The sequence below is a fragment of the Pristiophorus japonicus genome, unplaced genomic scaffold (genome assembly GCF_044704955.1).
Source record: "Pristiophorus japonicus isolate sPriJap1 unplaced genomic scaffold, sPriJap1.hap1 HAP1_SCAFFOLD_334, whole genome shotgun sequence".
NCBI lineage: Eukaryota > Metazoa > Chordata > Chondrichthyes > Pristiophoridae > Pristiophorus > Pristiophorus japonicus.
The window spans coordinates 211050-283138 of NW_027253150.1; the positions used below are offsets into that span (position 1 = coordinate 211050).

The 72089-nt window shown below is 44.0% G+C and overlaps 1 gene segment (V, D, J or C); it reads right to left on the reverse strand.

The window, feature by feature from the left end:
- Positions 1–29840: 29840 nt before the first annotated feature.
- LOC139249802 (Ig heavy chain C region-like) lies at positions 29841–41835 on the reverse strand. The segment is given in 7 exon segments: positions 29841–30232; positions 31152–31460; positions 33420–33737; positions 34687–34986; positions 40915–40955; positions 41347–41662; positions 41790–41835. Coding segments are annotated over 7 exon segments (1722 nt in total).
- Between the last annotated feature and the right edge of the window lie 30254 nt (positions 41836–72089).

Consider the following 72089-nt stretch of genomic DNA (forward strand, 5'->3'; position numbering starts at 1 on the left):
TATGCTCCTTTGAGTCACTACTTCTTCACCCTCAATCTGTATTATAAATTGAACCATACTGTGAACACTCATTCCAAGAGGATCATTTACTGGGAGATAATTTATTATTCCTGTCTTATTACACAGGACCAGATGTAAGATAGCTTGCTCCCTTGTTGCTTCTCTAACATACTGTTCGAAGAAACAATCCCATATGCATTCTATGAATTCCTCCTCAAGGCTACCCCATGCGAATTGATTTGACCAATGGATATGTGGGTTAATATCCCCCATGATTACTGCCGTTCCTTTTTCACATGCCTCCATTATTCCCTTGCTTGTTGTCCGCCCCACCGTGAAGTTATTATTTGGGGACCTATAAATACGCCCACCAGTGACTTTTTTCCCTTACTATCTCTAATCTCCACCCACAATGATTCAACATTTTGTTCATTAGAGCCAATATTGTCCACACAACTGCCCTGATATCATCCTTTATTAACAGAGCTATCCCACCTCCTTTCTCTTCTTGTCTATCTTTCCGAATTGTCAGATACCCCTGTATGTTTAATTCCCAGTCTTGGCCACCCTGCAACCACGTTTCTGTGATGGCCACCAAATCATACCCATTTGTAATGATTTGTGCCATCAACTCATTTACTTTGTTTCGAATGCTGCGTGCGTTTAGGTAAAGCGTTTTAATACTCGTTTTTAAACCATTATTTTAAGTTTTGACCCCTCCTGCAACCCCTTTATATTCATACATATTCTCCCTTCCTATCACCTTGTGGTTTACACTTACTCCAGTGCTGCTCTGCTCTGTTGCCGCCTGCCTTTTGCATCCTTTCTTGGGGTTCTGTTCATCTGAGCTCTCAACCACTCTAACTAGCTCAGAGCCCTCTCCTGGGTTCCCATCCCCCTGCCAAGCTAGTTTAAAGCCCTTCCAACCGCACTATCAAAACCACCCGCGAGAACATTGGTCCCGTCTCTCTTGAGGTGTAACCTGTCCGAATTGTACAGATCACACCTACTCCAGAAGTGGTCCCAATTGTTCAGGAAACTAAAGCCCTCCCTCCTACACCAATGCCCCAGCCACGTATTTATCTGACTAGCCTTACTTTTTCTACCCTCACTAGTACGTGGCACTGATGGTAATCCCGAGATTACCACCTTTGAGGTCCTTGCTTTCAATCTTACCCCTAGCTCCCTAAACTCAGCTTTCAGGACCTCATCCCTCTTTCTACCTATGTCGTTGGTACCAATGTGGACCACAACCACTGGCTATTCCCCTTCCCTCCCCAGAATGCCCTGCAGTCGCTCAGTTACATCATTGACCCTTGCACCAGGGAGGCAACACACCATCCTGATGTCACTTTTGCTGCCGCAGAAGCGCCGATCTGCTCTCCTAACTATTGAATCTCCTATCACTATAGCCTTTCCTGTTTTCTTCCTACCCCCTGTGCAGCTGAGCCACCCACGGTGCTGTGGACTTGGCCCTGGCTGCTCTCCCCAGAGTCATCACCGCCATCGCCAGTAGTCAGAATAGAGTACCAGTTTGAGAGCAGGATAGTCTCAGGGGACTCCTGCACAACCTGCCTGGCCATACTCTTGTGCGCGACGGTCACCAATTCCCTATCCTCCTGTACCCTTTTAATCTGTGGGGTTTCCCTTTATTATTCATTATCTCCACCCAAACTGTTTCAGCACAGAGCCGATTTAATTAACTGGTTCTCAGATAAAAAAGATCACAAATCTTTAATTGCAGTTCCTAACCAAAGATTTCTTAAAGAAAAAAAATACTCATCAATCCACCAGCCAATCACTTACCTGCTTGGCTGTGACGTCACACTTCGATTTCGATTTTTTTTTACTTTATGTTTTTGGTGAAGCTGGCCTCCTGACTGCAGCCCTTTGTACTCCCGCGTCCACTCAGGTCTTGTGATGTTGGCCTCCTCCAGACTGTGGCCCTTTGTACTCCCGCGTCCGCTCAGGTCTCGCGATGCTGGCCTCCTCCAGACTGTGGCCCTTTGTACTCCCGCGTCCGCTCAGGTCTCGCGATGCTGGCCTCCTCCAGACTGTGGCCCTTTGTACTCCCGCGTCCGCTCAGGTCTCATGATGCTGGCCTCCTCCTGACTGCTGCCCTTTGTACTCCCGCTCTCGCTCAGGTCTTACGATGCTGGCCTCCTCCTGACTGCTGCCCTTTGTACTCCCGCGCTCGCTCAGGTCTCATGATGCTGGCCTCCTCCTGACTGTGGCCCTTTGTACTCCCGCGTCCGCTCAGGTCTTGTGATGCTGGCCTCCTCCTGACTGCTGCCCTTTGTACTCCCGCGCTCGCTCAGGTCTCACGATGCTGGCCTCCTCCAGACTGTTCCGCAGAAGCAGGGGGTTTGTCTGCTTTTATCCATGAATTTAACAAGTCTATATTAAAATGCTAAATTTAAAAAATCTTCATTAAAATGTGAGCCAGTGGGTTGTGAGCCCCAGAGCCTTGTGTCCATGGTAAACGAGCCAAAGGTGGGCAGCAGAAATGTTACAAGGACACCCTCAAAGCTTCTCTAATAAAGTGCGACATCACCACTGACACCAGGGAGTCCCTGGCCAAAGACTATCCTGGATGGAGAAAGGGCATCCAGGAGGGCACTGAGCGCCTCGAGTTTCAATGCCGAGTGCATGAAGAGGTTAAGCGCAGGCAGTGGAAGGAGTGTGCGACAAACCTGTCCTACCCACCAGTGACACAGTCTGTGGTTCTCGTATTGGACTGTTTAGCCACCAAAGAACTCACTTCAGGAGTGGAAGCAAGTCTTCCTCGATTCCGAAGGACTGCCTATGATGATGATGATGATGATGATGTGTCCAAAAGGACCCACAATGAACGCCCATCGCCTCCCCTGGCCCCAGGCCCTGAACAAGGGACTGCACAAGGTCGTGCCCTGCGGCTCAGACAATCAGCGGCACAAATCCCGCCCCTCGGGCTCCCCGATTGGTTGGAGGACCCTCCGCCAGCTTGCTTCTCCAGCCCCGCCCCACTCGCTCCGCATTGGTCGGAAGCTCCTGTCAATCAGGCCCGGGTCACGTGTCCCTCAAGCGCGCTCCGCCAAACTGGTGGAAACTGTTCTCGGGGACCCGGATGGGCGGACTCTCGGGTTTGGATCTCCCTCTATTCTCTCCCTATCCCCCCCGTGCAATTCTCTACCCAATCGGAGCGGAGAAAACTTACTTTGCATCACCGCTCATGGCTCTTAACGGACACAAACGCCTTTCCCCGGAAGGTGCTGTGCTGACTCCACACCACAGGATCCGAGTGAGCAGGCGCAGCTCTGAGTGTGGGGGGGAGGCGGCGGTTGGTGTCCCCTGGGCATGCGCGGTTATTACCGATATCGACCGAGATGGGGTGCTGTGCCGGACATGGTTATCGGTGCACATGCGCAGACTGTCGGCTGTCAATCACCCATCAGGCAGCGCAGCTGCTGGTGAGACCTGTGACATCATCGAATCCCAGACATTGACAGCACAGAAGGAGGCCATTCGGCCCATCGTGTCCATGCCGGCCGGCACAGAGCTCTGCAGCCTAATCCCACTGTACAGCTCTTGGTCTGTAGCTCTGTAGGTTACGGCACAAAAAAGAAAGCCTTACATTTATATAGCGCCTTTCACGAACACCGGACGTCTCAAAGCTCTTCACAGAGAATGAAGTACTTTTGGAGTGTAGTCACTGTTGTAATGTGGGAAACACGGCAGCTAATTTGCACCCAGCAAGCTCCCACAGAGAGCAATGTGATAATGACCAGATAAATTGTTGTTGTTATTTTGGTTAAAGGATAAATATTGGCCACGACGTCGTGGATAGCTTCCCTGTTCTTCTTCGAAATAGTGCCATGAGATCTTTTACGTCCACCAGAGAGAGAGTTGACCAGGCTTCGGTTTAAAGCCTCATCCGAAAGATGGCTCCTCCGACAGTGCAGTGGCACTGGCGTGTCAGCCTAGATTTTTTGTGCTCAAGTCTCTGGAGTGGGACTTGAACCCACAACCTTCTGACACACTGAGCCACAGCTAACACCTCTGCTAAGGCAAATAGGTCCTTCCTATCCACTCTATCTAGTCCCCTCAAGTGCATATCAGAATACTTTTAAATGTTATGAGGGTTTCTGCCTCTACCACTCTTTCAGGCAGCGAGTTCCAGATTCCCACCATCCTCTCGGTGAAAAAACTTCTCAAATCCCATCTAAACCTTTCACCAATTACTTTAAATCTATGCACCCCCAGGTATTGACCCTCTGCTAAGGGAAATAGGTCCTTCCTATCCCCTCTATCTAGGCCCCTCATAATTTTATACACCTCAATGAGGTCTCTCCACACGTCCTCTTTTCCTAAAAAAACAACCCCAGCCTATCCAATCTGTCCTCATAGCTAAAATTCTCAAGTCCAGGCAACATCCTGGTAAATCTTTGTACCCTGAGTGGTGCAATCACATCTTTCTTGTAATGTGGTGACCAGAACTGCACACAGTACTCTAGCTGTGGCCTAATTAGAACCAAGCCAGAGCCAGCACCTTCAGGGGAAGAGAGGGAGGGGAACCAGTGAGTGTAGAACTGACCAAGCCAGTGTCAGCACCTTCAGGGGAGGAGAGGGAGGGGAACCAGTGAGTGTAGAACTGAACCCAACCAGAGTCAGCACCTTCAGGGGAGGAGAGGGAGGGGATCCAGTGAGTGTAGAACTGAACCCAGCCAGAGTCAGCACCTTCAGGGGAGGAGAGGGAGGGGATCCAGTGAGTGTAGAACTGAACCCAGCCAGAGTCAGAACCTTCAGGGGAGGAGAGGGAGGGGATCCAGTGAGTGTAGAACTGAACCCAGCCAGAGTCAGCACCTTCAGGGGAGGAGAGGGAGGGGAACCAGTCAGTGTAGAACTGAACCCAGCCAGTGTCAGCACCTTCAGCGGAGAAGAGGGAGGGGAACCAGTGAGTGTAGAACTGAATCCAGCCAGAGTCAGCACCTTCAGCAAGAAGGAAAAAATGTTGGTGATGATGTAATGGGTTTGGATTTCAGCATGGGGAGTAGGGATAGTGTGTGGGTTAGGGATTTACATTTGTGGGGAAACTAGAGAGGAATATGTGTACCACAGAAACCAAAATTGACTGTTCTGAATTTATATCCTGTCCTTACAGAGATGACTTTTGTAAACTCCTTTTTCAGGGTATTAGAAGGGAAGGATTTGCAGATGAGAAACTGGAACCAAACATCACCAAGATCTCACAGAGTCACTTGATCCAACGCAACATGAATATCATCGGCCTTTGAATGTGGAAGGAGAAATGTTTGTCTGTTCTGCCTGTGGGCAAATATTTCAAACATCAGTGTGACTTCAAAAGCACCGAGACACACACAGACGAGTGAAAGTGTTCCCGTGCACTGCCTTTGGAAAGAGCTTTAACCAGTTACATAGCCTGAAAAAACAGCGCACCATTCACAGCGCAGAGAATCTGTAAACGTGTTGTGTGTTGGCGAGGCATCAACTGATCAACCAATCTGGAGAGACACAAGGATACCAGCACCATGGAGTAACCGTGGGAATGTGGAGACTGTGGGAAGGGATTCAGTTACCCGTCTGAGCTGGAAATTCACAAGCGCAATCACACTGGGGAGAGGCCGTTCACCTGGTCAGAGTATGGGAAAGGATTCAATTGGCCATCCCACCTGCTGAGACACCAGCGAGTACATACCGGGGAGAGGCCGTTCACCTGCTCCATGTGTGGGAAGGGATTCAGTGATTCATCCAGCGAACTGACACACCAGCCACCTCACACTGGGGAGTGGCCATTCACGTGCTCCGTGTGTGGGAATGGATTCACTTGTTCATCCAACCTGCTGGCACACCAACTTGTTCACACCAATAAGAAACCGTTTAAATGTTCTGACTGTGAGAAGAGTTTTAAAAGCAGAAATGATTTGAGGAAACACCAACGCGCTCACACTGGGGAGAGGCCGTTCACCTGCTCCATCTGTGGGAAGCAATTCACTGCCCCATACAACCTGCTGACACACCAGCGAGTTCACACTGGGGAGAGGCCGTTCACCTGCTCCGTCTGTGGGAAGGGATTCACTGCCCCATACAACCTGCTCAGACACCTGCGAGTTCTCAAGTGACTGCAGGGTTGGATTCTGCTGTGAATCACATCAGGCCTGAATCGTGTTAATTCTGACAGTCGGGCTGTGTTTCCCCTGTAACTGGGCTGGATTTAATGTTCTGGATATCTGACAAATAAATCAGCTTTGGTTCCAACACACACTGCGTAGATTGCGTGACTTCTCCAATATAAGAGGAGTCTAATTGTTGTCCTGTTACTAATTGTTCCTTTTTTGGAACTTTTCTCCTTCATTTAACAAAGACCTGTCCTTATGCAGCGCCTCACATGACCTCAAAATGTTTACAGCCAATGAAGTGCAACAACACCAAAGTACATTTGAAGTGCATTCACTATTGTAGTATAGGAAATGCAGCAGATGCTTTGCACACAGCAAGCTGCCATGAACAGCAATGGCCAGATAATCTGTTTGAGTGATATTTGTTGAGAGCTGATGGGGCCTCAGTTGAACGACTCACCTGAAAGATGGCAACACTGACAGTGCAGCAATCCTGTGCGGTACCTGCCCTGGGCGTGTTTGATGGGACAGTGTAGAGGGAGCTTTACTCTGCATCTAACCCGTGCTGTACCTGCCCTGTGAGTGTTTGATGGGACAGTGTAGAGGGAGCTTTGCACTGTATCTAACCAGTACTGTACCTGCCCTGGGAGTTTTGATGGGACCGTGTAGAGGAAGCTTTACTCTGTATCTAACCCAAGCTGTACCTGCCCTGGGAGTGTTTGTTGGGACAGTGTAGAGGGAGCTTTACTCTGTATCTAACCCCGTGCTGTACCTGCCCTGGAAGTGCATTAGGCTGACACAAGGTGCTCCGAATGACCCATTCCCAAACACTGACATCCATCACCTCGATGAGAACATCATTTAACCCAAAGATAAGGAAAACCTATCAGTTCCTCCCCTGGACACAGGTCCGGAGGGACAGTGAGTGTCCCGGACATTGTTGTACAGTGTGTTCGATAGCTCACCCTGGGTCTGAGCCTTTTGTTGATGGTTTGAATTTGACGCCCTCGAATTACTGACTCACCGACTGGTGGAAATAGTTTTTCCTCATTTACCGATCAAATTTTGAATACCTCCCTCAGATCTCCAATGACCCTTTGTTCTAATGAAAAGAGTCCCAGTTTCTCCAATCTCCCCTGATAACTAAAGCCTCTCTTCCCTCGTATCATCTCAGTGAATCTCTCTGCACCCTCTCCATGGCCTCCACATCCTTCCTGGTGTAAGTTCCCCAAAACCTGACACAATATTCGAACTGTAGCCTAACCAATGATTTATGCAAGTTTACATGACCTCTGCCCTTTTGTACTCCACACCCCTATTTATAAACCGTAGGAACCCATGTGCTTCTTTAACGACTTTATCAACATAAAATGGCTAAAATACATTGACTTCGACTTAAATATGCATCATGGGAAAGATAAGTTTAGGCTGAGTTAGAAACGCAAACAATCGATTCGCTGCAGACAGGTCACCATGGCAACACTGATCAGACATTCCATTCGCTGAACCCACTGTTGCAATCTATAATCAGATCAGGGGAAAGAACAGGGTTTGTCTGTTAGTAACCACAATGTAAGCTTAAACCAGAGTGAGTAACACAATAGATTAGATTATAATGCGTGATGCTGATACCTATAATTGTGAAACTATAAAACATAACAACTAATAGCAGGCAGGGGAGTTTAGGGACAATGAGAATATTACTGAAGAAAAGTAACTGCTGGGAACCAGGAAAAGTGTCCTTGTAAATCACGGATTAAAGAAGTTCCAGCTGTCTTTTCCTCGCTTCATGCCCAAACCCAGCAGAGAAGACAAAGAAGACTCCGGTGTCAGAGGTGAATCAGTGCAGGGTATAAAAGTGAGGGGAGACTGATGTAAGGGGGCAGTGGGGACTGGAGACACCGGAGATCAAGCTCAGGGCACCCGAGGTTCCATCCAGTGGGCTGACCTGGTGTCAGGTACTGTGGACACGCGGGACTTGCATCTTTACTCTGATGTGGTAGAGCACAGAGAATCTGCTCAAATTATATTTCTTAAAATATTAATGTTTCTAATAATAATGATTGAATATATTTAAGGTGGAGATATACAGAGTTTTGAGCGATAAGGGAGTGAAGGGTTATGGGGAGCGGGCAGGGAAGTGGAGTTGAGGCCCGGATCAGATTAGCCATGATCTTATTGAATGGCGGAGCAGGCTCGAGGAACCAGATGACGTACTTCTGCTCCTATTTCTTATGTTCTCGTGTTATAACACTCGTCTCTCGATCCTCAATAAAATAAGGAATTAGCTAGAATCTTACAACCCTAAATCTCTCTGCTCCTCTACTCCATTGAAAGTTTTACCATTTAATATATATTGCCTCCCTTTTTCTTCCTCCCGAAATCTATCGCAGCACATTTCTCTGCATTAAATTTCATTTCACATCTACCTGCCCAATTACTAACCTGTGTATTGACAATGAAGGCACTTAAAGTCCTCTTCACAGTTGGCCATGGGCCCTTTTTGGCGTTCCCTGGAGATTTTGATCATGTGCCGCATATACCCAAGCCCAGATCATTTCTCTATATTAAGCAGAGCAATGGTCTCAACACTGACCCTGGGGACACCATTGTTTACATCCCCCCAGTCTGAAAAACCTCCATTAACCGCCACTCTCTGTTTTCTGCCCTTGACCCAAATTCCTCTCTACGCTGCCCCACTCCCTTTAATACTATAAGCCTTAATTTGATCAACAAGCCTCCTGTCCGGCATCTTATCAAACACCTTTTGACAATCCATCTGCACAACATTTATTTCCTTTCTCACTGCACTGTGTGATTTCCTGAAACCCTGCTGCCTGTCCTGAATGAATCCATTTCACTACCAAATGCTGCAATGTTTGCTCCACTCCACAGGGTTCCATCTGTTTCAAGCCATAACACAAAATCCCGTTTCCTCCTGGAGTTTGAGAGACAACACTCTGCATTATCCGCCGTTCCACAACGACCTGCCAGTTTCAGATACAGACTCCAGGACCACCAGGAAGTGCTGGGAAATCTCCAGCGAGTCAGGAAATGTCTGTCAATGTAGGAGAAATGGGGAGTGGTCAGGGAGTGTCTGTAAATGGAGAAATGGGGACTGGTCAGGGAGCGTCTGTAAATGGAGGAGAAATGGGGATTGGTCATGGAGCGTCTGTAAATGGAGGAGAAATGGGGATTGGTCAGGGAACGTCTGTAAATGGAGGAGAAATGGGGACTGGTCTGGGACTTTCTGTAATTTAAGTAGAAATTACTATTTTTAGTGAACAAATGTATCAGTGAATTAATGGAACACTTCGCGTGTCCCAGCTCCTGTAAGTACTGGCTGTAAAGGAATGGTATTCTGAGGAGGCTCCACGCTGCTGACTGCTCATTAGTCAGTTATCTCCCATCATATTAATGTGCTTCTGCTGTGTGTGTTTAATAAAGTGCCATGAGCACTTCACAAACAGTGGGGAGCCAGGAAGTGTAGAACTGAACCCAGCCAGAATCAGTATCTTCAGGGGAGGGGAACCAGTGAGTGTAGAACTGAACCCAGCTAGAGACAGCACTTCAGGGGAGCGGAACCAGTGAGTGTAGAACTGAACCCAGCCAGAGTCAGTACCTTCAGGGGAGGGGAACCAGTGAGTGTAGAACTGAACCCAGCTAGAGACAGCACTTCAGGGGAGGGGAACCAGTGAGTGTAGAACTGAACCCAACCAGTGTCAGCACTTCAGGGGAGGGGAAACAGTGAGTGTAGAACTGAACCCAGCCAGAGTCAGTACCTTCAGGGGAAGGGAACCAGTGAGTGTAGAACTGAACCCAACCAGTGTCAGCACTTCAGGGGAGGGGAACCAGTGAGTGTAAAACTAAATACAGCCAGAGTCAGTACCTTCAGGGGAAGGGAACTAGTGAGTGTAGAACTGAACCCAGCCAGAGTCAGCACCTTCAGGGGGGAGGGGGAGAGCCCGAGTTGGGGGAGGGGGAGAGCCCATGTTGGGAGAGAGGGGGAGGGGGAGCGTCCGCGGTTGGGGGAGGGGGGGAGACGGGGTTGGGAGAGAGGGGGGGAAGTGGAGAGCCGGGATTGGGGAAGGGGGAGAGATGTCGTTGGGAGAGAGGGGGAGGGGGAGAGCCCGGGTTGTGGGAGAGGAAGAGCCCGAGTTGGGGGAGCCCGAGTTGGGGGAGCCCGAGTTGGGGGAGAGAGGGAAGGAGAAAGACCGAGCTGGGGGAGGGGAGAGGGGTGGAGAGGGAGAGCCCGGAGAGGGGGAGAGCCCGAGTTGGGGGCGGGGGGATGGGCAGAGCCCGAGTTGGGGAGAGGGGAAGGAGGAGACCCCGAATTGAGGGGGAGGGGGAGTGCCCGAATTGAGGGGGAGGGGGAGAGACGTGGTCGGGGGAGAGAGGGAGGGGAGAGCCTGAGTTGGGGGAGAGAGGGAGGGGGAGAGCCCGAGTTGGGGGAGAGAGGGAGGGGGAGAGGCCGAGTTGAGGCAGAGGGGGAGTGTGAGATTCTGAGTTGGGGGAGAGGGGGAGGGGGGCCCGAGTTGGGGGAGAGGGAGTGGGAGGGGGAGAGCCCGAGTTGGGGGAGAGAGGGAGGGGACGAGCCAGAGTTGAGGGAGAGGGGGAGGCTGAGATTTTGAGTTGAGGAGAGGGAAACGGGGCGAGACCGAGTTGGGGGAGAGGGAGAGGGAGGGGGAGTGCCCGAGTTTGAGGGGAGGGGGAGAGCCCGAGTTATTTCGGGAGGAGGGGAGAGCCCGAGTTTTTTGGGGGGAGGGGAAGGGGAGGAGCCTGAGTTGTGGGGAGGAGAGGAGTCCGAGTTGGGGCGGAGGGGAGGAGCCAGAGTCGGGGGGGAGGGGAGGGTGGAGTAACCCGAATCGGGGGAAGGGGAGGGTGGAGGAGTCCGAATCGGGATTGGAGGGAGCCCGAATCCGGGGGTGGTGTGTGGGAGGGGAGGGAACCCGAGTTGGGTGGGAGGTGTGGAAGACCGAATTGGGGGAGGGGGATTGTTGTGTATCTGTAAAGCATGAACTCCCATGCTTCGCCACCAGGGAGCACATCCCCTGAAATCCCAATGGATCCCAACATGCCTTGGAAGCACTGTATATAAGCCGGCCCCTACGGTCTGTTCCTCACTCTGGAGTGTCTTAATAAAGACTGAGGTCACTATTACTTTCACCTCCCTGTGTGCAGTCCCATCTGTGTTTGGAACACAATAACTGGCGACGAGAATACGAATCCAACACAAAGATGCAGCAAACTGTGGGCATCCTGGAGCAGAGCTCGGAGAGTGAGGACTGGGAAGCCTATGGCGAACGGCTAGACCAGTACTTTGTAGCCAACGAGCTGGACGGAGAAGGAAGCACTGCAAAAAGGAGAAACGTCCTCCTCACGGTCTGCGGGGCACCGACCTACAGCCTCATGAAGGATCTTCTGGCTCCAGTGAAACCACAGACAAGTCATATGAGGAGCTGTGTACACTGGTTCTGGAGCATCTTAACCCGAGGTAGATTGTGCTGATGACAAGGTATCGGTTCTACACGTGCCAGCGATCTGAAGGTCAGAAAGTGGCGAGCTACATCGCCGAGCTAAGGCGACTTGCAGGACAATGTGAGTTTGATGGCTACCTGGAGCAGATGCTCAGAGAATTTTTTTTACGGGCCATTGGCCACGAGACCATCCTATGAAAACTTTTTACTGTAGAGACACCGACCCTTAGTAATGCCATTGAAATAGCACAGGCGTTTATGTCCACCAATGATAACAACAAACAAATCTCTCAGCACACAAGTGCTAGCAATGTTCAGACATAACTGGAATTGGGTTTGCGAGCAGAAATGTACAGGGCAGAAACCATGAGTCTGCAACTGCCAGCAGGCCTCAGGTGACCAAGATGACTCAGAGTCCGCAAGGCAATTAACACCTTGTTGGCATTGTGGAGGCTTCCATTCTGCCTATTCATTCCGGTTCAAAGGGTATGTTTGCAACAGCTGTGGAACAATGGGGCACCTCCAACGAGCTTGCAGACGAGCTGCAAGTTCAGCTAAACCTGCTGACCACCACGTGGCAGAGGAATATCGGTCCATGGTGGAACAAAGCAATTTCAAGCCTCAGAGAGAGGAGGCAGATGCTGAAGTACACGGGCTGCACACATTTTCGACAAAATGTCCACCTATATTGTTAAATGTAAAATTCAATGGCTTACCCATAGCCATGGAACTGGACACTGGTGCTAGCCAATCCATCATGAGTAAAAAGATGTTTGAGAGACTGTGGTGCAATATGGCACTCATACCAACCCTGAGCCCCATGCACACGAAACTGAGAACGTACACCAGAGAGCTCATCACTGTCCTGGGCAGTGCCATAGTCAAGGTCACCAACGAGGGCATGGTGCACGAACTGCCACTCTGGATTGTCCTGGGCGATGGCCCCACACTGCTTGGAAGGAGCTGGCTGGGAAAAATCCGCTGGAACTGGGTGACATCCGAGCGCTATCACATGTCGATCAGGCCTCGTGTACCCAGGTTCTTAAAAATGTCTTTCCCTTTTTGAGCCAGGCATTGGAAACTTTTCCGGGGCGAAGGTGTTTATCCACTTGGTCCGAGAGGTACGGCCCATTCACCACAAGGCGCGAGCGGTACCTCACATGATGAGGGAGAGAGTGGAAATCGGGCTGGACAGGCTGCAACGCGAGGGCATCATCTCTCCAGTGGAATTCAGTGAGAGGGCCAGCCCGATTTTTCCAGTACTCAAAAGTGATAGCACGGTCAGGATTTGCAGCGATTAGAAAGTAACTATTAATTATTTCTCGCTACAGGACCAATACTCACTACCTAAGGCAGACGACCTATTTGTGACGCAGACAGGAGGCAAGACGTTCACCAAGCTCGACCTGACTTTGGCATACATGACGCAGGAGCTGGAGGAGTCTTCGAAGTGCCTCACCTGCATTAACACGCACAAGGGACTGTTCATCTACAACAGATGTCCTTTTGGAATTCGATTGGCTGCAGCGATCCACCAGTGAAACATGGAGAGCCTACTCAAGTCGGTACCACGCACGGTGGTTTTTCAGGACGACATATTGTTCACGGGTCGGGACACCATCGAGCACCTACAAAACCTGGAGGAGAGGTCGAAATGCATCTTCATGGCAACAGAAGTGGAGTTTTTGGGGAGAAAGATCGCGGCGGACGGCATTCGGCCCACAGACGCCAAGACAGAGGCTATCAGGAACGCGCCCAGGCCACAGAACGTCATGGAGCTGCGGTCGTTCCTGGGACTCCTCAACTATTTTGGTAACTTCCTACCCGGGTTAAGCACCCTCTTAGAGCCCCTACATGTGTGATTGCGTAAAAGTGAGAACTGGGTATGGGGGGGAAAAAACAAGTAATTGCTTTTGAGAAAGCCAGAAACATTTATGCTCCAACAAGCTGCTTGTATTGTATAACCTGTGTAAACGACTTGTGCTAGCATGTGTTTGGATCGATAATAATAGATCCAGGTTCGGGATCTGGATGAATGTTAAATAAGAGACAAGACAAATGAAGTAAAGATAAAACACCATTTACTGAGAGAAAGGAAACATCATACAGTTTACGAAGAAAAGAGAAGTATGATAAGATGCAACAAAGCTCACAGCCTTCGGCCCGTCGGGAAATCCGCAACGACAGCTGGTCAGGAGCCTTGGGGCTCCCGGCACCGCTCGCGAATCACGGTCCAAGGTGAAATTCAAAGAGCTACTGAACAGTTCCGTTCCTTTATACTATTGAACAAACATGGGTGCATGTGGCTTATGGCCAACTCCTAATCTGTAAGGCCCCAGCTGTTCTTCCACAAAGCATGAAGCATCGAGGCGCCTATCGTCCCATAAATAAGATGGTGTGTGCATCAAGGTCTCTCTCTCTCTCTCTCTGCATCAACAACATTCCACGAGGCATGAAGCAGAATACACACTATAAGTGTCGGAATATCATAATTAACCCTATGTGATTAACCCTATACAATACAATCCACCCTTGAAATTTAGACATTCTAAGTATTATAATCGAGTTGAAGGCGTAATGCATCAGTTACATGTTGTGTATGCGCAAGCAACGCCCGCAATCTACACCAAAGAATACATACAAGCAGTAATATCAGTAAAAACGGGACGAGTAAAACAACGATAGGATGTATTAACAGCTTCAAAGTGGCGGATGTTTTTGGGGACCATCCTTAAAAGATGTCCCACCAATGGTGTACTGTAAGGTCAGTGATCGTTGTCGCAACTCTGACCAAGGTGCCTTCACTGTAACTCATAGCAACTTGCAGAGTATGAAGAGTACGCCCTCGTTTGCTCAATTCGTCAGTAACCTTTATGATTATCTTTTAGAAATTGAGCTTAACGAGTTAGGTCTACAATGGGAGGAAGGTTAGTAATTGTCTTGCGTACGATCAGTGTTAGCCTAACCGTCACCCTATATGGCCATCTGATGCTGGGTTTGAGGATGGAAGTAGCACAGTCACAGATAACGAGACACAGATGCTGGCCAGCACGAGTTGGCAGGTCGCCATTTTGGGCAGAATTCCTGTGGGAGGAAGCATAATTATATTAATTCAGCCCCGTTTAGTCAATTTACCCTTGTCAACAGAGAGAGGAATGTATTGACCGGTCAGGAGCACCCAATAAGTGTTTCCTTCTCCTTTCGCTAAGATTTCCCCTGCTTGTAAGCGTTTCTGGAGGTACTGCACCCACACTTTTCCTCCTTCACAAACTGTGTCCTGAGTCTGATTTCCTTTTTCAATAGTAGGGACACTAACTTTGCCTAACATGTGGCTTATGGAGTTCCCCCCACAATGGTCGGTGATTCAGATTGCGCACTGCTTGTGGGAAGACCTTTAACCATCCTTGCAATGTGTTAGTGGTAGTTAATATTTTAATCTGTTGCTTAAGTAATCCATTCATGCGTTCTATTAACCCTGCAGCTTGCGGATAGTAAGGTATGTGAAACATCCAATAGATCTCGTTGTCTACCGCCCACTGTTGCACTGTTTGACCTGTGAAGTGCGACCCATTATCGGATTGTACTTCTGCTGGCTCACCGTAGTATGTGATTAAATTCTCCAGTCCTTTAATCATACTTTGTTGATTCGCTTTAGACACTGGTTAAGCGATCAGAAATGTAGAATAGGTATCAACAACAGTGAGCAAATATTGGAACCGTTGTTGCAATGGTAAAGGTCCTACATAATCAACTTGCCATGTTTCTGCTGGTTGAGTCCCTCTCTTAATATGGCACCGGGTTGTCGTTGTAGGGGGAAATGCTTCACCTTTTGACACATTTCACAGGTGTTTATGATCTGTTTAACACCGTCCGTAGTCAAATGTAACCCCCCCATTTCGTGCCCACTGTATCGTACCCTGAATGCCCAAATGTCTAGATTTGTAGTGGGCCCACTTGCCTGTGCCATATTCTTCCTCTTCCGCCTGTTTGATAGCCCGTACCCGGGCTATATTATCAACGGTGTTATTATATTCAGAGGTCTTTGAAGTGTTTTTCATGTGAGTGTCCACATGATATACAGTTATTTTCATCTCCTGGGCTTTGGACCATATTTGTTCCCATAGGTACTTTCCCTACAAGTCTTTCCCCGTTATTTGCCAGTTATGTTCATGCCAGTTTCGCATTCAGCCCGCCATGCCATTGGCTACTGCCCCTGAGTCAGTATATATGTGTACGTGTTGCCGTTTCTCTTCTAACGCAAGGACTACAGCTGCTAGTTCGGCTTGCTGGCTGGAGCCTCCCACGCCCTCATCATGCACAATTGTCTGGGTTTTTGTATTGAAGGCAGTGGCTCGCCATCACCGAAGGCCATTTCGCCAGACCGCTGAGCCACCTGTGAACCAGGCATGGCTACGTTCTTCGGGTGTTAACTGTTCAAAAGGCACGCCCCAGGGGATCGGTGACTCTTTGCTTAAACTGACAGACGACTGCGTAAGTTCACTCTCAGCTGTTTGTGGGTATCCAGCCACATGCTCATGTAGTCGGGTGATTACTTCTTTCCCTTTACTTGCTCTGTCTGCGATATACCATTTCCAGCGCACTATGGAGCTTTGCTGCGCTCGCCCGATCTTGTGTGTCCCATTTTCTGAGAGAACCCACGATAAAATGGGTAGGTCTGGTCTTAAATTGACTTTGTCGTCCCCTGTCTGTCCTTCTGTTTTTGTAATGGCCCAATAACATGCTAATAATTTTTTCTCAAATGGAGTGTAACGAGCAGCAGCATCTGTCAATTTTCTAGACCAGAACCCTAACGGTATACGAGTGCCATGTTGAACCTGCCACAAACATCATACTGCAGTATCATTGGTAACGGATACCTGTAACTCAAAAGGCTGTCCAGGCACTCATGGGGCTAGGGGTAAAGCTTGAGCTACGGCTTCTTTGGCTGCATCAAAAGCCACCTGTTGTTCCTTTCCCCACTCGAAGTGGGCCTTTTTTCGTGTTACGGCATACAACGGTTTTAAAAGCATCGTGAGGTGAGGTATATGTCTCCTCCAGTAACCCAATAGTCCCACGAACCATTGTGCCTCAGCTTTATTCGTGGAGGTGGCCATTTCTTGAATTTTATTCTTCACAGGCTCGGGTATGATGCGCTCACCCCGAGACCATTGGATCCCCAGAAACTGGACAATCTGGCTAGGGCCCTGCACCTTCTTCGGATTTATCTCCCAGCCCATATCTCACATGTGTTGGACTAAAGTAGCTAGGGCTTCTGACACCACAGCCTCGGTGGGATTTCTTATTAGTACATCATCGATGTAGTGTGCCAGTGAGACATTAGGAGCCAACGTGCACAACCAGGTCCCGGGCCACCAATCCGTGGCATAGGGTACGGCTATGTAGGTAACCTTGAGGTAGGCTTTTAAACGTGTATTGCCTCCCTTCACAAGTGAATGCAAACTGGTCCTGGGATTCTTCCGCTATTGGAATGGAGAAAAAGGCATTGGCCAGGTCGATTACCGCATACCACTCCGCACTTTCTTGAGACAGCCGCTCTGTTATAGTTACTACATCTGGGACAGCGGTTGCCAGGGGAGGGGCACATTTGTTCAGTTGTCGGTAATCCACAGTCATCCTCCAACTTTTGTTGGGTTTCTGCACACGCCAAACAGGGCTATTGCAGGGGGACACCACATGTCTAATGATTCCCGCCTCCAAGAGCCCTTGTATGGTTTCCTCTATTTCTTTGTGTCCCCCAGGTATTTGGTACTGTTTCATTGTCACTATACGCAATGGCTGTGGTATTACCACTTGTTCCCACTTTGCTTCCCCTGCAATCTCAGTGTTCGCCCGTATCCCGAATGAAAATTGCCTGAACGAGGTGTTGTGTGTGGTTCCCTTTAAAAGGTCCATCCCAATAATATGTTCCTTTACTGCCGATATTAATACCGTTACCCAGCGCAGAGACCAATTTCCCACCGCCATTCTGATAGTTGTTTGGACAGCGGGCGTTTCTGCCCCACGAAACCATTAATCATCATACAGGTCCCTGTGTGTTTCCTAGGATTTCCATGGATAATAGTAACTTCTGCCCCTGTGTCTAGTAAAGCAACATCTCTTTGTATGTTCCCCCCCGTCCCGCCAATGTATCATAATTGGAATGTGTGGCCTCAGATCCCCGGGAACTTGGGTTGACGTGGTTCTAACAGGGAGTACTCCCGGATCCCAGTCACAACCCAGTCGAGGGGATTACTAGCCTTCCACAGCTCTTCTACGCTGGGGTATAGACTAGTGGGAGGTGGTTTCTCCGCATCCACAGATTATCGCTATCCGACTTAGTCGCCCTTACCTCCCTCCTTTTAACCTTCCCTGTGCACGGGACGCAGTGTTGCTTCCATATAGAATACATCGCTCCTGTTGGGATTCCATAAATTTTTTCCTTGGGGACCCCTGCTTTCAGTAAAGCCGCGTACATGTCCCTCCGCACAATTCTTTTTTTTTGTCTTTCCTGAACTTATATCGTTCCCAGAGGTCGAACCTTGTCGCTGGTCCCGATTCCCCTCTACATTAGCCGTTCTCGACTCTCGCACACTATCTTCGACATCCTCTAACTGTCCTAACAATAGGAAAGCGTCCCCCACCCGCTTCTCTTGGGCTGGTCCCAATAATGCACGTAGCGCATCCCTCTTCATCAGCCTGCTCCGTATTCCTGCCGTAAAGAGCTCCTGATCTGGCCCCCCATATTGTTGGTGATATATTCTTCCCTGTGTTGCCATCTTGCACAATTGTATCACACCCTCCAGCACAGTACTCCAAGGTTTTACCTTCCCTTCCCAATCAATGGCGGAGGGATATTTTTTCTGGACCCCTATAGTAACCATGTCCCATAGCGAACTTGTGCCCTGGACATTCCGTAGAATTGCTGTGATATGGTGGTCCGTAATCATAGTCCTCATTTTTGTTAATTCTTCAGGGTTAAATATTACGCCTGATGCTCCCTGATCCCAAATCCGGGTTAGCCATTCTGACAATGATTCCCGGGTTTTTAGCGAAATCGAGACCCTATTTCTTGTAACTCACTAGTGGTGAAGTCACGCACCCCTCTAGTGGTTACCGGCTGTTCCCCATCTTGCTGTTTCGCCTTATTTATCATAAGGGTTTAGCTTTCGTGCTCGGATCATATGGGGGAGGGTTTTTAGTTTCCTCCCGTTCCCCCCCCTCTCCATCTGACCATTCATATTCTGAGTCAGAGGATTACCAGATGTCTCCTTCCCAATGAGCCGGATCCCAAGTGGGTCCAGCTACCAATGCACGTACCTTTGACCGATCTATCTGTAATTTCCGTCATCTGGCTTTTTAATAATTTTGTACTTTCACCAGATGGCATATTAAAGTTTCTGATTGTTCATTGAGCTTGTCCACCCGTTATTGTGCAGTGCGGACCGCTTCAGTGAGAGTCGAGTTTTGACTTTCGAAAAACTTAACAGCTGTTTTTAACTCTAGGTTTTCTGCCTCACTTTCCTCAAGTTGTTTACACATCGTCTTTAATGCTGTCAACAAAATCCATCCCATTTGTGAGGGATTACTTTTCTCCTGTGGGAAGCCCGCTTCCTCCAGGAGAGACAGTACCACGTGGGGTACGGGTCTATCTTTGCTCTGTTCCAATAACTGCATATCCCAATGTTGCGGGGGTGCAAACTGGGCTAGAACATTGGCAAGAGAGCCAAAACCCTCATCCCTCGTGCTCCACCCTGGTATTATATACTTCTCTCCCGCAGGAGGAGACTGCTCCTTGTCTTTTCTCATAAACATTTTACCAGATCATGTTCATGACACCAACATTTTTTGGATCGATAATAATAGACCCAGGTTCGGGATCTGGATGGATGTTAAATAAGAGACACGACAAATGAAGTAAAGATAAAACACCGTTTACTGAGGGAAAAGAAACATAATACAGTTTACAAAGAAAAGAGAAGTATGATAAGATGCAACAAAGCTCACAGCTTTCGGCCCATCGGGAACTCCACAACGATGGCTGGTCTGGAGCCTTGGGGGTCCCGGCACCGCTCGCGAATCACGGTCCAAGTTGAAGTTAAAAGAGCTACTGGACAGTTCCATTCCTTTATACTATTGAACAAACATGGGTGCATGTGGCTTATGGCCAACTCCTAATCAGTAAGGCCCCAGCTGTTCTTCCACAAAGCATGAGACCTCGAGGCGCCGACCGTCCCATAAACAAGATGGTGTGTGCATCAAGTTCTCTCTCTCTCTCTCTCTCTGCATCAACAACATTCCACTCGGCATGAAGCAGAAACATACTGTAAATGTCGAAATATCATAATTAACCCTATGTGATTAACCCTACACAATACAGGGGCCGCACCACTTCCACACGCCGATTGGTTGGAAGACTAACCGCTCACCCAGTCCTCCAGCTCCACAACTGCTTTCCCTATTGGTCGGGAGCTGCCATCAATCAGCCAGGCAGTGTGAGCTGAGCATGCTCAGTGGGCGAGACAGGGGGTCAGAGATGGGTGGAGGGAGGCAGCGAGTTAATAAAGGACGCGCTTATTTGTACTGCAAAAATGGCCGCCATGTTCCAACCATTTTCCATGATTGGTTCCTTTGGAGGATGAGCCAAATCCTGAGGTTTCACTCGAATGTGTAACTGAAAACACCCATCCCAACGTATCATTGACTTGCAAATTGTAACTTGATCCACTTTGATTTCCTGAAACAACAGAGGCAGAGCTCCCAGAAGACAGCGACTGCCAGCCAAAGTGCCTTGCCCCAATCCCAGTGCACCCCTCCCCAGCCGAAGTGCCTTACTCCAGTCGCAGTTCAGGCCTCCCCCAGCCGAAGTGCCTTACCCCAGTCCCAGTGCATGCCTCCCCCATCTGAAGTGCCTTACCGCAGTCCCAGTGCCCGCCTCCCCCAGCCGAAGTGCCTTACCCCAGTCCCAGTATATGCCTCCCCTAGGCGAAGTGCCTTACCTCAGTATATGCCTCCCCCAGCCAAAGTGCCTTACCCCAGTCGCGGTGGAAGTCTCCTCCAGCCGAAGTGCCTTACCACAGTCCCAGTGCATTCTGTCCCCAGCCGAAGTGCCTTACACCAGTCCCAGTGCATGCCTCCCCCAGCCGAAGTGCCCTACCCCAGTCCCAGTATATGCATCCCCCCGCCAAAGTGCCTTACTTCAGTCCAGTGCATGCCCCCACCCCAGCTAAATTGCCTTCCCCTTTCCCAATGCATGCCTCCCACAGCCCAAGTGCCTTACCCTAGTCCCAGGGCACGCCTCCCCCAGCTGAAGTGCCTTACCACAGATCGAGCGTATGCCCCCCCAGCTGAAGTGTCTTACCCCAGTCCAAGTGCATGCCTCCCCCAGCCGATGTGCCTTACCGCAGTCCCAGTGCCCGCCTCTCCCAGCCGAAGTGCCTTACCCCAGTCCCAGTGCATGCCTCCCCATCTGAAATGCCTTACCCCAGTCCCAGTGTATGCATCGCGCAGCCGAAGTGCCTTACCCCAATCCCAGTGCATGCCTCCCCCATTCGAAGTGCCTTACCCCAGTCCCAGTGTATGCCTCCCCCAGCCGAAGTGCCAGTTTTATTTCACTGCACCACATGCATGGAATGATTCGGGCCCGGATGGGGCGGGGCTTGTCGCCTGTCAGTCACAAAGTGCAGAACAAATAGTTCCCTGCGTTAATAAACCCAGGGCGGGACACACAGCAAGAGTGCGGGCCCAGGCCCGAGAGACAAAAATCCGCACCATCATCTTCACATACACCCGGGCTCGTCACCAAGAACCGAAGCACAGGCCGGTTCCAGGCCCAGTCAGTGAGCGCCCGGGGGAGCGGGCACAGCGGCCGCCATCTTGGTCAGGTTGGGGGAGAGGGCTCAGTGGTCGCCATCTTGGTTCGGCTGGGTCTCGGGGCGCATGCGCGGCCCTTTGGGCAGGGATAATGGATGGGCGGGGCTTCAGCATGTCTGTCAGTTTGATTGGACACATGTTTGTGACCAGGTCAGTAGCCCCTGACAGGGAGCCTTGTTGTGCTGATTGTTGTCTCACCCTAATGGGCCAGCCCGGGCTCACACTATTGGGCAGGCCCGTCTCACCCTATTGGGCCAGCACGGGTTCACCCTAATGGGCCAGCCTGGGCTCACCCTATTGTGCCAGCACTGGCTCACCCTATTGGGCCAGCCAGGGCTCACACTATTGGGCAGGCCCGTCTCACCCTATTGGGCCAGCATGGGTTCACCCTATTGGGCCAGCCTGGGCTCATCCTGTTGAGCCAGCCTGGGCTCGACATATTGAGCCAGCCCGGGCTCGCCCAATTGTACCAACCCGGTTCACTCTATTGGGCCAGCATGGGTTCACCCTATTGGGCCAGCATGTGCTCAACCTATTGGGCCAGCCCGGGCTCACCCTATTCGGCCAGCTCGGGCTCACCCTATTGGGCCAGCCAGGGCTCACACTATTGGGCAGGCCCGTCTCACCCTATTGGGCCAGCACGGGTTCACCCTATTGGGCCAGCCTGGGCTCACCCTGTTGAGCCAGCCTGGGCTCGACATATTGAGCCATGCCGGGCTCGCACAATTGGACCAACCCGGTTCACTCTATTGGGCCAGCATGGGTTCACCCTATTGGGCCAGCATGTGCTCACCCTATTGGGCCAGCCCGGGCTCACCCTGTTCGGCCAGCTCGGGCTCACCCTATTGGGCAAGCCTGGCTCATTCTATTGGGCCAGCACAGGCTCACCCTATTGCGCCAGCACAGGCTCACCCTCTTGGGGGCCATTCTCCGGTGTTGTGCTACCTTGAGCGTTTGTATCAGATTTCTAACCCGTAATGTACCTGCCCTGGGAGAGTTTGATGGGACAGTGAAAGGTAGACTTACTCTGCCGTGTACTGAACTGTGACAATCTGTGACGGAACGGAGTGCTGTTTTTTAATAGAACCTGCCATGTGACTGTGACAGACCATAATATTAGAGGAGACTGCATGGTGCACCTGGTCGTTGTGCCGTAATTCCGCCTCTGGAACCGGATACAACAAGGCAGTGGTAGAGGTGTCTTTAATCCGATGGGACACTGGGTGGTCCCGTGGGTCCTTCACCAACGGGACTTGGGTTCAATCACAACCCAGACAGGACGGGTGAAATATACCTGTCAGGCAAATAAAACACAGTGTGACAGGAAAAATGGAGCGGTGTACAGGAGCCATGGAGAAAATCCAAGTTACTTCAATTTGTCATTCCAGATTTATTAACAATTTCACGGAAAACAATTTACAGGGAAGTGTAAAAACGTGAACACAAAGTGAATATAACTGAGCAATACATTGAGAACCGAACACAGGCGGATTGGGCCTATAGTCTCTGGAATTTAAAATAATGAGAGGTGATCTGATTGAAACATAAGATTCTGAGGGCGCTTGACAAGTTAAATGCAGAAGGTTTGTTTACCCCGCCATTTAAGACGGAGATGAGGAGGAATTTCTTCACTTAGAGGGTTGTGAATGTTTGGAATTCCCTGCCACAGACGGCTGTGGATGCTGAGTCTCTAAATATATTCAAGACTCAAATAGTTAGATTTTTGGAACCTAGGAGAAGCAAGGGATATGCTATCAGGCGGGAAAGTGGAGTTGAGGTCGATGTTCAGCCCTGATCTTATTGAATGGCGGAGCAGACTCGAGGGGCCGTAGGGCCTACTCCTGCTCCTATTTCTTATGTTCTTATGTCGGAGCTGCCGCTATCTGCACAGTTGTGACAGACATCAGAGCGAGTGAACAGGGGCTCAGCATAAAGGGAAGGGAACACTTGTGAATAAGAATGAGAAAAGTTATTTATTTACACATGAAATGTACAAGGCACGGTGAAACTCTGAGATGCAGTTACATTACAGCCACAATTATCGAACACATTTCAAACAGAAAGACGGAAATCCCAGTTATATATTTCTCAGCGACTGATTCGGATCTAGTAACTGAAGGTAGTTTACTCTGAGAATCACCAAGAGAACATATTTTATTTTTAGTGACACAGGGATGATAAACAGATGAGGAACATCCACGGCGGCCGAAATTCAGACCATCATTTGAGCTGTAAAAGATGGATAAAAGAATGAAGCGGAGGTTTAGTGGTCTGGGGCATTTATCTCAGGGTTTATATTAATGAAACATCCAGAGATTTGTCAAACGGCTTCAGTCAGATGGAAGTGTGAGCGGATTGAATCTTCCCACCTTCACCAGAGTGACGGCAGCGCTGTAGGAAATGCTCAGGAAGAACAGGATGATGAATGTGGAAGCTGTTGTCCAGATGTTGCCGCTCTCGTCCTCATAGTCTTCATTCCAGATGTGGTCTGAGGAATCTACGGGGATGTAGGGGAGGAAATATATTCAGATCGTTTATTAATCCCGGGTATCATACTATTATTTTATATTCTCTTTTTTTCACCTTAAAGTATTAGTTTGATCTTTAATTGGACTTTCAGTGTATATTTTGTGTTATGTTAATCACTCTCAGCAATCTCTCACTGTTCCTCACTCCACTGCCGCTCTTCCATTATAGAAACATAGAAACATAGAAACATAGAAAATAGGTGCAGGAGTAGGCCATTCGGCCCTTCTAGCCTACACCGCCATTCAATGAGTTCATGGCTGAACATGCAACTTCAGTACCCCCTTCCTGCTTTCTCACTATACCCCTTGATTCCCCTAGTAGTAAGGACTTCATCTAACTCCTTTTTGAATATATTTAGTGAATTGGCCTCAACAACTTTCTGTGGTAGAGAATTTCACAGGTTCACCACTCTCTGGGTGAAGAAATTCCTCCTCATCTCGGTCCTAAATGGCTTCCCCCTTATCCTTAGACTGTGTCCCCTGGTTCTGGACTTCCCCAACATTGGGAACATTCATCCTGCGTCTAACCTGTCTAAACCCGTCAGAATTTTAAACGTTTCTATGAGGTCCCCTCTCATTCTTCTGAACTCCAGTGAATACAAGCCCAGTTGATCCAGTCTTTTTTGATAGGTCAGTCCCGCCATCCCGGGAATCGGTCTGGTGAACCTTCGCTGCACTCCCTCAATAGCAAGAATGTCCTTCCTTAGGTTAGGAGACCAAAACTGTACACAATACTCCAGGTGTGGCCTCACCAAGGCCCTGTACAATTGTAGCAACACCTCCCTGCCCCTGTACTCAAATCCCCTCGCTATGAAGGCCAACATGCCATTTGCTTTCTTAACCGCCTGCTGTACCTGCATGCCAACCTTCAATGACTGATGTACCATGACAACCAGGTCTCTTTGCACCTCCCCTTTTCCTAATCTGTCACCATTCAGATAATAGTCTGTCTCTCTGTTTTTATCACCAAAGTGGATAACCTCACATTTATCCATATTATACTTTATCTGCCATGCATTTGTCCACTCACCCAACCTATCCAAGTCGCTCTGCAGCATCATAGCATCCTCTTCGCAGCTCACACTGCCACCCAACTTAGTGTCATCCGCAAATTTGGAGATACTACATTTAATCCTCTCATCTAAATCATTAATGTACAGTGTAAACAGCTGGGGCCCCAGCACAGAACCTTGCGGTACCCCACTAGTCACTGCCTGCCATTATGAAAAGTCCCATTTACTCCTACTCTTTGCTTCCTGTCTGACAACGAGTTCTCAATCCATGTCAGCAAACTACCCCAATCCCATGTGCTTTAACTTTGCACATTAATCTCTTGTGTGGGACCTTGTCGAAAGCCTTCTGAAAGTCCAAATATACCACATCACCTGGTTCTCCCTTGTCCACTCTATTGGAAACATCCTCAAAAAATTTCAGAAGATTTGTCAAGCATGATTTCCCTTTCACAAATCCATGCTGACTTGGACTTGTTATATTACCTATTACCAAATGCACTGCTATGACATCCTTAATAATTGATTCCATCATTTTACCCACTACCCATGTCAGGCTGACCGGTCTATAATTCCCTGTTTTCTCTATCCCTCCTTTTTTAAAAAGTGGGGTTACATTGGCTACCCTCCACTCCATAGGAACTGATCCACAGTGAATGGAATGTTGGAAAATGACTGTCAATGCATCCACTATTTCCAAGGCCACCTGCTTAAGTACTCTGGGATGCAGTCCATCAGGCCCTGGGGATTTATCGGCCTTCAATCCCATCAATTTCCCCAACACAGTTTCCCGACTAATAAGGATTTCCCTCAGTTCCTCCTCCTTACTCGACCCTCCGACCCCTTTTATATCCGGAAGGTTGTTTGTGCCCTCCTCAGTGATTACCGAACCAAAGTACTTGTTCAATTGGTCCGCCATTTCTTTGTTCCCCGTTATGACTTCCCCTGATTCTGACTGCAGGGGACCTACGTTTGTCTTTACTAACCTTTTTCTCTTTACATATCTATAGAAACTTTTGCAATCCGTCTTAATGTTCCCTGCAAGCTTCTTCTCGTACTCCTTTTTCCCTGCCCTAATCAAACCCTTTGTCCTCCTCTGCTGAGTTCTAAATTTCTCCCAGTCCCCGGGTTCGCTGCTATTTCTGGCCAATTTGTATGCCACTTCCTTGGCTTTAATGCTATCCCTGATTTCCCTTGATAGCCACGGTTGAGCCACCTTCCCTTTTTTATTTTTACGCCAGACAGGAATGTACAATTGTTGTAGTCCATCCATGCGGTCTCTAAATGTCTGCCATTGCCCATCCACAATCAACCCCTTCAGTATCATTCGCCAATCTATCCTAGCCAATTCACGCCTCATACCTTCAAAGTTACCCTTCTTTAAGTTCTGGACCATGGTCTCTGAATTAACTGTTTCATTCTCCATCCTAATGTAGAATTCCACCTTATTATGGTCACTCTTCCCCAAGGGGCCTCGCACAACGAGATTGCTAATTAATCCTCTCTCATTACACAACACCCAGTCTAAGATGGCCTCCCCCCTAGTTGGTTCCTCGACATATTGGTCTAAAAAAACATCCCTTATGCACTCCAGGAAATCCTCCTCCAACGTATTGCTTCCAGTTTGGTTAACCCAATCTATGAGCATATTAAAGTCACCCATTATAACTGCTGCACCTTTATTGCACGCACCCCTAATTTCATGTTTGATGCCCTCCCCAACATCACTACTACTGTTTGGAGGTCTGTACACAACTCCCACTAACGTTTTTTGTCCTTTGGTATTCTGGAGCTCTACCCATATAGATTCCACATCATCCAATCTAATGTCCTTCCGAACTATTGCCTTAATTTGCTCCTTCACCAGCAATGCTACCTCACCTCCTTTTCCTTTTATTCTATCTTTCCTGAATGTTGAATACCCCTGGATGTTGAGTTCCCAGCCCTGATCATCCTGGAGCCACGTCTCCGTAATCCCAATCACGTCATATTTGTTAACATCTATTTGCACAGTTAATTAATCCACATTGTTGCGGATACTCCTTGCATTAAGACACAAAGCCTTCAGGCTGTTTTTTTTAACACCCTTTGTCCTTTTAGAATTTTGCTGTACAGTGGCCCTTTTTGTTCTTTGCCTTGGGTTTCTCTGCCCTCCACTTTTCCTCATCTCCTTTCTGTCTTTTGCTTTTGCCTCCTTTTTGTTACCCTCTGTCTCCCTGCTTTGGTTCCCATCCCCCTGCCATATTAGTTTAACTCCTCCCCAACATTATGATCCTCCTATAGTCCGTTTTGGAAAATATGATAGTTTTTCTTCCATGTCAGAGGCTAATTGATTTTGGATGACTTTGCTACGATCTACCATTCGGGAATAATACGATGAAACATCGAGGAAGGTGTACAGCAGGATATCGATTATTTTTCCTCTAGGTTAAGGTAGTTACTTAGTTGGAGGCTGCCAAGGAGGCTTTTAAGAGATTAGTTGTGAGTTATAACCTTTTTTTTATATATGTTACGGCAATGCTCTGAACATAAATAACGTTTCAGCTTGCAACAACTACATTGATCCAGTGTATGTGTAAGGCCAGAATAGTGAAATGTTAGATATTATGGTATCAGTAATTATTTATTCAGGCCAAGCATTGGATACTTTGCCCGTCCAAAAACTGCATCTTTGTTCTACATTCTTCTATAGCCTGACGTTTTTGTTTGTGCTCTTTAGTGTCTATATCACTGTATAACTATCTGTTGTTCTGGATTAGTCAGTGTTTGTGTTCCCTGTGAGGGTGTTGATCTGTGGGGTTGTGCGTGTGTGTATTTCTAAGATTGTGTATGTGTGTGTAAATCTTTCTTTATGTTTTGTTTAAGAATGCGTGTGTTTTTATGTAAGTGTGTGTGTTTAAATTTAATTGTGAGTGTGAGATTTGGTGTAGGTGAGTGTGTGTACTTTTATGTGTAAGCATGTTCATATCAAAGGGTTTGTGTGTGTGTGTGTGTGTGCAAGTGTGTTCATGTGTGTGCTTATGTGTAAGTGTATGTGTAACCCGGTGTATATGTATGTTCATGTGTGTGTTTCCCTGTAAGTGTATATGTATGGTTATGTCCAAGTGTTTGCTAATGTTGAGGTGTAAGTGTGTGTTTGTGAGTTTTCATGTCACATTGTGTGTACCTGTAAGTTTGTCTGTGTGTGTTTTTGTTAGATTGTGTTTGGATTTATATGCGTGTTCATACTTGTGTAAATGTGTTCAGGTGTGTGTTTCCCTGTAAGTGTACGGCTATGTCTCAGTGTTGTTCATGTTTAGGTGTAAGCGTGTGTGTGTTTATGTGTAGCAATGGGTTTGCAGGTAAGTTTGTGTGTGTTTGTGTGTGTGTGTTTTGTGAAAGTGTGTGTTTTGATTGATGTGTGTGTCTAAGTGCAATAGTATGTTTGCATGTAAGCGTGTGTGTGTTTTGTGTAAATGTGTGTTTGGATTGATGCGTTTGTTTACAAGTGTGTGTGTGTTTTGTGTAAGTGTGTGTGTGGATTGATGTGTATTTATGTGTGTGTAAGTGTGTGTAAGTGTGTTTTGTAAGTGTATGGGTATGGATTGATGCGTGTGTCTATGTGTGTATAAGTGTGTTTTGTGTAAGTGTGTGTGTGGATTGATGTATGTGTTTATGTGTGAGTAAGTGTGTGTAAGTGTGTTTTGTAAGTCTGTGTGTATGGATTGATGCGTGTGTCTATGTGTGTGTAAGTTTGTTTTGTGTAAGTGTGTGTGTGGATTGATGTATGTGTTTATGTGTGTGTAAGTGGGTGTAGGTGTGCTTTGTGTCAGTGTCTGTGTGGATTGATGTGTGTGTCTATGTGTGTGTAAGTGTGTGTAAGTATCCGTTGTGTAAGTGTGCATTTAGATTGACGTGTATTATTGCTATTGTTAAAATTTTCAGAGAGTACCAATAACTGGATTTGACAATGATGGTTTTCATTATATTCGAGTTATGTATAATATTATGTGTCAGAGTGTTAACGTATGTCTTTATATGTAAGTCTATGTGTGTTACTGTGAAATTGTGCACTTACACAAAAATACACACACTTATACAAAATCATCATCACACTTACATATGAACACAGACAGACTCACTTTCACATGTATTCTCCCTGCTCTGTGTAAATGTTTCCTGTGTGAGGCGCAATGTGACGTCAGCCGAAGGAATGCAACAATTCAACCGATGGGCCTCAGAAACATCAGGGACACAACTATGAGAAACCCGCAGAGGATTCAATCACCAGTTTAGATATGGCCCATTAGAATTCAGCATGTTAGTTTACAATTAACAGGGACTATTTAATTAAAAAATATTACGTGGAATAAATAGTTATTTCAGAATATAATAATCATGTGGCAAGTTTAAAATCTTTTGACCATGGGTTAGAATGTGACATTGTACTGATGGCAACTTAGTGCATTTACAAGAGAGTGGTTCATTTCCCATCTCCCTGTGGGAGGGGCAGTGGGGGTTACGAGAATTATGCATTTCCCGTTCCCCTCTCGCTGTTGGGTATGAGAGGTACAGTGAGTTAAAATTACCCTTTACTCTCTCTCTGCTGAAGTTACTTTCAGGAATCCTGTAATGAGAGAACTTCACCCAGTCTCTAACCCATGGTGTATCTGAGCTGGGAGCGCTGGCTGTACAAGCCTTGGGAGCGAGACGCGCAAACACCCGACTTCAGATAAACAGCCCTCACATTGGCAAAACTAGGAAACATAGTTAATTGAGCGGCTGCCTGTTTAACTCACGATTGGAAAAAAAGCCCTTTATTGTTTTTTATTTAAGAACTGAAATGCAATCGAGAGATTCTCATTGACAAGAATTGACGGTGTCCATCAGAACAAGGGAAATGTTGACGAAACTGGGTTTACCGCTGGATTTATTGATGGTTCTGTTGGTGATCTTCAAGGGGATCGCTTCGTGTCCCACCACACAGGAGTAAGAAGCGCCGCTGGCCCACTCCTCGGCTGCAACGGATAGCAGGCTGTACATGAAGAAGGATCTGCTGCCGTTCTCTGCCATCACCTCGGTGTTCTTGTAGTTGCCGGAATCCACCGGCTTGTCATTGACGGTCCATTTGACGAAGATCTCTCGGGGGGAGAAACCTCTCACTAAGCAGGTGAGGCTGACCAACCTCTGAGCGGAGACTTCTTCTGCCGAGGGCAGGAGGACAGACACGGCCGGTTCCCGCGGATCTTTCGCTGTGGAACAGTTACAATAAAGGCCAATGAACTGGACAGTTCCAGAGACAATGGGAAAACTTTAAATCAATACAGCAGGCGGGTTTTGGGCGTGGAGGTTTTTAAATTGTTAAAAATAGGAATCCCGACGTCAACGCGCCCACTCCCGGTTGTAATATTATATTTGAGTAAAATATTTAAATGGGACTGGAATCTTCTATTTTAACCACCATTTGGTGTTTAACTGTCGCTGGTCCGGTTTGACACACTGTGTAAATCCCTGCAGTTACAGCGAGGCGGGGACTGCTGCACCCAGGTGGTAATTGCCCATACACCTACCTCCTGGATCCAGGGTCCCTGTGTAACCCAGCCCCCGCGATCCGAGACCTCCTGACTCGGCTTCCAATCCTCCCGTTCTCCCGGGTGGCCTGTGAGACCACCGCCCACAACTCGGCTTCCTCATTTAAATTCAGCCAATTTCAGGTGGTTAGATGTGAGAGAAATGGACACTGCGTTGAATTTTAAAGCTTTTCCTTTTCCCCTCTGGGGCCTCTCTGGTTTTCCATCCCGCAGCAGAGGGAACACAATCTTTCTCTCTGAAATCTCCAAGGGTTGGTCTGGAAAATTACACAGAATTTACTGCACAGAATGAGGAGATTTGGCCAACTGGTCTATGCCGGTGTGTATGTTTCACACAAGCCTCCTCCTAGCTCACTTAATCTATTCCTAATAACATACCCTTCTATTCCTTTCTCACTCATGGACTTGTCCAGTTTCCCCTAAAATACATAATGTCAGGTCCCAGAGTGCTGAGTTCGTGGAATTACCAAACTGAATAATCAGAGCAGCCCATTAAACACTTTATATAATGAATTGTCCCTTGCACATGCACTGGAAATAGTCACAGTATCTCACTTATTGCAACAATCTCCCCGCTCACCCTTTTCCTTGTGGATGGAATCTCTGAGAGGAGTCGGCATATCCTGATGGCTCACCACGCAGTAGAACTTATCCCCACTCAGCCAGTCTTGTGTCGAGATGTTTAAGTTGCTGATCACTATGTTGGGATCCTCTCCCGGCTGGAAGGCAATCTCTGATTTCAAAGCCTCCTTTTCCCGGGTCCAGGTCACGGTGAGCCCATAAGGAGCCTCAGACACGACGCAGGTTAAGGTCACCATCGCCTCCAGTAAGACCTGTTCCAATGACGGTGGGCGAAGAGTGATTTTTGAATCGCTGCATGGGACAACCACTGCGAAACAGGAATGAAAGTCAGGAAAAGCTGAAGCTTCAGAATCCGGACACCAATATTTAGCCTTAAATCTTTCAAGGGGAATATATCACTTTTGAGATATCAACCTCTCGCTGTTGCCTCAACACCGGCGTTATTGGAAGGACAATGAATTGGCAACGATTCCGAGAGATCTGTAACATTTCTTGTGTATTTGCAGCCAGAGCCACCTGTAATGGGCTGTGAAGCAAATACCCGGCATAAAATCGGAATACATTGTGTTAGGCATGGAATAGCGCTCTTCCTGAAATCCCTTGCTCCTTTAAGCCCGTCCATAGATCCTTGCACCCAAATGCATCACCGTTGGTTATAATAGCTGAAGCCCGAAAAGCCCGAAGTTCAAGAGGTCTACACCAGACATTATACTGGTTCAAAACCAGTGTCAAATTAATTTCAGGATTTATGGGACAACAGGAAACAAAGTTAAGTTTCTGGTCTCTTGCTGCGTTTTTTGTTGCAGTGAAAATGTGCAGGAACCAGTCACAGCCCCCGTCAGAGGAGAAGTGCAAGTTCGGGAGAATGGAGTTCCAAGGAATCTTTGTGGTGCGGCATCATTTGGAATGATGTGAGGTCGCTTGTTAATTTCTGTAATTACTGAACATTTATCATGTCTGGTGAGAGAGATTCAGAGAGAAATATGACCTCAGGGCATTAATAGCAACATAGGAACAGGAGGAGGGCATTCAGTCCATCCATCCTGTCTCGCCAACCAGTTAGATCATGGCTGATGAACACTCAACACCATCTTCACGCATTGGTTGTGTAACCCTTGATAACCTTGCCTGACAAAAATCTATAAATCTCAATTTTCAACTTTTCAATTGAAAGCAAGTGTCAGCAGCTTTTGGGGAGGGAAATCCCGACTTGCAATATTCTTCTTGTGAGAAAATCCTTTCTGACATCACCTCTGCACGGCCTAACTCTAATGTTAAGTTTCTGCTACTTGTTCTCGACTCTTTCATCAAACTAAATAAATGTTGTATATCTACTCGATCAATTCCATTTATCAACTTAAACACGTCAATTGAATCATCTCTTAACGTTTTATACTCGTCGACTGATCATTTTACATTATTAGCCCCGGTTTAATTCGGGTAAACCTGCAGTTTAGCGCCTCCATGTATATCCTTCCTGTGGTGCGGAGCCGAGAATTGAGCTCTGTGCTCTGAATAGGGTAGATGCCCATTCTAGCAGGATTTCTGGACAGTTGGCAGGAAAGGGTTCCAGACTCCGACAGCCGCTCCGTATATGATCAGCCAACTCAGGATAAACCTGAGACTAAGGACACTTCACTCACTGCCTGACATCAGAGCAAGGGGAAAGCTTCTTTGGCGAGGTTAATAAATCCTGAGCATTGAGGAATCCTGAACCAGAAGATCCTGGATTGAATTTCCACTCCAGATATTTGATCACAAAATGTAAGCTGAGTCTCCCAGTGCAGTACTGGGGGCATGGCGCACTATCGGAGTTGCCGTCTGTTGGATCAGGTGTTAAACCGAGGATCCGTCTGGCCTCTCAGGTGGAGGTAAACGATACTCTGGCATTATTTCAATGAAAAGCAGAGGAGTTCTCCCTGGTGGCCTGGGAATATTTATCCCTCAAGAAATATCACTCAACAAAAAAAAATGGTCATTATCACACTGCTGTTTGTGGGAGCTTGCTGTGCACTAAATGACTGCCGTACTTTGTACATTACAACTGTGACCACATTTCACAACTTAATTCATTGGCTGGCAAGCGTTTTGGTTCAGTCTGTGGTCGCTGAAGGCGCTGTATAAAGGCAAGTTTGTATCGCAAGAATACACAAACTGCATGATTGGAAATTAGGAACAGTCCTCTGCTTTTTACTAATTCCAATAAAATCCTTACTGAGGTCAGCGCTCAGAATGGTGTGCAACCTCCCGGGATTGTGTCTCTTACCCTGAGATCTGCTGAAGTTACGGTTTTGCGTGACCCCTTCATGAGTGACCTGGCAGGTGTAGACCGAGCCGGTGAACCATTCCTCGGCGGGGACTGTCAGCCGACTGGCCGTCAAGAAGTTCCCGTTCACCTCAAAGACGGGAGAGGTGATGATGCCCGAATCCATGCGTTGTCCACTCTTCAGCCAATTCACGGTCAGTGATTTTGGCCTGAAATCGATGATTGAACACACGGCGCTTGCATATCTGCTGCTGGTGATTTGTTCAGTAGAACTCAGCGTGAGGAGAACAGTTGGAGGAACGATGTCCGGTTCAGGATCTTCAAAAAAAAACATATTATTGACATTGCTTAGAAAATAATTGATTAAGAAATGCAAAGTGTCCTTATATTTTAACAGGTTCTTTGCTGTCAGACGAACACTAACCTGGCATTTACAGAGAGCAGAACTGTGCACAGTATTCTCAGTTTAATATGCAGACCGGAACTGTGCATAATATTCTAAGTGCGATATGGGGACCACAACCATGCACAATATTCTAAGTGTGATATGGAGACCAGAACTATGCACACTATTCTCAGTATGATATGGAGACCAGAACTTTACACTGTATTCTAAGTATGAGATGGAAACCAGAACTTTAAGCAATATTCTAAGTGTGATATGGAGAACAGAACTATGCATACTATTCTAAGTGTAATATGGAGACCAGAACTATGCACACTATTCTCAGTATGATATGGAGACCAGAACTTTACACTGTATTCTAAGTATGAGATGGAAACCAGAACTTTAAGCAATATTCTAAGCGTGATATGGAGAACAGAACTGTGTACAGTATTCTAACTGTGATATGGAGACCGGAACTGTGCATAATATTTTAAGTATGATGTGGAGAGCTAACTTTCGACAGTATTCTAAGTATGAGATGGAAACCTGAATTGTGAACAATATTCTAAATGTGATAAGGAGACTAGAACTGTGCACAGTATTCTAATTATTATATGGAAACCAGAACTGTATACAATACTCTAAGTGTAATATGGAGACCAGAACTGTACACAATATTAGAAGTATGATAGGGAGAGCAGAATTGTACACAATACTCTAAGTGTGATTTGGAGACGAGAACTGTACACAGTATTCTAAGTATGATATGGAGAGCAGAACTGTACACAGTACTCTAAGTGTTGTCTAACCAAATTTCTCTACAAGTTGAACATAATTTCTCACCTTATCATTGTTTGCCCTGTAATCCACATCACTAACCTAGCATTGTGATGGCCCAGACCGACACACCACGTCGAACCTCGCAGTAGATTGTGCTGCTCCCCACATCTGACTCGGCGATGGTTAACTGGCTGCTCTGGGTGTAGATTCCCTTCTTGTTGAGCACTGACGGGTAGGTATTCAATCCAGTGGTGATTGGCTCTTTATCTTTCTTCCAGGAAAGGCTGGTGATGTCGGGGGAGTAGTCCATCGCCAAACAGCCGTACGTGATGGAGCCATCGGTACTGGGTTGTTCACAGGAGGAGAGCAGGGCGTAGAGGGTGGGGGGAGACGGTGTTACTGGGAAAGAATGGCCCATTGAACAAGTTAGACTCTGTAATCCGTGCTTATAAAAGAAATAAACAGCTCGAAATTTGACTGCAGAATAAACTAATTCCACCATTTCCCCATCAAAGACTACACGGGCATTTGAGTTTCTGTCAGTTCCATCATAAGGACCTGTCGATGCCCTGGTCAGGAACACACCTCTCTATCCCCGAGCTCTATCACATTACACAACAAGAACATTTACACAACTCGTCAATAAAGAATCCTTCATTGGATCATACAATAGAAGAACAGAGACGTGTTCCTGTTATTTCGGCCTCCATTTATTTCTCAATCAGCACCATTTCTGGTCCTTTATTTAATTGCAGTTTGGGGAAATTTGCTCTGTGCACATTGCCTGCGGCGTATCCCTACAAAACAACAGTGACTGCACTTCAAAGTAACAGCGGAATTCCTGCTTCGGACGTTAGCAAAAAACCCTCTAAATTTGCATACCACATAATTCAACAGGTAGCATTTCCATAGTTAAGTTTCTAAGATTCAAGCTGTCGGTGAATTGCGATTGAGTCGAATTTCTCCCTCATTTTCTCAGCATTTGATGGAGACCGATGTCCCTCAGTGCACTGTGATCTGGGCTCTATCCCATCCCATTGAATGCATGTCTCTTGAGTTTCCTCCTCCCTGCCACTCAATTAATAATCCGAATAAAATACCATTCCAAAATCCGGTTAATTGGAAGTTTCTCCTTAAATGGCCCATTTCAGTTCCCATTGTTGTTCTTGTTATATCACAATGCCCTGGACTTGGTTATAGGGAATACAATTTCGAAGTTCGAAGGTGATGCAAAACCTGGCAACGTAGCCAATAGTGAGCATGAAAGCAGCAGACTCCATGAGGAGACAGATGGACCAGTGAAATGCGCCGGGACATGGCAATTGCAATTTAATGCGAATCATTGAGAAGCGATGCACATTGGGTGGAAGATGGAGAAGCAGTATAATCTAAATAGTATTGTTTTGAGGGGATGCACGAACAGAGAAATCTAGATGAACATATTCAAAAATCTTTGAAGGGGGCAGGGCAAACTGGTAAGGCAGTTATGAAAGCGTATGGGATACATGACTTTGTAAATGGGCCATTGACTACAAAAACAAGACGGTTATGCTAAACTTACAGATCACGTGTTAGGCCTCAGCTGGGGTATTGTGCACAATTCTGGAACAACAATTTAGGAAGGATGTCAAGCCATTGGGGAGTGTAGAGGGGAAGCTTTTACCTGGATGATGCCAGGGATGGGGTCTTCAGTTATGTGGATAGATTGGAGAAGCTGGGATATTCTCCTTAGAGCAGAGGTTAAGAGGAGACCGAAGAGAGATATTCAACATGATGACAGGTTTTGATAGAGCAAGTAGGGAGAAACTGCTTCCGCTGGAAAGTAGGTGGGTAACCAAAGGTCACAAATTTAAAATAATTGGCAAAAGATCAAAAGGGGAAATTGGGGTAATTTTTTCACACAGAGGGTTGGTAATTTCAGGAATGCTCCAGGCAGTTCCTCCTGTACGTCAGGAGGACTCAGTGGCACGTTTAGAAGGAAAACCCTGGGGAGTTGGACTAAATTGGACAGCTCTTTCAGAGCCGGCATAGGCACGATGCCTGAATGGCCTTTTCAGTGCTGTGAGATGCTATCATTCTACACGAGTCAGTGGGAATAGTTCTACTAGATTTAATGGAAGGAAACGCTTCATATTTTGGACACCTCTACCAGATCTATTTTTATTGTTTGTTGTAATTAAAGAGGATATTTAAAATAAAGAGATCTTATAAATCTGACGCAAATTAGTCAATCGCATGCTGCTATAAAGGCTTAAAATTCATTGCGAATGATGACTTATTGCAGGTTGACTCTATCTCTTTAAATGTTTCACAGAATTGCAGCTCAGTGACTGTGCGCCTTGTGTTGTGATCCAGGCCAATAGCTGCATCTCTCATAGTTTGTCCCTGCCTTTAACCTTTTCAGGAAGAATTGAACAACATAATGTTTCTAAACATGAGGTCCTCATGACGATTAATTCGTGGGAGTCTTGATATCCTCCATTTAAATTGTGAAAATAACTTACAGCCTCCCAACAGATCAGAACAGGCGCTGCTTTCTGGAGCGTTATTCACTTCCTGAAACAGTTTGTTCTGGAAGTGAGCTGAGGATCAGGCCAATCGTGTTCAATAGTAATCTGATGCTCAAAATGTTCAAACATTAATAACTCATTAAAAATTTGGCATTTTTTCAGAAAGAATATAAACATCAATGAATGTGCGTTGTTTAATCTGGTCAATCGGACGATTTATTGTGTATATCTGTCACGAGTAGTTTACCTGCTATTTGTTAGTCGCAGCTAGCGGTATCTTGAACATTGCCTGACCAAGCACTCTCAGGTCAGATACAGCAGAGATATGAGAGCAAAGCTCCCGCTATGCTGTCGTGTGGGTCATGACAGGTATAGCAAGGGTTGCACACAGAGTAGTACGTTATCTGTACTATCCCGTCAAACATTCCCAGCTCAAGTACTGCAGAGATGTGCTACGAAATGTCTCTCCATAAAATGCGTTATCAAATTGACCGATTAGATTCAGCACAATTATCACATGTACAAAGACAAGCTTACCATACACTGCCCCTGTAAAGCGCACCAGCTCACCTATAGCTCTGATTAAATAGAAGATCAATCTATATTGAAGGACCCAATTAAGCTCCACGTCTTTGTAAATAAAAGTTTAAATACTGATTAAAGCAATCTCTGCAATGTCCCATCAAGCACTGCCAGATAAAGTAAAGTACGGGTTAGTTGCAGAGTAAAGCTCCTTCATCACTGTCATATCAAACACTCCCAGGGTAGGTACGGCACGAGTTAGATAAAAAGTAGATTTCCCTCCACATTGCCAATTAAACACACTCAGGGCAGGTACAGTCAGGCTTGGATAAAGAATAAAGCTTCCTCTACACTGTCCCATCAAACACTCCCAATACAGGTACAGAGTAAAGCTCCCTCTACAGTGTCCCATTAAACATTCCCAGGGCAGGTACAGCATGGGTTAGATACAGAATAAATCTCCCTCTACAATGTCCCATCAAACAGCCCCAGTGCAGGTCCAAAATTGCCAAAATAAATTGGAGCACCCATCAGATCAGACGAGGCGCTGTTTGTTCTGAAAGTGAGCTTCGGATCACACCAATCTCATTCAATAATTATCTGATGCTCAACTGTATAACCATTACTAATTCGATATCTTATTAGTTAGATGCAGATTGAAGTTTCTTCAATATTTTTAGAAAATCACTCAAATCAGATACAGGATAGATTCGATAGAGTAAATCTCTCTCTTCACTGATCTGTCTGGCGCTGTAAGGTCATGTAAAGCAAAGGATGAATGCATATTAAACTACACTACCCCGTAAGACGGGCCAAATATAGCAAGGTTTAGATTCCGAGTAAAATTATTTCTGCACTGTGCCATCAATCCAAACAGGGCAGGTACAGCATGGGTCAAGATACAGCGTAAAGCTCCCTCTACATTGTCCCATCAAACACCTCCAGAGCAGGTACAGCATGGGTCAGATACAGAGTAACACTCCCTCTACACTGTCCCATCAAACACTTCCAGAGCAGATACAGCATGGGTCAAGATACAGAGTAAAGCTCCCTCTACATTGTCCCATCAAACATGCCCAGAGCAGGTACAGAATAGGTCAGATACAGAGTAAAGCTCCCTCTACATTGTCCCATCAAACACGCCCAGAGCACGTACAGCATGGGGTTAGATACAGAGTAAAGCGCCCTCTACACTGTCCATTCAAACACTCCCAGGGCACGTACAGCATGGGCTAGATACAGAGTACAGCTCCTTCTGCACTGTCCCATCAAACACTCCCAGGGCATGTACAACTGGGTTGGAAACTGATTAAAGCTCCTTCTACTGTCCCCCCATGGTGTTTCGGAACTGTTTCTTCTGACTGTCACACTCTGGGTAACTGATCTCATTTCTGCGGCGACTCATCAACTTTAAAGTCAAACTTTTACGTTTCTCACATATACCAGTTTCTTAAATAACTGAGTTAAATGACACTCCCCGCAATACAGAATCACAATCCAGAAGGTTTACAACCGGTCAGGAGGACTCCTGATTCTCACACAGTGAGCAGGCGCACAGAAACAGAACAGACACAAACGGTGCTCCAGGCAGAGAGACCAGTTCAATCTGTTAATTTCAATGAAGCTGCTTGATTTCTAATTTATTTCTTGTCAATTTCCAACCACCTCAACTCCGCAGATTCTTTGAAATTAAACTGATATTAATTTGAGAGACTCTTCAGAATCCAGCCATTTTTCCATCTCTGTCAACTTTCTTGGAAACCGTGTAAAAATTAACTCCCCTGAAAGCAATAATTCACATTCCACGGGAATTTGCTGCCGTCACGGGACTCGGTGACAGAATAAGAATGTCACAATCCAGGAGACATCTACATTGAAATCTGACCACCCACTGATTTGATATATTTTCATCAGTAAATATAACCTGTAAAATCATCGAGGCAAAACAGCAAGTTAATTCACCAAAATCTGCAGCGGCACCTTATCGAACTCAGCACAGCCGGGTTATAAATGCATTGATTTATAAATTAATTTTGGAATTAATTAAACATTCTCTCCAACCATTGAGGTTTTGCAATAACTATAATACGGACCAGTATGCAACGCAATTGTAAGGGATCGTTTGTGTTTAATAAATGATCACTGATGTTACATTCTAATTAATGTTAGATGATTATTGAAAATAATCTGAGTGCCTGTCTGGCCCTTCCTCCTCAGAAGCACACTTACCTGCAACATTTGAAATTAACTTAATGTGCCTGAATTTCAGCCTTACTAATACAGCGAAATTTGTTATTGAGAGACAGGTTTTGGTCTTGCAAAGTGTTCAAGATTAGTTTAGTGAAAGTTTTAACAAACAACACCCAATATTTATTAAACATTGTAGAAACGCCAAACGGTTTCCCAAATTCTAGGTATTCTGAGTGACACAGGCACAAACTCTCCTCAGCAGATCAACACTAAATCACATCACTGAGGGGCCGAATCCCTCGACAGAACCTTTCATGCAGCAGACCCTTCACTCTATAAACACTTCCAGCAGAATCAAATGTATCCTTGCAAAAAATCTCATTACAGAATCACCGAACCCGTCTAACACTGAAATAACTAATGATTGAATTCAACAGAAATTTAAAATACTTTCAGCAGAATTGTGTTTAGACTGTTAAATACATTAATGTTGATATTATAGCATATTTAATAATAATTGGTGATATTACTGCATTATAATAATGTTAGTAATATTAATTTAAATCTGTTCCGGCTGGAAATGTGTTAATTGTTCAGTTCTTAATTACAGTAACGCTTCACATATTGAATCTAAACTTTCGGGAACATTCGCTCAGTAGATGACAATGTAATTTTCAATAAAAAGCATTCAATTCCTGAAGATTATTTATTGATCGCTAAGCTTTCTGTTTTGTGCCTACAATGTTCCTTTAAATAGATTTAAACACAATGTTTGCATTCGATCAGAAAAACTGCAACAATCATAGGTCACCGAGATTAAACATTGCAGAAACGTCAAACAGTGTAACAACCATAAAGTATTTAAAGTAACCAGGCACACAGTCGTCAGCGAATAAACACCAAATCACATCAACAACATTTTCTGTGGAGAAACTGTTGAATTCTATAATCATTTTGCAGCAGAATCACATTGAGCGTTGCAAAAAATCTCAAAACAAAATCCACCGGACCCAAGTTTCAGTGAACGAAATCATTATTAAAATGAACAGAAATATAAAATAAAGACACAAATACAACAGTTTTTGAATGAGTGAATGTTCCTTACCTGCAGTCACCGTCACCATGGTCCCTTGTCCCCAGTAGCCCGTAGCGTCACAGTGAGATATGTCATGTCAAATACTCCGGTGGACTGTAAACTATAAAATACAGAGATTAAATTGCACCCAGCTCTAAAAACATGATTCCGACACCCCTAAGAGTGAATCAGTGAGATATTTCAGTTTGTACCGTTCATTATATTTATAACAATGATTGGAATACTTCTGAAGCCTCTGTGCAGATTCAGCATGGCAATCACCATTAATAAAGCAGACAAATGTAATACATTTAAATATATATATATATCTTACTTCCACTCATTATTTTTATTTAAGCTTCAGTTCCTTCGACGCTCCTGGTGTGGTAGCGATCACAGTTTTGAGCAAACTCCCTGTCTGGGGTTTTTGTATGGAGAGCTCGGTCTGGATAGCACCGTGATCCATTGCTGTAGTCCCTTGCACAGAAATAGATGGCGTTGTCTTCGCTCCTCAGATTCTTCATGTCCAACGTGAAGATGTTGTTTGAAGTGTCTTTGGACGCAGTAAATCGGCTCTCAATCCCTGAGGCATAATACTTGCTCGATGGACTGTAATAGGTAACCAGCCACTCCAGCCCCTGTCTGGGAACCTGGCGGATCCAGTACATGTAGCTACCACCAAGATCGAAGCCGCTGGATTGACAGGTCAGTCTCAGGGAGCCTCCGGGAATCCTGGTCTCTGCCTCGGGCTGAATCAACACCACATCCGAGTGGACACCTGTAAAAATAATCAAAAACCCCAGAGGATCAATCCTGGTGAAATGATTCCTGACGCTGTAACATTCCAGAGAGAAACTAATACTGAGACAGTAACAGTGAGAGATTGCACAATAAAAACTACTCACGGGAAAAGAAAGCCAGCAACAGACTGAGAGAAATCGCCAACCTCATCCTCCTGGCAATGTGTGGTGAATGGTTCCGGCAAGAACTCACTGAGCAAACACACTCCCAGACTGTTATATTGCAGTCCCAGTGACCGGCAGTTAAATACCCGGGAGATGGGGGCGAGGTCACTGGCGCCGCCCATTGATGCCCAGATAGGGGCGGTTTCTGGATCCACATCACTCCTTCCGCATCACCAACAGAATGGACTCACATCTGGACTGTAAATTAAATCCCTTTATTTACTCACTGTTTCACAGGGGTTGTGAATCTCTGAGATTGAATTATATTATCAGGGTCCAAAGACACTGCCAGTTTGTGTTTCTCGATCTCCCGCTAACTATCCATGCATCTGTACCAATAAAGTATCCCCTATAATCTGAATTGTTATCACTCTATTTAACCGAGTGCGAGAGATGGGTAATGTGATTCGATTTACGGTGTACGTGGCTAAAGCTACACTTTTGGTCTGGAGATGAGATCTTGCTCCTCACATTACGCAATTGTCTCTCATTGCATTTCACTAACTGCCCCTGAGTCTGTGACCCTAAGACAGCTGTTTGTAAAATTAGCTTTAAAATAAGTCCGCTTGACTGATGATAAAGGAGTGAGTTGACGGAGACACATAATAATATGGGGCCCGTCCGCTTCAGACCTGCGTTTTATGAGAGAAGCTTGTGAATCAGAACCGATAATGTGATCAGCAAACCTCGACATCCAAATCCTTGCAGCTAACTTTAATAGCGACCGACTGTGTAACAGACACGGGTAACAGGAATTCGGTGTATCAGGACATAACGGTATGTTACAGAATATCACAGGAATAAATGCTTCATCTCCAGCAAAAACAAATCACAATCTGGGCATTGCACCACCCAATGGTAACCGGGCTATGAGAGGGGGTGTTCAGGGATCCAAATCAGCGCAAATTACACCGCACACTGCGCGGCTACTAATCAGGAATAATAGAGACATTAGTTTAGACCAGGCGCAAAATTCTGTGAGAATATTAAAGAAGTACAGCTGGCACTTCTCTGTGAGAATATTCAAGGCAATTCAACCTGTTTTATTTACTTTGCGAATCCCACTCATCTCATTACAGTGTGGGGTGAGGCCATTAAACCTCTCTCCAGCACTTCATACTGTACTGAATAAAGTGACTGAATGGTCTAGAATGGTCTTTATTTGGAAATAGTTTTCCTTAGATACCGTGTGGATCAATTCATTATTTCCGATCTTATCTTATTATATGGCGAGAATGGAATTTATGGAAAATCATTCTTGAGATGTTATACCATGTAAAATGCTTCTTATTTTAAAAGTTCGACTGAATAATTTAATGTTCAAATAGTTAAATACCATCTTTCTCCCATTCTTGTTCACGCTAATCTGACCCACACAATATTTGGCAGTAACCTAACTGACTACCGTCAGCGAGCCTCGAACACCAGTGTCATTTACAGGAAGCATGTGGGTTTCTGTGCAGTCCATCAAAGGACAGTTTTCTCACTACTGACCGCATGCCGGGAAGCCAACTTCAAAACCCTTCACATTGTCAAAATACTTATTTATATACACATCTACCCAGTAACAGTACTGGAGTTAAGTTTAATTTTTTCGTTGTGTAAATGTTCCCATATCCCAGGAAAGGAAATATATCCAATGTCTCAGAAACCATGTCAATAGCAGCAGTCAGCTGGAGTATCAGTACCGCACATAACCCTGCAATAGATAGATAGATAGATAGATAGACAGATAGATAGATAGATAGATAGATAGATAGATTCATAGCTAGCTAGCTAGATAGATTGATATATAGCTAGATAGATAGATAGCTAGATAGATAGATAGATAGAGAAAGAGGGAGAGAAAGAGATAGATACATAAATAAATAGATAGAAATATATATATCTATATATATAGATAGATGGAAAGATAGATAGATAGAAAGATAGATAGATAGATAGATAGAGAGATAGATAGATAGATAGATAGATAGATAGATAGATAGATAGATAGATAGATAGATAGATAGATAGATAGATAGATAGATAGATAGATAGATAGATAGATAGATAGATAGATAGATAAATAGAGAGATAAATAGAGAGATAGAGAGATAGATAGATAGATAGATAGATAGATAGATAGATAGATAGATAGATAGATAGATAGATAGATAGATAGATAGATTGATTCATAGCTAGCTAGCTAGATAGATTGATATATAGCTAGATAGATAGATAGCTAGATAGATAGATAGATAGAGAGAGAGGGAGAGAAAGAGATAGATACATAAATAAATAGATAGAAAGATATATATCTATATATATAGATAGATGGAAAGATAGATAGATGGAAAGATAGATAGATAGATAGATAGATAGATAGATAGATAGATAGATAGATAGATAGATAGATAGATAGATAGATAGATAGATAGATAGATAAATAGAGAGATAAATAGAGAGATAAATAGATAGATAGATAGATAGATAGATAGATAGATAGATAGATAGATAGATAGATAGATAGATAGATAGATAGATAGATAGATAGATAGATAGATTCATAGCTAGCTAGCTTGATAGATTGATATATAGCTAGATAGATAGATAGCTAGATAGATAGATAGATAGAGAGAGAGGGAGAGAATGAGATAGATAAATAAATAAATAGATAGAAAGATATATATCTATATATTTATATATATATAGATAGATGGAAAAATAGATAGATAGAAAGATAGATAGATAGATAGAGAGATAGATAGAGAGATAGATAGATAGATAGATAGATAGATAGATAGATATATAGATAGATAGATAGATAGATAGATAGATAGATAGATAGATAGATAGATAGATAGATAGATAGATAGATAGATAGATAGATAGATAGATAGATAGATAGATAGATAGATAGATAGATAGATAGATAGATAGATAGATAGATAGATAGATAGATCGATCGATCGATTCCACAAGGATCAGTGCTGGGTCCACTATTGGTCACAACTTATATTAACAATTTAGATTTTGGAGTCAAAAACACAACTTCTACATTTCCGAATGCACGTGGGGCCGGCGTGTCGGGGTGTAAATACTGTGGAACACTTCAACGAATTACAAGAATACATGAATTGACTAATTAATTTCAACACAGAAAATAATGGGGTATTACATTTTGGTAAGAAAAATAAAGAGGTCACTTATCACGTTTAAAATAAGAATCTAAGTAGGATGGAGGAACAAAGGTCTCTGAGAGTGCAAATACACACATCACTAAAACTTGCGACGCAGGTTAATAATTCCATAAAAAGAAGAATACCTGAACTCGGGTTTATTTCGAGAGGGATAGAAAACTAAAAGTGCAAAACTTATGCTAAACTTGGTTAGACCACACTTGAAGTACTTTGTATAATTGACCCAATTCCCCGCCCTTTCCCCGAAGCCCTGCATTTGTTTCCATTCAGATATGTGGATAGTGCAGGGAAGTGCAGTTGAGGCAGAAGATCAGCCATGATCTCGTTGAATGACAGAACAGGCTCGAGGCACCGTATGGCCTAATCCTGCTCCCAATTCTTATGTTCTTATGTTCTGATTTTCTCGTAAATATGGACATTACATACTCAATCTCTCCTCACAGGTCAGCACCACCCCCCCACCCCCGCACCCCCTCCACCCCCGCCGCCGACCCAGGAATTAGGTCAGTCTGATGAACCTTAGATGCACTCCCTCCAAGGCAAGTGTATCCTTCTTTCGGTAAGGAGAACACAACTGTACACAATAAACCAGGTGTAGTCTCAGCAGGGCCCTATATATGTGCATGAAGGCTTCTTTGCTCTAATACTCCAATCCTTTTGCAATAAAATGTTGCTTACCATTTGCGTTCCTAATTGCTCACTTTGGCTCTATTTTAGCTTTCTGTGATTCGTGTACAAGGCCATCCAGGTCTTTCTGAACAACAACATTACCCAGTTTCTCAGCATTCAAAAAATATTCTTGTTTCTATTTGTCCTACAAAAATGCGTAACTTCACACTTCTCCACATTATACTCAAGCTGTCATGTTCTTGCCCACTCACTTAACCTGTCAATATCCCTTTGCAGCCTCCTTACTTCTTCCTCACTGTTTACTGTCCCACCTAACTTTGTATTGTACAGTACGGTAATTTAACTGATTTTCTATACACGTGTAGAAGCTCTAACAATCTGTTTTTAGGTTTTTGATAGCTTATTTAATTTTATATTTTCTCCCATATTCTCAGTTGCATGTGCATCTTTTGCAGAATTCTAAAATCTTCTCAATTGTCGGGCTTACTACTCTTTTTGTCAACATTCTAAGTTGTTCATTTAATGCACTACTATCTTTAACTTCCCTTGTTAGCCATGGTTGTACCATTTTTCCTGTGAGGTTTTTATTCATTATGGAAGTTTATCTAATCTGACGGCTCTGTGTGATGGCTTGAAGGTGAATTTGCAACAATAATTTTGATATTCCGCCCTTGATAATTTCTGATCATCTGCACCTCTAGTGGTTTGCTCTAAAAAAAAATCCTCTGGGTAAACGTTCAAGCAAGTTATTGTGGTTGGAATTATGAATCATGTTTCAAGTAAGCTCTGGGGCTTGCAGTAGATATCGTTTATCAGCAGGTGGCGACAGTGATCATATTGATACATGAGTCATGTGGAGACGGATGTTGCTGAGCATTTCAGTCACCGTCTGCATTGTCAAAACAAGTAAAACAATATAATTAATGCTTCTCAGTCAGTCAAATTTGAAGGGAGCATGTATCCTTAGAAATAATCTGAAGGGCAAATAATGATTGCATTTATTTCAATCCATATTTTAGGAAGATTGTCAGGCTCTTGCTAAGGATGCAGAGGAGATTGCTACAAGGCATGAGGGAGTTCAGTTATGTGGAGACGAGAGAGGATGGGATTATTCTTATTATAGGAGGGAATGCTTCGGGGGGAATTAAAATTGTGAAGGGGTTTCATAGAGTTGATATTAAAGTAGGGTTTCCATCGGCAGGTCTATCGGTAAGCAGAGGACAAATATTAAGGTGATTGATAAAATAAATAAAAGAAGGGAGATAAGGAGATTTTTTATGCAGCGAGTTGTAATAACCTGGAATGTAGTGCTTGAAAGGGTTATGGCAGCAGATTCAATCATAACTTTCAAATAGGGAAATCAATATGTATTTGAAAAGGAAAGATGATCTGGTGTAATAAAATGAGAGAGAGTGTCGAGGATAATATAAACAGAGACAGTGCCTGGCGTAATATAAAAAGAGACAGGGTTTCCTGTAATATAAACTGAGACAGAATCTACTGTAATGTAAACAGAGACAGGGTCGAGTGTAAAATAAACAGGGTTAGTTTCTGGAAGAATATATAGAGAGACAGGGTCTAGTGTAATATAAACAGAGACAGGGTCCAGTGTAATATAAACAGAGACAGGGTCTAGTGTAATATAAACAGGGATAGTGTCTGAAAGAATATAAACAGAGACAGGGTCTACTGTAATATAAACAGAGCAGGGTCTAGTTTAATATAAACAGAGGCAGGGTCTAGTGTAATATAAACAGAGATAGGTTATAATTTAATATAAACAGAGACACTGTCCAGTGTAATATAAGCAGATACAGGGTCTCGTGCAATATAAACAGAGACAGGGTCTAGTGTAATATAAACTGGGACAGGGTCTAGTGTAGTATAAACAGAGACAGGGTCTAGTGTAATATAAACTGGGACAGGGTCAAGTGTACTATAAACAGGGACAGGGTCTACTGTAATATAAACAGAGACTGGGTCTAGTACAATATAAACAGAGACAGGGTCTTGTGTAATATAAACAGAGACACGGACTCGGGTAATATAAACAGAGACTGGCTCTAGTGTAATATAAACAGAGACAGGGTCTAGTGTAATATAAACTGGGACAGGGTCTAGTGTAATATAAACAGAGGCTGGGTCTAGTACAATATAAACAGAGACAGAGTCTTGTGTAATATAAACAGAGACAGGGACTCGGGTAATTTATACAGAGACAGGCTCTGGTGTAATATAAACAGAGACTGAGTCCAGTGTAATATAAACAGAGACAGGGTCCAGTGTAATATTAGATAGAAGTACAGATAGATGGATAGAAGTACGAATCGACGGACGGAAAGACGGAGGGACCGATCAACCGAACGACAGACAGACAGACAGACAGATAGACAGTCAGACAGACATGAAAATTTGCATGGCTGGAATGTTGCTATCAAATTACTCTAGACATTCTATATGTTTAAATTACTCTAGACCCTGGTTAATTATAACTGCACTCGACCATCTCTCTATTCAGATTGCCCAAGGCCCTGTCTCAGCTATTACTGCACTCGTCTTGGGCTCTATTTTATTACTGTAGATCTTGTCTCAGTTACACTGCACTAGACATGGTCTCTGTTTTTATTATGCTAGGCTCTGTATCAGTTATCACATTTCTAGACCCTCCGTTAGAATACATTAGAACCTGTCTCAGTTACTACTGAACTAGACGCTGTCTCTGTTTATATTACTGTACCCCTTGTTTCTGTCAATATTTCACTAGTCCCTGTCTCTCCTTATATTACACTAGACTCTGTCTCAGTTTATATTGCACTAGAAAATGTCAATGTTTCTAATACAATAGATCATGTATTAGTTATTATTAGAGCACGATATCCTTTATTATATTATGTTAGACACTGTCACTCTTTATATTATACTATCTCCTGTCTCTTTATAATAGATTGGTAGATTGGTCCTTTCTCTGTTTATATTACACTAGACCTTGTCTCTATTTATATTACACTAGACCCTGTCTCTATTTATATTGCACTCGAACCTGCCTCTGTTTCTATTATACTAGACCCTGTATTTTTTATATTACACTAGACACTGTCTCTGTTTATATTACACTAGAGACTGTCTCTGTTTATATTACACTAGACCCTGTATTTTTTATACTACACTAGACCCTGTCTCTGTTTATATTACACGAGACCCTGTATTTTCTATATTACACTAGACACGGTCTCTGTTTATATTACACTAGACCCTGTCTCTGTTTAAGTTACGCTAGACACTGTCTCTGTTTATATTACACTAGACGCTGTGTCTGTTTATTTTACACTAGACCTTGTCACTATATCCTCACTCTGTCTATGTTACAATTGGACCTGTCTCGGTTATTACTGCACTGGACCCTGGGGTATAGATGTGTCCATAGAGATCAAATCGACCAATCCGTGTGGCTGAGGGTCAGAGATCGCACTGATTTAGCTATGGCGACCAAGTCACATTGATGACGCTGCATTGTTGTGAATAATGACGTCGCCCATTGTTTACGTGTTGCTGACGTGATGATGTCAAACAGGTAAAAACGAAATGCAATATACAGGAAGTTGCACTGATAATAACATTTTTCTGGGATAGTGATGTCACACTGTGCCATCAAACATTCCCAGGGCAGGTACAGCGCGAATCTATACAGAGAAAAGCTCCCTTGATTCTGTCCCATCAAACACTCCCAGCTCAGGTATAGCACGATTCGAGAAACAGTAAACGTCCCTCAACACCGTCACATCAAACACTCCCAGGGCAGGTACAGCACGGTTTAGATAGAGAGTAAAGCTTGCTCTACACCGTCCCATCAAACTCTCCCAGGGCAAGTACAGCACTGGTCTATACAGAGTAAAGCTCCCTCCACACTGTCCCAGCAAACACTCCCAGGGCAGATATAGCATGGGTTAGCTACAGAGTAAAGCCCGCTCTACACTGTCCCATTAAACTCTCTCAAGGCAGGTACATCACTGGTCTATGCAGAGCAAAGCTACCTCGAAACCGTCCCATCAATCACTTCCAGGGCAGGTACTGCACGGGGTTAGATGCAGAGTAAAGTTCCCTTTACAGAGTCCCATCAAACACTCAGGATCTTTGAGTTCACACGACATATTTTATTATAAAACTGCCTCTCCGCACACCCACCAATTTGGTTTGAAGCCTGGAAATAGACCTTAGGGAACATTTTTGGTAGACATTGACTTCTTATTGTGAGGTGAAGATAATGAGGCATTCTTTAGAGGCAAGGCAGAAGGTGTGGATAGCAGAGAGAGGCAGAGAGGGAGGGAATACAGGGAATTGTCACGAATAAATTTGAGCTGTCACTAAATACGTTGACTAGCATCTTTCCCATTCTGACTGTGGATATCATCATTGATTTGTTCACCAATACGTGAAAGAAATATCTGAAACATCAATTGTTGCTGGTATCCGTTGAGACATTAACATTTCTCTCTCTGTTTATTTCTATTCTGTATTGATGAGGAAACATTGTTTGTGTTTCTGTCGTTCAATATTCTAATCTGGGATTTCTATTTCTGTGTTTATTTACATAAACATCTCACTGGTTTCCATGAAGTGTGTTCATGGCAGCAAAAGCAGATCCACAAAGTCACTTACTGATTCGTTTTAACTAACAGCACGGGTTTATTTTATGAATATTGATAGGTGGTACAAAGAAATGGAAATATATCCAGCAGTGACATCGGTTTTTGGTTTGTTCAACTAGAAGAGATGTGATTTTTATCAAAGGGAAAATATTAAAATTAAAAATTCATTTCTGAAAATTCTGCTACCAAAGTCAGTGGAACTTCTCTGAACAGATCAGTGATTCACTGGATGTCCATTTAGCGTAAGATTCCAGCCATTTAAACTAAAGAAGTTAGAACAGCGACCAGAGGAATGAAGCATTGCAACGTGTATTTTAAATGTTGACATTTAGAAATAACTTTCACGACTTTCACATCCTCGGAATGTCCAAAAGCACTTTACAATGAAGTACGTTTGAAGTGTAGTCACTGTTGTAATGTAGGAAACGTGGAGTCAAATTGCGCACAGCAAGCTCCCGCAAACGTAATGTGATAATAACCACAGAATCTGTTCTTTAGTGATGCTGGTTAATGGATAAATATGTGTAATGGACACCGGGTTGAACTCCCCTGCTATTTAAAATAGTGCCATTCAATCTCTTACATCCAACTGTGAGGGGAGACTCAGCAGATGTAACGTCTTATCCGAAACACTGCACCACTGTCAATATAGCGCCCCCCCTTCCCCTTCGGTACTGGTACCGGGCGTGCCAGCCGAGATTATGTGCTCAGTCTCTGGAGAGGGGTTTGAACGCACAGCCTTCTCAGTCAGAGGCTAGATATATCCCATTGTACCTGGGCTTTCGCACATCACAGCTTTATTTTTTAGATGTTGTCATTTAGTTCAGAGTGTCCAAAGTTCAGTGCCTGAGACGAGTCTTACACAGTCGGTTTAATTCCTGTGGATAATGCTCTTATCTTGCCTGGGATGATATTCTGGCACTGTTGTAAAGTGGGATTTCCATATCAAATCTTAGGAACTCCGCATCTGGGATGTTCATGAGATGCATCAGTAGAGCAGCTGGAAACTGGGACGGTGCTCCTTAGATCCGAGAATGTTAAGGGCGATTTAATAGAGGCGATCAAAATTATGAGGAGTTTTAATCGAGTAAATAGTTATGAACCATTTCCACTTGTAGGATGTTCAGTAACCACAAGCCAGAGATTTAAAATGTTTTACTTCACTAGACCCTGTCTCTGCTGAGATTACACTAGACCCTGTCCCTGCTTACATCACACTAGACCCTGTCTCTGTGTATATTACACGAGACCCTGTCCCTGTTTACATTACACTAGACCCTGTCTCTGTTTATATTACACGAGACCCTGTCTCTCTTTATATTACACTAGGCCCTGTTTCTGTTTATATTACACGAGACCGTGTCTCTCTTTATATTACACTCGACGCTGTCTCTGTTTATATTACACTAGACCCAGTCACTGTTTAGAATACACTCGACACTGTCTCTGATTATATTACACTAGACCCTATGTCTCTTTATATTATACTAGACATTGCCTCTGTTTATTGTAAAGCAGGCCCTGTTTCTGTTTATATTGCACTAGAACATGTCTCTGTTTATATTACACTAGACCCTGTCTCAGTTTATATTACACTAGATCCTGTCTCTGTTTACATTACACTCGACTCTGTCGCTGTTTATATTAACATAGACCCTGTCTCTGTTTACATTACCTAGACCCTGTCTCAGTTTATATTACACTAGATCCTGTCTCTGTTTATATTACACTCGACCCTGTCTCTGTTTACATTACACTCGACCCTGTCTCAGTTTATATTACACTAGATCCTGTCTCAGTTTATATTGCACGACCCTATCTCTGTTTATATTAAACTAGACCCTGTCATTGTTTATGTTACACTCGTCCATATCTCACTTTATATTACACTGGAACCTATCTCTTTATATGTTACACAGGAGCCTATCACTGTTTATCTTGCACTAGACCCAGTCTCTATTTAAATCACTCTAGACGCTGGCTCAGTTATTAATCTGTTGCAACTTATATCTGCTTATATTTGGCCTTAGATTTCACATGGAATATTATGGACAATTTTGGGCACCACATTTCCATAACGATGTACAGACACTAGAAAGGGTACGGAAGAGGTTTAACGTGTTGTTATCAGGGATTAGAGGCTTCAATTAGAGCGTTCAAAAGTTAGAACTTTTCTCCTTGTAACAGAGAAGTTTAATTAGCGACCTAATAGATGTCTTCAACATGCTAACTTGTTTTTATAATGTAGAGGAGATATAAGGGGACATGTCTTCACCGAGAGGGTGGTGGGTGTCTGAAACGCACTGCATGAAATATTGATTGAGGCAGGAATCCTCACCATATTTAAACGATACTTGGATGTTCAATTAACGTGTCGTAACCTACAGGCTACAGAACATGAGCTCGAAAGTGGAATTAGGCAGGATAGCTCTTGGTCGGCTGGCGCTGTACAAAGGACTGAAATGGCTTCCTTCCGTACTGTAAATTTCTAAGATTCTATGATATAGTGTATCGGCTCTCACTAAGCAGAGGTCCTATATTTAAAAGCATTAGCAGGAGAAGAGCAGAATTTGTTTTCACTCAGAGCCAGCAGAGGCGTGATGGAACGAATGGCTTTCTTTATGCCATAATTGTCTGTGACACTATGAAATCACAGCAGATTGTTTCTCAGTTATTACTCCACTACACTATGTCTCTGTTTATATTACACTAGACCCTGTCACTATTAATATTACATTAGCCCTCTCTCTGTTTATATCACACTCGATACTGTCACTGTTTATATTGCACCAGACGCTGGTTCTGTTTATATTGCACTATACCCTATCTCTGTTTATATTACACTAGACCCTGTCTCTGCTTATTCTACACTAGACCCTCTCTCTGTATATAATATACTAGACCCTAACTCTATTTATATATCATGTCTCTGTATACATTACATTAGACCCTATCTCTGTTTATATTACACTAGACCGTGTCTCTATTTATATCAGACTAGACCATGTCTCTGTTTATATTACACTAGACCGTGTCTCTATTTATATCAGGCTAGACCATGTCTCTGTTTATATTATCCTAAACCATGTCTCGTTATATATTACACTAGACCCTGTCTCTATTTATATTACACTAGACTCTGTATCTGTTATATTAGACGAGACCATCTGTCTTTATATATTACACGAGACCCTGTCTCTGTTTATTATACACCAGATCCTGCCTGTGTTTATATTGCACTAGATCCTGTCTCGGTTTATATTACACTGGACCCTGTTTCTGTTTATATTACACGAGACATTGTCACCGTTTAATTTACCCAATACGCTATCTCTGTTTTAATTACACGAGATCCTGTCCCGATTTTATAAAGGAGAAAGGCAAAAATTGGAAACTATAGACAAGTTAGCCTAACATCTGTCGTTGGGAAAATGCTGGACTCCATTATTAAGGAAGCAGTAGCGGGATATTTGGATATGCATAATTAAATCAAGCAAAGGTTTTATTAAAAAGAACTCATGTTTGACAAATTTGCTTGTGTTTGTTGAGGATGTAACGATCAGGGTGGATAATGGAGAACCAGTGGATGTGGTATATGTGGATTTCCAATCGATTAGGTGCCACACAAAAGGTCCCTGCACAAGATAAAAGTTCACGGGGTTGGGGCTAATGTATTAGCATGGATAGAGCTTTGGCTAATTGACAGAAAACAGAGAGTCGGGATAAATGTGTAATTTTCCGGTTGGCAAACAGTGACTAGTGTGGTGCCGCAAGGATCGGTGCTGTGTCCTCAAATTTTACAATCTATGTTAATGACATGGATGAAGGGACAGCGTGTAATGTAGCCAAGTTTGCTGATGATAAAAAGATTGACAGAAAGCAAATTGTGAGGAGGACACAAAATAGCTGCAAAGGGACATAGACAGGCTAAATGAGTGTGCAAAAATTTGGCAGATGGAGTATAATGTGGGAAAATGTGAGGTTATCCACTTTGGCAGAAAAAGTAGAAAAGCAAATTTGAATTTAAATGGAGAAAAATTGCAAAGTGCTGCAAGACAGAGAGACCTGTATGTCCTTGTGCATGAAACACAAAAAGTTAGTTTGCAGGTGCTACAATTAATCAGGAAGGCAAATGGAATTCTTGCCTTTATTGCAAGGGGGAAAAAGTATAAAAGCAAAGAAGGCTCGTACGTGGTATTGGTGAGGCCACACCTGGTGCACTGCGTACATTTTTGGTCTCCATATTTAAGAAAGGATATACGTGCATTGGAGGCTGTTGAGAGAAGGCTCACTAAGTTGATTCCGGACATGAGGGGGATGAATTATGAAGATAAGTTGACTATATTGGACCTATACGTATTGGGGTTAAGAACAATGAGAGGGGATCTTATCGAAATTTATAAGGTAATGTGGGGCTCGCAAGGTGGATGCCGAGAGTATATTTGCACTCATCAGGGAAAATAAAACTTGGGGACATAGTCCTAGAATAAGGAGCTGCCCATTTTAAACTGAGATGAGGAGGAATTTCTTCCCTCAGAGGATTGTAAATCTGTGGAATTCGCTGTCCTAGCGAGCTGTGGAGGCCGGCTCATTGAATACATTTAAGGCGGAGATACACATATTTTTGAGCGATAAGGGAATGAATGGTTATGGGAGCGGGCAGGGAAATAGAGCTCAGTCTATGATCAGATCAGCTATGATGTCGTTAAATGATGGAGCAGGCTCGAAGGGCCAGCTAGCCTGAACCTGCTCCTATTTCTTATGTGCTTATGTTCCTACGATTCTATGAAAATGTTTATACTGGCAGGAGGGCCATTATCTAGAGGGCACAGCTATTACTGCACAAGACCATGTATCAGTTAATATTACACTAGGCACTGTCTCTGTTTATATTGCATGAGGCCATATCTCTCCTTATATTATACTAGATCCTCTCTCGGTTTAAGTTATTTTGACCTGCCTCTGTTTCTATTAAACTCGATCCTGTCTCTGTTTATCTTGCAGTAGATCCTGTCTCTGCTTATATTACACCATGTCTCTGTTTATATTACATGGGGCCCTTCACAGTGGAAGACACAAAAGTCACAGTGGAAGACACAAAAACCATCCCAAAAATTGCTGGTCACGGGAATGTGGGAAGGGAGGACCTTGAGACAATCACTATCATGAGGGTAGTAGTGCTGGACAGGCTAATGGATCTCAAGGTAGACAAGTCCACTGGTCCTGATGAAATACATCCCAGGGTATTAAAAGAGATGGCGGATGTTATAGCAGATGCATTCGTTAAAATCTACCAAAATTCTCTGGACTATGGGGAGGTACCATCGGATTTGAAAGCAGCTAATGTAACGCTTCTGTTTTAAAAAGGGGGCAGACAAAAGGCAGGTAACTATAGGCCGGTTAGTTTAACATCTGTAGTGGGGAAAATGCTTGAAGCTAACATTAAGTAAGAAATAGCGGGACATCTAGATAGGAATAGTGCAATCAAGCAGACGCAATATGGATTCAGGAAGAGGAAATGAAGTTTAACTAATTTACTGGAATTCTTTGAGGATATAACGAGCATGGTGGATAGAGGTGTACCGATGGATGTGGTGTATTTACATTTCCAAAAGGCATTCGATAAGGTACCACACAAAAGGTTACTGCAGAATATAATGGTAGACAGAGTCAGAGGAAATGTATTTGCATGGATTGAGAATTGGCTGGCTGGCAGAAAGCAGAGAGTCGGGATAAATGGATCCTTTTTGGGTTGGAAATCGATGGTTAGTGTTGTGCCACAGGATCGGTGCTGCGACAACAACTGTGTACAATATACATAGATGACCTGAAAAAGGGGACAGACTGTAGTGTAACAACATTTGCAGATGACACAAAGATTAGTAGGAAAGCGGGTTGTGTATAGGACACAGAGATGCTGCAAAGAGATTTAGATAGGTTAAGCTAATGGGCTCAGGTTTGGCAGATGGATTACAATGTCGGAAAATGTGAGGTCATCCACCTTGAAAAAAAAACAGTAAAAGGGAATATTATTTGAAAGGGGAGAAATTACAACATGCTGCGGTGCAGAGGGACCTGGGGGTCCTTGTGCATGAATCCCAAAAAGTTAGTTTGCATTTGCAGTAGCATTCAGGAAGGCGAATGGAATGTTGGCCTTCATTGCGAGAGGGATGGAGTACAAAAGCAGTGAGGTCCTGCTGAAACTTAACAGGGTATTGGTGAGGCCGCACCTGGAGTACTGCATGCAGTTTTGGTCACCTTACTTAAGGAAGGATATACTAGCTTTGGAGGGTTACAGAGACGATTCACTAGGCTGATTCCGGAGATGAGGGGGTTACCTTATGAAGATAGATTGAGTAGACTGCGTCTTTACTCATTGGAGTTCAGAAGGATGAGTGGTGATCTTATAGAAACATTTAAAATAATGAAAGTGATAGACAAGATAGAGGCAGAGAGGTTGTTTCCACTGGTCGGGGGGACCAGAACTAGGGGGCACAGCCTCAAAATACAGGGGAGCCAATTTCAAACCGAGTTGAGAAGGAATTTCTTCTCCCAGAGGGTTGTGAATCTGTGGAATTCTCTACCCAGGGAAGCAGTTGAGGCTAGCTCATTGAATGTATACAAGTCACAGATAGATTTTTAACCAATAAGGGAATTAATGGTTATGGGCAGAGGGCGGGTAAGTGGAGCTGAGTCCACGGCCAAATCAGCCATGATCTTGTTGAGTGGCTGAGCAGGCTCGAGGGGCTTTATGGCCTACTCCTGTTCCTAATTCTTATGTTCTTATGAACACTACACCCTGTCTCTGCTTATGTTACACTAGGCCCTGTCTCTGTTTACAGTACACTCGACCATGTCCTTTTTCATATTACACTCGAATCTGTCTCTGCTTATATTAAATTAGACCCTGTCTTTGGTTAAAGGCCTCTAGGCCCTGACTCAGTTATCATTCTGCTAAACCATGTTTCCCTTTACATTACATTCAATGGTATCTCTGTCTATATAAAGTACGGCCCTGTCTTATTTATTCCTGCACTAGATCCTGCCTTTTTTTATATATTACTCTAGCCCATGTCTCTGTTTATATTACATTAGACCCTGTCTATGTTTATATATTAGACTAGACCTGTCTCTATTTATATTACAATAGGCCCTGCCTATATTTATATTACACAGACCCTGTCTCTGTTTATATTGCACTCGACCCTCTTGCTGTTTAAATTACAGTGGACGTTGTCACTGTTTATATCATACCAGACGCTGTTACTGTTTATATTGCACTAGATCCTGTCCCCATCTAAAAAAGCAGTAAACTATAGGCGAGTTTGTCTAAAATCTGTCGTTGGGAAAATGCTGGAGTCTAAGTATCAGTACCGGGACAATTACAAAAGCATAATTCAATCAGACAGTGTCTGCATGGTTTTATGAAAGGGAAATCATGTTTGACAAATTTGATGGATTTCTTTAAGTAAGGATGCAACACGCAGGGTGGATGAAGTAGATTGGTAGATTGGCCCTGTCTCTGTTTATATTACACTAGACCACGTCTCTGTTTATATTACACGAGACCCTGTCCCTGTTTATATTACACTCGACCCTGTTGCTGTTTAAATTACACTAGGCCATGTATCTGTTTATATTACACTCGATCCTGTCTCGGTTTATAATACAATAGACCCTGTCTCAGTTTATATTACAGTAGACCCTGTCTCAGTTTATTTTGCACTAGACCCTGTCCCTGTTTACGTTATGTTAGGCCTGTCTCTCTTTATGTTCTACTAGACCTTGTCTATTTTCATATTACACTAGACCCTGTCTTTGTTTAAATTACACTAGACCCCGGCCCTGTTTATATTGCACTCGACCCTGTCTCTGTTTATATCACTCAAGGCCCTGTCCCTGTTTATATTACACTAGACCCTGCTGCTGTTTACATTAAACTAGGCTCTGTCCCTGCTTATATTATATTATACCTTGTCTCTCTTTATATTGCACTAGACCCTGTCTATGTAATATTACACTAGACTCTGTGAGGATGCAATACTTTTTTTGGTTTGAAGTATATGTTTAGTTTTGTTAACAGCTATCAAGAGCTGTCTGCAATTTCTGCTTGATTTGGTATTGTTTCGTTAATATTTGTGTTGAGAAGATGTGGTGAATTTTGTAACAATGTCCAAGAGGTGGACTGGGATTGAGGGACAGGAGTGAATGTGTGCAATAGTGCACTGCACTTTGTACTACTTAGTGGCAATCTGTGTGTTAAAGGTTACTAATTTGCACGTGTGTTGTCCTGTGCCAATTACTCCAAGTTCTTTAATGTTAAGGATTGTTTTTCCTGCAGTATTTGCTAGTTCGCTGTCACGTGACCCACTGATTATGTCAGACAGAGCCTGGAAACTTGACCGAACAGCACCGCCGGATGGGCGGCCGCGTGGTCCTAATATCCACCTGAAAAAATTTTCTCATCTCGTTAAGATGAACAACTGAAAAGAGCACACACGAAGTTTTTCCGATATGTGTGTGTGTATGTGTATGTGTGTGTGTACAAAACACATCATTCATTATGTGTGCATTAAACAAAGATAAATGATTAGCTTCAACCATTATTTTTAAGCATTTTATTGTATTCAAAATGCAATTGCATGTCGTTTAATAACTTTAAAATTTATTGATAACCCATTGTCCTGTATGCTCTTGTATAGGAAGTGATGTCGCACTGACCATTCCGTTACCAAGGTGAGCATGTCTGTCGTTGTATTCAGTGGGAAAGGCGATTGAATCCCACCGAGTATAATCAGCAGCCCCCCGCTTTATTGTCTAGTGATAAACTCACCGTCACACAGAAGTTCCTGAGATTTATCTCCACTGTGGATGATTAGTGTAAGTGTTGGTAAAAATGAAAATGCACCTGTACCTGACATGAGGTTAATAAATCTGTAATTGTCTGATGTGTTGTTTCTCTCGTTACACCAGACCCCGTCGCAGTTTTTACTGCACCAATACCCAGTCTCAGTTTATATGGTTGATGTGGTCCACTTCCAAAAGGCGTTAGATAAAGTGTCTTGATAATATCCTTGCCGGCAAAGTTGAAGCCCATAAAAGAAAAAGAACAGTGTCAGCATGGATATGAAATTGGCTGAGTGACAGAAATCAGAGAGTAGTGTTTTTATTTGGACTGGAGGAAGGTACACAGTGGTGTTCCGCAGCGGTAGGTAATTGGAACTCTGCTTATCTTGATTTATATTCATGGCGTAGATGTTGGTGTACGGGGCACAATTTAAAATGTTCATATCATTCATGGCTTGGAAGCATAGTGAACAGTGAGGAGGATAGTGCTGACTGCAAGAGGACATAGATATTCTGGTGGAATGGGTGGACACGTGGCAAATGAAACGGAGAACATTTTCAAGTGATACATTTTTGTAGCATGAACGCGGAGAGGGAAAATAAACGAAAGAGTACAATTCTAAAAGGTGTGATGAACAGAGAAACCTGGGGGTATGTTTGCACAAATTATCGAAGATGGCAGGAAAGGTTGAGAAATTGTTTTAAAAGCATACGGAATCCTGGGCTTCATAAATAGAGTCATAGAATACAAAAGGAAGGAAATTATGATGAACATGTATAAAACATTGGTTAGGCCTCAACTGGAGTATTGTGTCCAATTCTGGACACCACACTTTAGCAAGGATGTGAAGCTCTTCCAGAGGGGGCAGAAAGGATTTACGTGTTGTTCCAGGGATAAGACACTTCAGTTTTGTGGATAGACTGGAGAAGCTGGGATTGTTTGCCCTAGAGCAGAGAAGTTTGAGATCAGATTTGAGAGAGGTGTTCAGAATCATAAGGGGTCGAGACAGAGTAGCTGGAGAGAAACTGTTCCCATGAGGAAAACGTTTTTACACAGCTAGAGGTTAGGATCTGTAATGCACTGCCTGAAAGGATGGAAGAGGCTGAGTCATTCATGGCATTACAAAGGGAATTCGATAAGTACCTCAATTAAGAAAATTCACAGGGCTATGGGAAAGGGCGGGCGAGTGGACTAGCTGAAATACTCTTGCAGAGAGCGGCATGGGCTATATGGGCCAACTGGCCCTCTTCTGTGCTGTGACCATTCTATGATTCTATAATACACCAGAACCTGTCTCAGTTATTATTACACTAGACCCTATTCCTGTTTATATTACTCAATTCACCACGTTAAATATTCACAACCTCCACCACCGGCGCACTATGTCTGCAGTGAGTACTATCTACAAGATGCATTGCAGCAACTCGCCAAGACTTCTTCGACAGCACTTTACAAACCTACGACCTCTTCCACCTAGAAGGACAAGGGCTCCGGGCTCATGGGAGCACCATACCCTCCACATAACCCTCCAAATCACACACCATCTTAACTTGGAAATTTATTACCGATCCTTCATAATCGCTGGGTCAATTTCGTGGAACACCCTCCCTAACACTGTGGGAGTACCTTCACCACACGGGCTGCAGCCGTTCAAGATGGCAGTTCACCACCTGCTTTTCAAAGCCAATTAGGGATAGACAATCAATGTTGGCCTTGCCAGCGACACCCACACGCACATGCCAGCAACCAATAAACAATGTTCCAGTATCAGTACTTACTGCACGAGCCACTACTTCAGTTATTACTGCACTAGAAACACTAATATTGTATTAGGCCCTGTTTCAGATATTACTGGAGTATGCCATGCCTTTGTTCCTATTACCGAAGACCCTGTCTCTGCTTATAGTAAATTAGACAAAGACACTCTTTATATTACACGAGCCCAATTCTTTCATAATAATAAACTAGAACATGCCTCTGTTTATATTAAACTAGACCCTGTCTCAGTTATTACTGCACTAAGCTATGTAACTTACAGGGCAGGTACAGCATGTGTCAGATACAGAGTAAAGCTGTCTCTACACTGTCCCATCAAAAACGCCCAGAGCTGGGAAAGCACGGGTTAGATACTGTTTAAAGATCCCTCCACATTGTCCCATCAAAAACTGCCAGATAATTAAATGCACATGTCACATTTTGGATTAAAGCTCCTTCTGCGTTTCTGATCAATTTGGTTCGAGGCATATGATTAGGGCTCAAGGAAAACGTTTGTTGGATGTTGACATCTCGTTGTGGGGGAAAGCCAATTATCCATTCTTGAGAGACAAGACGGAAAGTGGAAATAGGAGAGGGAGAGGATACAGGAAGTCTCCACTGACACATTTGTGATGTCACTATATACGGTGATTAGAATCTTTCCCCTTTCTGTCTGTGGGGATCATCTTTAATTTATTCACCTATAATTTAGAGAAATGTACCAAAAACAGTTGTTGTTGGAATCTGTTGAGAGATTTGCATTTCTCCCTATCTTTATTTCTCTGCTGTGTTGATGGGGAAACATTTATTGTCTTTCTGTCGCACAATACTCTAATCTGAGACTGCTATTTCTGTGTTTATTTACATAAACGCCTCACTGGTTCCGATGAAATATTCATGGCAGCAAAATAAGATCAACAGACTCACTTATTGATTCTTTTCAACTCACAACAAGGGCTTATTTTAAGAATATTGACAGTTGGTACACAAAAATATACATATCTCGAACAGTGACGTTGGCTTTAGTTTTGTTCAATTAGAACAGATGTGATTTATATCAAAGGAAATAAATTTAAAAATGAATAAATCAGTTCTGAAAGTTCTGCTGCCAAACTCAGTGGAACATCTCTGAACAGGCTGCTATTCCACTGGATCTCCATTTAGTGGAATACTTAATCCATTGAAACTTAATAGGTTAAAGCAGTGAGCAGAGGAGTGTCGGCCAATCACAGTAATATCTGAGCTTTTCACATATCACAACATGTATTTTCCAATGTTGACATTTAGAAACACCTTGCATTTATATAGCACCTTTAATGACCTCAAGTTGTCCCAAAGTGCTTTACAACCAATGAATTATTTCGGAAGTGTGGTCACCGTTGTAATGTAGGAAACGTGGCAGCCAATTTGTGCACAGCAAGATCCCATAAACAGCAATGGAATAATGATCAGGTAATCAATTTTTCAGATGTTGGCTGAGGGATAAATGTTTCTGCTGGAAACCCTGGAGAACTCCTCTGCTCTTTAACATAGTGCCATGAGTCCTTTAAATCCACCTGAGTGGGAAGACGGGGCCTCAGTTTAATATCTGCCACGAAAGACAGCACCTCTGATCATGCAGCACTCCCAAAGTACTGACATCAGGCGTGTCGGTTTAGATTATGGGCTCAGATGTCTCGAGCGGGGTTTAGTATCTGTGTCCTTCTGAGTCAGAGGCGAGAGAGATCCTGCTGAGCCGAGGCTTGAACATATCACCGCTTGTATTTTAAAATGCTGCCATTCAGCTCATCATGTCTGAGGTTCAAGGTCTGAGCCCAGTCTTACACCGCTCCGTTTATCATCAGGCGCGAGTTCTCTTATCTTGCCTGAGATGTCATTACCACACTGTGATTTCCACTGGGTCCGTAAACAAGTGTCAGTGATTCCGCAGCGAACATTTGAAGTGCTCGAGGCAGAAGGACCCACGGAACTTGATATTTACATTGTGTGAGCTGCACCATCAGAGCAGCTGGAAGCTGGAACTGTTCTCCTTAGAGCCGAGCAAGTTCTGGGCCACTTAATAGAGCTGTTCAAAATCATGAAAAGTTTTGATCGGGTAAATTGGAAGATACACCATCATTCCCTCCGATCATCCCTCCCATCCTCCACCCGTCTCTCCTTCCCTCCATCCCTTCATCCCTCCCTCTCTCTATCCCGCCCACCCGCCATACCTGCCTCCATCAATCGCTCCCTCCCTGGACCCACCTCTCCCTCCCTCCAGCCGGACTCCACCCGTCTAATACACTACACCTCCCTTGCTCCACTCCTCCCTTCCTCCATCGCCCCCTCGATCAATTGCTCACTCCGTGCACCCATTCCTAACTCCGTCCATCCCGCCACCCCTCCACCTCTCCATCCATCCCTTGTTCCATTCCTAACTCCCTCCCTCCCTCTGTCAGCCCAAACGTGTCTTTTTTTCCCCTTTGCAGTGTTTCTGCTTCCATTGATGAGGATTCCTCAGCTGGAATTTTCTGCAGCCAATTCCTTCACTGGGCTTTCATATATATTAACAAATGAGAGAGAGAGCAATGGCAATTATATATATATTTAACCCCCCTACCCCCACCTAAAAAAGCTGACAGGAATTAAAATGTTGACCTTTCCAGAGAGGGAGTTGGTTGGTGAACTGTCACAGGGTAGAAATTCTAGTTGGCACAGTCAGGATATTTTTCCTGTTTATAAAAAAAAGTAAGCGTAACAATTTAAAAATTGTTTTAAGTCATCGGTCGACTTTCAGCTGCTGTTTTTTCCTTCCCTTTCTCGCTGTTGTGGACAGGCCAGTGCCCGCCTGGAGCTCGCTGTCAATGTGAGTACGGGACAGTAGGACGTAAGCTCTCGCTGCGCGGACAGAGTTGGAGAAGCTGGGGCTGTTCTCCTTACAGCAGAGAAGGCTGAGGGGAGATTTACCAGAATAGTACCAAGGATGAATGGTGAGAAACACTAGTTCTGCCCCAGCTGGAGTATTTTGTCCAATTCTGGGCACCACATTGTAGGAAGGACGTGAAGTCTTTCCAGAGGGTGCAGAATAAATTTACTGGAAACGCATCAGGTATGGGGGTTACAATTATGTGGAGAGACTTGCGAAGCTGGGGTTGCTCCCCTTAGAGCAGAGAAGGTTAAAATAAGATTTAGTAGATTGGTACCTAGATGGGTGATTTCAGTTAATGTGGAGAGATCGGAAAAGATGGGTTTGTTCTTCGAGTAGAAAAGGTTAAGAGGAGATTTAGTAGATTAGTGTCTGGCATGTGATACTTCAGTTAACGTGGAGTTGAGGTCAGAGACCAGCCATGCTCTGATTAAAATGTGGAGCAGGCTTGAGGGGCCGAATGGCCTACTCTTGCTCCGAATTGTTATTTTCTTTTGTTCCTAAACAGGGACAGTGTGTATAACTCAGACAGGGCCGAGTGTAATATGAATCAGGTCCTGAGTTATGTAAACAGAGAAAAGATCTGTTTCAGTAATAAGTTATATAGGGACTTATGTAACATAAACAAAAATATGCTAAGATATAATTAAAATAAAATTTGTTCTGGTGCAGGAATAACTGAGAATGGGTCATGTGTAATATAAACATGGATATGGTCGAGTATAATCTAAACTGAGGCTAGCTTGAGTACACTAATAAATTTGAAAGCGGCATCCTGCTTCAGTTATACTGATCTAGACAATGTCTCTGTTTAAAGTACAGTAGGACATGTCTTGATTTGTGCTGCAATCGACCTTGTCTCTCTTTATATTACACTAGACACTGTCTCTGTTTAAATTACACTAGACCCTGCCTCTGTTTATATTGCACTAGACAATGTCTCTGTTTACATTACACTAGACAATGTCTCAGTTTATATTGCACTATACAATGTCTCTGTTTATTTTACATTAGACAATGTCGCTGTTTACATTACACTAGCCAATGTCTCCGTTAATATTACACTTGACAATGTCCCTGTCTATTTTGAATGAAGAGAGTACTCGAGTAATTTTGACTGTGGAATGAATGAAAGCCTGTTTTAAAAAGGTGTGGAGCTGCCTGCCTGTTTTAGCTCCATCCACTCTTTCCAAACAGAGTGAAATGTTTTTTTTTAACCCTTCGTAGTGCTGTCCTGTTTGTGGGAAATTTAAGAAACTGTGAACCTTATGGTATTACATTTTAAGTTGGAAACGAAGGTGTGGATATAAGTTACGGAGCTAGGAAATGCACAAAGGATAGGTTTGTTGAGTAAAAGATAAAAATACATGGTCCCGGTAGTAAAGAAAAAAAAAGAATTTGACACGCTCACTTACTTGTCGAAAGAAAACATGCAATTGGGTTGAAATACATAAATTTAGTCTAGGAATGAGATAAAGAATGCCTTTCAAAACGCTCCCATTTTCCTTTGTGTAAATCCTTGACATGAAAGCTTCTAGCTCAGCAAAAAAAAAGAGTTTTAAATGTCGAAATACTTCAGGGATCAGGTCAAACTCCTGGGCGAGTGGTGAGCTATCTGTGAAGGTGTAAAAGGGACTTTTGAAAAAGGCTAAAACAGTAAGCTTTAGCAGTTTAGAAAAGAAAAAGATAAAGCAGGAAAAGGTCTCTGCCACGGGAACAGGAGGAGGGCAGAAAAGGGGGACTTGCCACAATACCCTATAAGACCTGAAGCTAGAACAGCGGTTGTAGAAATAGTAAAAGGGCTAGTGGAAAAGGGTATCTGTAAAGAAAGAGTTAGCACCACTAACTCTCCAAAAAGGCCCAGGTAGGGAAATCCCAGGTCCTGTACCTAGGGTACTGCCTCTCAAGGGGTTGAAAGAAACGCCCACGGATAGGAAAAAGGCTGTCAAGGACATGCCTAGACCAGTAACGGTAAGGGGGGTGAGGAAGGTACTGGGCCTCTTTAATTACAGCCGGAACTTTATCCCTGATAAAAGGAGACCTATAGCCTATTACTCTACCACCGAAAGCCCGGTGGTGAGTGGGTTATCCAGATGTATAGCCGCGCTAGATTGCGCAGCTTGGGCGGTAAAAATTAAGCGAGCTTGTGGTGATGACTGGAAACATCATTCTCCACACTAAACACACATTGGTAGAAATGTTAAACACAGGAAAACTGAGAACCGTATCTAATATGAGACATGCAAAGTGGGAAGCAGTCCTCTTAACACCCAACAAAGCGGTAACCATAATTAGTGATGTAGGAAACAACCCCACAGAAGGTATGATGGGTGAGGGGGAACCCCACTTTTGCGAAGAGGTATGTGAGGATATGGAAGAGGATAGAATAAAAGACGCCCCCCTTCAAACCGCAGAACAAACCTTGTTTGTGGACGGCTCACGAAAATACGTAGAGGGACTACCTCGTACCGGATGGGCCGTAGTTAACCAGGATCTAGAGACAGTTGAATCAGGGCGAATTAATGGGGGGTCGTCAGTTCAAGTGGCAGAACTGGTAGCCCTCACCTGGGCACTGGAATTATCGGAAAATATGATTGTTAATATTTATACGGACAGTAGATATGCATTCGGGGTAGTACATGATTATATGACAGCATGGGGGAGAAGGGATGTTTGCGATGGATAAAGACATAACTTACGAAATACCAGTTGATATCAGCTGTGAAAAAGATATTGGTTTCATTGAAAAAAAAATAATTTGAAGAGGTAAAAAACACTCTCCATTGATAATGATTTTAAATGATTAAAATTAAGTCAGTGCCGCTGGGGCCCAAGACGAAGAGATAAGTATTGAGAAACTACACCAGGACACTTCTGAGGAGGAAATAGGTATGTGGACAAAGCAGGGCGCAACGCAAGGGAAGGATAACGTTTGGAGACGAAACGACAAGGTAATGGCGCCTGAATGCATACAGAATACCTTATTGGAGTTGCATCATGGCCTGTCTTATTCAGGATGAGAGGCCATGACCGGGAGTCTTGGAAGAGATTGGTGGTGGAAAGGGATGGGGAGAGATATCACCAAACATTGCCATCGATGCGTTACGTGCGCACAATATAATCCAGGCAGGCCCATTAAAATTAAAATGGGACACAAGCCCCGTCCACGTGGGCCATGGGAACACGTACAAATTGATTTCACAGGTCCTTTGCCCCCATCCCATGGAAAAAGATATTGCCTAGTGATTATAGATCAATTTACCCGGTGGGTAGAAGCTTTCCCCACACGTGATTGCACTGCCTCAACAGTGGTAAGGATATTGACCGTGCAGGTGATTCCCCGATGGGCAGTGCCTCTTCAAATAGATTCCGACCAAGGCACCCACTTCACCGGAAAGATTGTAAAAACAATATGCCAGCTGATCGGCATAAAACAAAAATTCCACATCCCCTACCACCCGCAGAGTTCTGGGATGGTAGAGCGCATGAACCATACCCTTAAGAACGCCCTGGCAAAGGCCATGCAAACGTCAGGAAAAACGTGGACAGAAGTATTACTCATTATATTGATGAAGTTAAGAGCCACGACAAACCGGACAACCGGATTAACCCCTTGTGAACTAATGACAGGAAGGGCGATGCAATTACCCGAGAACATCATAACAGGGTGGGCCGATGTAGGCCCATAAAAAGACAAAATAAAACGGTATGTTTTGGAACTAAGTACTCAATTAAAAGGGATGCATAAATTAGTTCGGTACAATCAGGAAGAAAGAGACTCGGAAGCAGAGCCTACAAAACTCCCTGAAGTCCCGTAGGCAGGAAGTCGCATTATGGTAAGGGTCCTCCCGGGAAAAACCGGGGTTTGCCTCAAAAATGGATATGACCATATGAGGTTATACTCAGCGGGGACACTTGTGCCTGCATCGATGTTAAAGGGAACGGACAATGGAAGCATCGGACCCAGCTTAAGGTTTTTGAACCAGCCGTTTAGCACACATATTAGTTGTTGTTGTTTGTCTATTTAAAGATTGACAGCGAGAGATTCTTCAAGCAAGCCATATGGCCATTTTTCCTTTGACTATTTGTTAATTATAGAGTAATAAGATGAAACTATATATTGCGATCAGTGCGATTATCATAGTTCGTGTTCGGTCCGGCCTGCTAGCTAGACCGAAACGAGAGTTACTTGTGAATACCTTTTTGTACATGTCTTATGTTTATGCACAAAATGAGAACTTTTCTAGTTGCTGGGTATGTTCGCACATCCCCATACATAGCAAAGGAGGCATCCCTTTGACGTCAATCTCCCTTAACAGTTCAGAAGTAGCAGAGTGAGTAATGCGACAAAACAGTACAGGGGAAGTAAATGATACTTGGAACCACAGTGGGAATAAAGAAACGTGGAGATCGGGGGATTGCCTTTTGGATGCATTGACAGATGGTACCAGCCGGAATATAATAGGTCGGTACGACCCCCGTTCCTGGTTTTGACCAACACCTCAGAAGTTGGAAGGCCCACCGCTGACATTTGTTTCACTAGAGACCTGACCGGTGAGGAAACAGGTTTTGTAGCAGGATATAGTTTAACCTCACCAGATGGAACATAATAGCTAGCGAAACAACAAACCAAGGCTTCTTCGAAATAGAGGGTTTGAAGAATCAGACAAGTAGCCAGGACTGGGACGCTAAGATTAGGTGGCGACGGGGGCTGAGAGAGAGATTGGGATCGAATCTAACAGCATATAATTGCACTTATTTTGTGTGCGGGCATAAGGCCTACCCCTGGTTGCCTCAGAACTGGAGGGGGTCTTGTTATTTGGGATATGTGGTCACCTTTGTCAGACGGGTACGTACTTTAGCAGAAGTACAGACACCAGGTCGACTAAGACGAGATCTTACCGCGGTAGAGAGGCTATTTGGGGTCATGATGCTTCCATTCGAGATAGGACGCACCATGGATGAATTACATAACCTAGAGAGGGTACTGGAACAGATAGTTAACGGCACTGCTGAAGCAATGTAGGGCATAACGGCTGAAATGGTAGCCATATGCACAATGTGCCTTAATTGGAGCTGAATGTTGCACTTACATTCCTGATAATTCAGAAAACATAACCAACCTCGCTGATCACATAAGAAGGGAGGTAAAGAAGTTATACATAACAGCAGGAGGATCTGGCTGGTTTGACTGTCTGTTAGGGGGATCCTGGGGGTCCTATCTTATGCATGGAGTAATTATTCTGGTTGTAATAATAATTACTTGCTGTCTGATTATCGGGTGTTTTAATATCTGCTGTAATGTTACGATGGCTCGACTGAAGCCAGTAGCCAGTGTAATCGCTGAAGAATAAGCACATCTGATGGAAATACCTGAAGACACCAAGAATGAAGAAACAGACGACAATGACACAGACCACTATCTTTGAAGGGTAGCCTAGAGCTACAGGCAAGGTGGACATACGGAACATCTGGGAAGTAACATACCCCAAAGGACGAATATATGCTACTATCATTGTGGTCATCTGGATTTCGTAAACATCATCCAGGACCAAAAGGGGGAATATTGTTGGAGCGGATTTTTGGACATATACTGGACTAATATACGGGTTCAAACATTTGTTTTATTTTCCCCTTTAAATGAATTTTGTAAGGGACAATACTGATGCATTATGCTCGATATAAAAAAAAACAGTTAGACTTTAAGGTATGCTGGCCTTGAGTTAATGCAGATAGGAAAGTGAGATAATGAACACTGGAGAGTTAAGTGCTGGATATGTTTGTTTATACCGGTGTCAAAAGCCTGCACTTGTTTATACTGCCCTGTCACAATGCAGGATGGGTTATATCAAAAGCTTAGCCTTCGATAGTCAAAGCTTTGTAGTGCTAAAGCATGCGTTGTAAAGTGACGTAATTTGTAAGATAAAAGAACTTCACTACAGATATCAATTTGAGAAGATGGTTCAAAGACAGGGGTCTTTTACACTTCTCCCAAAGTTTTGACTCCAATTTAATAAACCTCTCTTTATATATATTATGCAGTCTCAGAAAAAATTTCCACAACATATTACACGAGACAATTTCTCATTTTATATTACACTAGACTCTTCCCCTGTTTATATTACACTAGACAGTGTCACTGTTTATATTACACGAGACAATGTCGCTGTTTACATTACACGAGCCAATGTCTCCGTTAATATTACACTTGACAATGTCCCTGTTTATAGTACACTAGCCAATGTCTCAGTTTATATTACACAAGACTCTTTCCCTGTTTATATTACACAAGACAGTGTCACTGTTTATATTACACGAGACAATGTCTCTGCTTATATTACACAATAGCCTTTTTCTTTTTTATTACATCAGACAATGTCTCAATTTATATTACACTGGACTCTGTCTCAGTTATTACTGCACTAGACCATGTCGGTGGCATATTACATTAGGTTCTCTCTCCGTTAGTACTGTACTAGAGTCTGTTTATGTTAGTATTGCACAATGCCCTGCCTCATTTATTATTGCACTAGATCCGGTGACTAGTTATATTACACTAGGCCCTGCATCTGTTCATATTACACTGGGCCATGCCTCAGTTATTACTGCACTAAGCCATGTCTCTGTTTATATTACACAATGCTCCCTCTGTTATACTGCATGAGAACACGTCTCTCTTTATATTACACTAGGCCTTGTCTCAGTTATCACTGCACTAGACCATGCCTGTGATTAGATTTCACTCAGCCTTGTCTCAATTATTACTGCACTGGACCGTGCCCCTTTTCATATAGTCTTATATTAAATACTGTCTCATTTATTGCTGCCCTCTGGTATGTATCTCTCATATTACACGAAACCTTGCCTCAGTTATAAAGCACGAAGCAATGTCTATGTTTATAATACACTGGGCACTCTCCGTTATTATAATCTATACCATGTCTCTATTTATATTACACTAGGCACTGTTGCAGTTATTACTACACTAGACGACGTCTCCTCTTTATATTGCTCTAGGTCTTGTCTCTGTTATTAATGGATTCGACCAGTCTTCTGTTTAAATTACACGATACGCTTTCTCAATTAGTACTGAACTATATCATGCCTCTATTCAATTAGATGACGGATGATCGGCATCTTAACTCCATCGACCAGCTTTGGTTCCGTCGCCCGTAATCTCCTAACCGAACCAAAATCTACCAATCAATCTCTGGCAGCAATCAGAAAATAATGCCTCTGCCTGTCATAGCCTTCCTTTTATGAAGGGATTTGATACGGTTAAAAGTGAGATAATGTTTACACTGAGAGTGTCGGTAACCAGAGGATACATATTTAAGATCATTTGCAAAAAAAAAACAAAAGGGAGATGTGGAGATGTTTTAATGTAACAAGTGGTTCTGATCTGGAATGCAAAAGGTATACACTATCTTTAGTTTTCATAAATAGAGATATAGGGTTCAAATGCGAGGAACTTATTGGTAAGCATCTGTAAAACATTGGTTATACTCCAGTATTGTTCTTAATTCTGAGCGCCACATTTAGGAAAGATTGAACGGCTTTGGAAAGTGTGCTTGGGGAATTTACTAGAATAGTATCTTGGATAAAAGACTTCAATTAAGTGAAGACACTCGGGGCATTGAGATTGTTGTCATTAGAGCAGAGAAGGTTAAAAGGAGCTTTTACAAACATGCTCAAGACCGTGAATGGTTCTGACACTTTAAATAAGAAGATAATTTTCCAGTGGCTGATGAGTCTGTCACCATATGACACACATTTTAGGAACTTGGCAAAAGAGCCCGAGGCGAAATGAGGAAAAAGAAATACACAACTAGCTGTTATGATCTGGAATACACTATCTGACAGGGTGCTGGAAGCAATTCCAGTAATAAATTTCAAAAGTGAATTGGGTAAATAATTGAATTGGAAATAATGCAGGGTTATTGGGAAAAAGCAGGGATAGTGGGACCAATTGGTTAGCTGTTTCAACTCAGTGCAGGCACAGGCACCAGAGGGCTTAATGTGCACGTTATGTGCTGTATCATTCTTCCATTCTGTGATTTTATATCGACATCATGTCTCGGTTCATATTACACTAAGACCCGTCTCGGTTTATACAACACTAGTTCCTGCCGCAGCTATTATTGCACTGGTCACGGCATGTTTTTATATCACGCGAAGACCTTCGAACACAAGAACATAAGAATATATGAAATAGGAGCAGGAGTAGGCCATTTGGCCCCTCGAGCCTGCTCTGCCATTTAATAAGTTCATGGC